At 42.2% G+C, this 64284-nt stretch overlaps 5 protein-coding genes, 1 long non-coding RNA gene and 1 other non-coding gene across 11 annotated transcripts; 4 read left to right on the top strand and 3 right to left on the bottom strand.

The window, feature by feature from the left end:
- Nucleotides 1–462: 462 nt before the first annotated feature.
- Nucleotides 463–5883, top strand: LOC113021262 (mitochondrial glycine transporter A-like). Of its 2 annotated transcripts, none has more exons than XM_026165823.1 (8): nucleotides 463–742; nucleotides 2137–2245; nucleotides 2717–2841; nucleotides 3040–3124; nucleotides 3236–3415; nucleotides 4235–4403; nucleotides 4515–4675; nucleotides 4794–5883. In XM_026165823.1, the coding sequence occupies exons 2-8, from the start codon at nucleotides 2231–2233 to the stop codon at nucleotides 4914–4916; spliced, it is 858 nt and encodes a 285-aa protein (XP_026021608.1). In that variant the 5' UTR covers nucleotides 463–742; nucleotides 2137–2230; the 3' UTR covers nucleotides 4917–5883. The 2 variants fall into 2 exon arrangements, with proteins under 2 accessions (XP_026021608.1, XP_026021609.1); XM_026165824.1 differs by having other exon boundaries at nucleotides 2051–2245.
- A 2682-nt stretch (nucleotides 5884–8565) lies between these two features.
- Nucleotides 8566–11347, top strand: rpsa (ribosomal protein SA). Its single transcript, XM_026165814.1, has 8 exons — nucleotides 8566–8646; nucleotides 9412–9582; nucleotides 9693–9811; nucleotides 10055–10300; nucleotides 10567–10695; nucleotides 10805–10967; nucleotides 11073–11108; nucleotides 11201–11347. The coding sequence occupies exons 2-8, from the start codon at nucleotides 9450–9452 to the stop codon at nucleotides 11296–11298; spliced, it is 924 nt and encodes a 307-aa protein (XP_026021599.1). The 5' UTR covers nucleotides 8566–8646; nucleotides 9412–9449; the 3' UTR covers nucleotides 11299–11347.
- On the top strand, nucleotides 9846–9984 carry LOC113021594 (small nucleolar RNA SNORA62/SNORA6 family). The gene has a single exon (XR_003272325.1). It is a non-coding gene; the product is annotated as a small nucleolar RNA SNORA62/SNORA6 family (small nucleolar RNA).
- A 2112-nt stretch (nucleotides 11348–13459) lies between the features above and the next one.
- LOC113021273 (uncharacterized) lies at nucleotides 13460–16153 on the bottom strand. Its single transcript, XR_003272273.1, has 3 exons — nucleotides 16091–16153; nucleotides 14951–14995; nucleotides 13460–14454 (listed from the first exon to the last, which is right to left on the bottom strand). It is a non-coding gene; the product is annotated as an uncharacterized LOC113021273 (long non-coding RNA).
- A 53-nt stretch (nucleotides 16154–16206) lies between these two features.
- On the top strand, nucleotides 16207–29729 carry ubn2b (ubinuclein 2b). Of its 3 annotated transcripts, none has more exons than XM_026165774.1 (17): nucleotides 16207–16863; nucleotides 17413–17541; nucleotides 19441–19542; nucleotides 19997–20128; nucleotides 20249–20352; nucleotides 20861–21350; nucleotides 21481–21551; nucleotides 21642–21771; nucleotides 22772–22878; nucleotides 22960–23070; nucleotides 23791–23934; nucleotides 24101–24151; nucleotides 24233–24275; nucleotides 25248–26531; nucleotides 27830–28037; nucleotides 28536–28604; nucleotides 28859–29729. In XM_026165774.1, exons 1-17 carry the CDS (start codon nucleotides 16552–16554, stop codon nucleotides 28903–28905), a joined length of 3534 nt encoding a protein of 1177 aa, XP_026021559.1. In that variant the 5' UTR covers nucleotides 16207–16551; the 3' UTR covers nucleotides 28906–29729. The 3 variants fall into 3 exon arrangements, with proteins under 3 accessions (XP_026021559.1, XP_026021557.1, XP_026021560.1); XM_026165772.1 differs by having other exon boundaries at nucleotides 20246–20352; XM_026165775.1 differs by lacking the exon at nucleotides 28536–28604 and having other exon boundaries at nucleotides 20246–20352.
- Nucleotides 29730–29821: 92 nt separating this feature from the next.
- trir (telomerase RNA component interacting RNase) lies at nucleotides 29822–32576 on the bottom strand. Its single transcript, XM_026165839.1, has 3 exons — nucleotides 31615–32576; nucleotides 31174–31245; nucleotides 29822–31099 (listed from the first exon to the last, which is right to left on the bottom strand). The coding sequence occupies exons 1-3, from the start codon at nucleotides 31912–31914 to the stop codon at nucleotides 30992–30994; spliced, it is 480 nt and encodes a 159-aa protein (XP_026021624.1). The 5' UTR covers nucleotides 31915–32576; the 3' UTR covers nucleotides 29822–30991.
- Nucleotides 32577–34684: 2108 nt separating this feature from the next.
- Nucleotides 34685–50974, bottom strand: hook2 (hook microtubule-tethering protein 2). Of its 2 annotated transcripts, XM_026165793.1 has the most exons (23): nucleotides 50714–50974; nucleotides 48581–48663; nucleotides 48019–48091; nucleotides 47833–47883; nucleotides 47614–47746; nucleotides 45132–45199; nucleotides 44745–44810; nucleotides 44533–44613; nucleotides 41898–42064; nucleotides 41512–41652; nucleotides 40423–40624; nucleotides 40143–40253; nucleotides 39587–39674; nucleotides 38251–38317; nucleotides 37769–37906; nucleotides 36880–36967; nucleotides 36439–36444; nucleotides 36232–36266; nucleotides 36051–36133; nucleotides 35866–35969; nucleotides 35644–35745; nucleotides 35483–35554; nucleotides 34685–35375 (listed from the first exon to the last, which is right to left on the bottom strand). In XM_026165793.1, exons 1-23 carry the CDS (start codon nucleotides 50756–50758, stop codon nucleotides 35247–35249), a joined length of 2133 nt encoding a protein of 710 aa, XP_026021578.1. In that variant the 5' UTR covers nucleotides 50759–50974; the 3' UTR covers nucleotides 34685–35246. The 2 variants fall into 2 exon arrangements, with proteins under 2 accessions (XP_026021578.1, XP_026021579.1); XM_026165794.1 differs by lacking the exon at nucleotides 36439–36444.
- Between the last annotated feature and the right edge of the window lie 13310 nt (nucleotides 50975–64284).

Raw genomic sequence — 64284 nt, 5'->3', positions numbered from 1 at the left:
GTAAACGTGGATGAAAGATATTTTATTTCTAGTTTAGACACTAATAGACGGTAACTTAAAAGGAGAGAAAGGTTATGTGTAAATTAGAGTCCTAAACAGTTGACTGTGAAAATGCTACAAGTACTGCTGTTGGCTAAATGACTGCTAGTTGTACTTTTGTGTATTTCAGTTTTTTATTATACTATCTATCCTACAATTGACTTGGTTCTAATTTAGGGGGGAAATTACCTCACTCATTTTTGTTTTAAATTTATTTGGTATAGTTTCATTTCAATAAAAACTCAAAACATGTTTCGTTCCGTTCAAATAAATACATTGTAATTTTTTTAAGTTAATTAGTAATTTAATTTAAATTACTAATTAACTTAAAAAATAGTCTTTTTTTCTTTTTACTCACCCTGGCTTCCCGGAGAGGCGCCCTTATCTTGCGCACGTCACAGCCAGAAACTGTTTAACCAATCAGAAGGCTGTATCGCAGATGGGCGGTGCTTCCGCGTAGTTTCGACACGCTGCGTCTGAGAACAGGAACCGGCCGGTTTGGGCTTATCGCAGAGAGATAGAGAGGCGGCTGTCAGGTTTGGTGGTACATTGCAGCTCTTTAGTGGGGAGTGGTGGTGAGGTTTGTCTTCGCCCTGCTTAGAGTAGTCAATTAGAAGAATTTGCGCTCAAGCGTAACTTCGTTGATGTTATTTATTTGGACTTCGGCGGGGAGAGAAAAACAATTGGTGGACTATAGTTAAAGGTGCGTTAGAGGGAGAGCTCAGCAGAGCCTCAATACACAACATTACACACACGATTTTCATCAACGCGCTCTTTTAAAAAAAAATGTTTTTGAAAACGTGTTGTCAGCTAATCTGTCAGAAGTCCTGCGGAAAGTCGAAGGAGACACCTGAAGTAGGCCCCCTTTTCAATATAAACGCCATAGTGGGAAGACGAAATGTATTTTAAACACAAAAATCAGCACATCTGGTCTTTGGCACGATTATAAAAACTGTTGGTGTAATTAGATTGTTGGGTTACAGTATCTTGTTTTTGGCGTTTTTATTATGCATAAAATCCACAACTTTGCATGATTTGCATGACTTAAGTGATTCAAGTAAAATCAGTAAATTCGACTGGAAAGGATGTGTGCTAGCTCCATGTAGATGAAATTACATTATTATCTTCAGACCTTAGATTTTAGTCTGAAAGCCCAGTAGTACAGATGTTCCACAAGGATCCCTCCTCGGTCTTCTTTACTTCTTTTATTTTTTATTTTTAATGTTATTTAGCATATCAAACAGTGTTATATCTCTGTCTTTATAACTTGTTTTATATGTCTCTGGCTCTTGACTTAATTTGGACATTGCACATTTGGAGCCTGCTTTCGATGTATTTTAATTTTCTTTCATCTTAAATAAGTGCTTATTATTTTCTGCTCATCAAAGCAGCCTGCTTGGAAGCCCTGGATAGACAGTAAATGAATCTTAACACACATGTGGAACACATAGAAATTGGAGATTTAAAGTAATTGTGTGTGCTGAAATATTCCTGAGAATGAGATCACCGCACAGTCTACAGTTGTTTGTTTCCTATTAATTTTATGCATGCTTCTCCCTCCTACCTGATGGTGCTTCATTCTCTTTATCACCCTGTGCTGTATTTCATCATCTCAACATCTTATGTTGAAAAAAATGCAAACAGTGATGTAAGGGTTTTATTTCTAAGGACAGCCAGTGTTTTCTTTGCTTACACTTAAGTGCAGAATGCCAGCTCACAGGGCTTTCCAGCGCTAGCTGTGTCTCTTATGTACACTGTGGAACTGTTTTTGGACACTGTGCTCAAAACAAGTGCGAACAGTCTTTACTTTTGACGTACTCGCTCACGCTCTTCACAGTCTCGTGAAGGACACGCAGCAGTGTCTCATGCACCGGGTCTATCCTAATTTGTAGCATGCTGATCTTTGGTCAGTTAATGAGTGGCCTTGTGTATCGGGTGGGGGCAAATAGGACACACGGTGTTGGTCAGGCAAGCTTTATCTATTCTGTGTGCGCACTGTCCCCTCATTCAGACAGCAGAGCTGCGCTCCCTCACCATCTCTCCATCCCTGCTCCTGGAAGGCCAGTGTGAGTAACTCCTCTTTCTCCCTCTAATCAGAGGGAGACATTTCAGTGGACGGCAACGAGGGGAGGAAGCCAGAAGGTTTAGTGTATTGCAAAAACGTCTTGAGAAGTGACCCTCGAGAAGAAACATGGAACTTTTAGTGGTGAGTATTAGATCTCCGTTTTGTTACATCAGAAGCTCCATCCTTATCAGTGCGTACATCCTTATTAGGTAACTTGAGATCAGGGCGTCCTGTCTGACTGATAACTTTTGGAAATACTGATTAACTAATCCACGGTCTAAGAGTCTGACGGCGGTTAAGGTGAAGAAGAGCTGCTGAGTCATTAAGCTGAGGGAGCAAACTCTGTTGTTACATCACATGTGAATGGTACTGTGAGGCTGGGCGTTATAGGGGAAAAGACGGTTGGAATATTGAAGTGGTATTAAATTATTTATTTACAAAATATAAACATGGTTTAATAGAGTCACTGTCAGTGGCGATTACATCTAAGTAGTTTGTTGTTGTAAGTGTGCATTAAAGAGACAGAAATATGCTCTGTAGGCATAGTCATGACAGTCAGGATTTTAACTAGAAATGCAAATGAAATTTGCCCCCCTCCCCCACAACCCTCAGGTGCACCCGGCCATCAAAGCCTTCATGTGTGGCTCCCTCAGTGGAACCTGCTCCACGCTGCTGTTCCAGCCTCTCGACCTGGTCAAGACCCGTCTGCAGACTCTGCAGACCGGCGTGCAGCCTGGGTGAGTGTGCATGCACAGTTGTCAGTGTCGCATGCTTTCCTGTCTCATAAGATCCAAAAGCTGATTTTATTTATTTATTGACTGGGTGAACTCAAAAAGCATGACATTGATTGACCTTTATAGGCCGCACACATAGCAGCAGCGTTGACTGTTTTTGGCTTTCGGTCATCTTATCTGATGCCTGTATTGTTTCTTCAGTTCGGGCAGAGTGGGGATGGTGTCGGTGCTCCTCAGTGTGGTGCGGACAGAGAGGCTGCTGGGACTCTGGAAAGGAGTTTCACCGGTTAGAGCTTCTGTATACTCGAGTCTACCTCGTGTACAGATTTAGTCACAAATTCCTGCTGTGTGAGCCACCATGCATCTGACAGTCTCTCTCCTCCGTCTGCTCCTTTAGTCCTTCGTCCGGACCATCCCAGGAGTTGGGATCTACTTCAGCACCTACTACTCTCTGAAGCAGCACTTCTTACAGGACAGATGCCCAGGGGCCGCGGAGGCTGTGCTGCTGGGGGGCGGAGCCCGGACGGTGGCGGGGGTAGTGATGCTGCCGGTTACTGTCGTCAAGACACGTTTTGAAGTAAGCAGTGTCCAGAGAGGGGTGTACTACGAAGCGAGGTTAATTGGTTAGTGAGGTATGTCGAACTTCAAGTCGGAGATTTCAATGTCACCTGGTGGCTCTCTAGGTTGCCATGGAAACCTGGTGCTGAACACATAATCTGTCTGGAGCAGGTTATATTCAGTTTAGGTTTAAAATTGTCTCGTGGCTCTGTGTATTCGCTGATTAGTGCTGATAAGTGATTTATGGATTTCCTGCTGAGTCAGCGCGTACTAACTATAGATACAGCAGTGTAGATTTTCTGCTGCATATTTCTCAGTTGCTTTATTCATAGCACCAGTGTTGCCTTTTTGGTGTATGTGTTTTATAGCCTGTTCTTTATAGACCTCAGTCACGTGTAACTCTGATAATGACTCTGACTGAAGTAGGCGGTGCTCAGTCGTTTCATTGTATGTGGAAGAAGGGTGAAAAAGGTGTGTCAGATACCCTCTCTTCACATGAGCTAAACCCCAGAGCTTCTGCGTGTACTTACATGAAGTAATTCATGAATATAAGATTTTTTGAAAAGCCTAAAATAAATAGAATATGTTTCTATAATACTGTGTTAAAAAAATAGATAGAATTTGGTATAATTTCAATTGATTATTCTTCTGAAGTGAAAGAAATTCTTTAAAACAAAAATGCATCTGTGCAGCTTGTATGTGAAGAAAACATATATGTAGACAAATGTTTACTTCATTGATATTATTGTTTGACCTGTGCAGCGTGCTTTCACTTTAGCGTTGCGTTCATATTGTGCTGTTTTATGCATGAACTGAACCAGACGTCTTTGTGTTTCAGTGTGGCAGGTACAGTTACGGGAGTGTGATAGGGGCTCTGCGCAGCGTGTGCCAAACTGAAGGTCCCGCGGCTCTGTTCTCCGGCCTCATGGCCACTCTCCTCAGAGACGTTCCTTTCTCCGGCATCTACGTCATGTTCTACAGCCAGACCAAAGCCTCACTCCCCAAAGGTAAGTATGGACTCAGAGAGACATTTAGTAGCTTAAGAACGAGAAATATTCGCATTTGGAGTTCTTCTTGGTATTCATTTAAATACACATGCTGGCCTATCTTCCTTTTAGAGATCAGCACGTCTCCTGCGGCTCCTGTGGCTAACTTCAGCTGCGGGGTTCTGGCTGGCGTGTTGGCCTCCCTCATCACTCAGCCTGCTGATGTGGTCAAAACACATGTCCAAGTGAATCCGCAACTCAAGACAGCAGAGGCCATCAGATACATCTATATGGTAGCTGTCTCAATCTTCCTTCTTGCTCTGCTGTGGTTTTAAAATTGCGTTCCATGTATCGTGTTGAATAAGCTGGTTTTAATCAGCTGCATGCCTCACTTTGCTCTCACTCTCTAAGGAATATGGACTCCAGGGCTTCTTCAGAGGGGCCGTTCCTCGGTCTCTGAGGAGGACCATGATGGCGGCCATGGCGTGGACCATTTATGAACAAATGATGGCGCACATTGGGCTGAAGTCCTGAAAGTGATCAATGTTGAAAATGTTGTAAAAGGAAGAAGAGATATAGATGGAGTTGCAGTGAATGAGCGCACAGGAAGGAACTGGAACTACTGCAGTGCTCGTTAGCGTGTCAGAAGCTTTCAGTGACCGATTTCACTCAGAGTCTAAGAGACATGTGGGAGGTCTCCTGTACATTTAGTGTCTTACTGGGTGTGTCTGAAGGTCAGAATGTGCAATATAACTTTAAAAAGACTTTCAAGATGATACAAAAATGCTCTGATATTTTTCTACTGCACTACTAATTACACAAACTTTGGTGATTTTGCTCCAACTATTTGGACCATGTTTGAGAAATCCCTTCAGAGTTTTGCGTGTGCTCCTGGGGGGCTTTTTGTGACAAATGGTTTCTTCCTTCTTGTTGTAAATTCACTTCCACATATTTAGGAGTCTTCGCAATCTGCAGGTTAAACTTGGCAGATCAAATGCTTTTGAGTGCAGATTAACTGGGAAATGTTCACTACACACTAGCCTGGCTGTTGTAGGGCTACAAATAAGATTTGGACTGTATGCAGAAACAATGTCTGTGTCTCTCCACAGTGTTCTAAAACTCTTTGAATGGCAGGGAAACCCTGGTCTGAGTGGGATTTCCAAAGCCTCAGATGTTTGCATGCTGTGTGCAATGACTCAGCCCATGACTACTACAGGCAGTGAGCCAGATTAAGCCCAGACTTATGCACTTTAACCTCAGCATATGTTCAAAATCTAGAGAGCTTCTTAAAGACAAGATTGTGAGTCTCTATGTGTAACAGTGTTATTTATATTCTGATACTTTATTTAAGTGTGTGCTCACTTGACACGTGCATTTGCCAAAAATTCATCTGCCTTAAAATGTCTTTGGAGTCTTTTGATATTTGTTAAAAGTGGTTTTTCATGCAGACGTTTTCACTTTTTAAACATGTCAAACAAAATAAAGTTATTGGAAAATTTCATCTCTGTGTTAATTTTATTAGGAGAAAATGACCAAAAGTCATTTTGGTCATTTTCAGGGGCGATCGTGGCTCAAGAGTTAGGAGTTCGCCTTGTAATCGGAAGGTTGCCGGTTCGAGCCCCGGCTTGGATAGTCTCGGTCATTGTGTCCTTGGGCAAGACACTTCACCCGTTGCCTACTGGTGGTGGTCAGAGGGCCCGGTGGCGCCAGTGTCCGGCAGCCTCGCCTCTGTCAGTGCGCCCCAGGGTGGCTGTGGCTACAATGTAGCTTGCCATCACCAGTGTGTGAATGTGTGTGTGAATGGGTGAAGGGGTGGCACGGTGGTTAGCACTGTTGCCGCACCGCAAGAAGGTCCTGAGTTCAATTCCACCATCAGGCCGGGGTCTTTCTGTGTGGAGTTTGCATGTTCTCCCCGTGTTTGCGTGGGTTCTCTCTGGGTACTCCGGCTTCCTCCCACCGTCCAAAGACATGCAGCTTGTGGGGATAGGTTAATTGGATAATCCAAATTGTCACTAGGTGTGAATGTGCGAGTGAATGTGAGTGTGAATGGTTGTCTGTCCCTATGTGTTAGCCCTGCGACAGACTGGCGACCTGTCCAGGGTGTACCCTGCCTCTCGCCCAATGACAGCTGGGATAGGCTCCAGCGCCCCCCGCGACCCTGAAAAGGACAAGCGGAAGCGAATGGATGGATGGACCAAAAGTCATGCCTGAATTTTAAGCTCGAGTTCAGTACTGATTACTCTGTTATGTGCACCTAAGCTAGTACCAGGCTGGACCCTTTTGCCTTCATAACGGCATTAATTCTGCAACAGGTTGCAGAAAACCTCCCTCAGAGATGTTGCTCCATAATGAGGTGACTGGAAGCCATTTGAGTGCAGTGAACTTGCTGTCATGTTCATGAAAAGTTGAAATGTGTGGCATGGTGTGTGTTATCCCTTTGGGAAGCAGCTATCAGAAGACTGGTACACTGTGGTTATAAAGGGATAGACATGGTTAGTAACAACAGGCTGTGGCATTAAAATCATGCACAGTTGGTACTAAGGGGCCATGAAAATAGCCTTCATATCACAAGACAGAATGGATCCATGCTTTCATGCTTTTCATACCAAATTCTGACCCTACCATCAGACTGCGCAGAAGAAACAGACAAATCAGACTCTTCTATTGTTCATTTTGGTGAGCCCAGACAAATTGTACCCTGTTGCTGCCATTTGATTGGCTGATTAGATATTTTTGTGTTAACAAGCAGTGTCTGATAAAAGGACTGGTGAGTGTACATATTTTTCTTAATTTAGTGCTCAGATCAGCTTGACAAAAATAAGAGTACTATTAACACAAGAACACGCCCCTGACATGCATGACTGTGTACTCTTTCCTTTCATTAACTGAGGTGTATAAAAGAATAATCAGCTGTGAGAGTTCAGGTGTAAAACTATAAAAAAAAAATAGGAGTGTTTTTAAATGATTACAAAGCTGTTGCTCAGAATATTGTCACGCACTGCAAGAACATGAGGGCTGTTAGAGATAAGCGCTGTACCAGTGCACAGGGAGGGGTGGCACGACATGAAATAGGACGGTACAAAGAGTGTAGCACTGTCAGTCTAAAGTAAGAAGGCTATTTAGGCTGAAATAAACAACTGAATTAATGAATTTAGAAAACTGTTGGCTTTGTAGATCAGCATCTATAAATGATATACAGAACACACTTAACAGACCTGATTTATGACTTTTCCACTCATATTTAGGGGTGATCGATCATGTTTGAAATACTTCATCATATTAAAAATCATTTTAACAAGTTGCATACTTCAGTCATGTACAAGCTGAGAGTCAGCGACTTATAGTGTTTGACTTTATGTCAGAATTATGTCCAATTATGCTGTTTGTTAAAGTTATGTATTATTTGGTGCTCTCAAGTTACACGGCACTGTTTTCAGAGTCTGTTTTTGTTTTGTGCCTTTTTTCTACAGCCATGAGAATTGGCTTTTGTTTTGGTAGGGGGTTGTGAAAATATTTTATTGCATGTGTGTTGGACTGCTTTGGTTATGAAGTTATTTAAAAAAGGAAATCCAATGATTGTGAGGGGTGTTGACATCCCACCTTTTTTACCCAGTCATTTAGGTCACATTCCCAGAAAACAGCTCCAAAACATCTCAGGCATCTGGCCCATGTCCATCACCTCTAATGCCCTTGAAATGTACCCAAACCCCATTTTTCGGTGAGCCCATTAGTCCCACAGAAAACTAATCAGCTGTCTGTTCTGTCTGTGTATTGCCTCGGTAATCTATTGTAATTTAATTTCAAATATAGGACCATTTCAAAGAGGGAACAACAGCAGAGCTCTCTACACACAAGATACGTTTCACTAAAACAATTTCACAATCGTGTACATATTATGATCCCTTTGCCTGGAACACTTTATCTCTGGCAAATATGTTAGGAACACAGGTCAGTCTTTCACCGAGAAGTCAGCGTCTCAGCATTGTCTTAATATGGTCTTTCCATCTCCATTGTCTTAATATGGGATACCCATCCGACCCGTGAGCCCACCTCTGGTTACCTCTGCTCCTACCATTGAAGCACGTGGAATTAAAACTCCACCTAGTGGCGAAAATGCGGATGTTTCTCATTTTTTACCTCCTCCCCGCCTTCGGTTTAACCAGCCAATCACACGCTTGGAAATTTGGTATAAAAATAACGTCATTTCCTTCAAGCGCCCTCTTTTTCACCGTGTGGTCAGATTTCCATACGGCGTTGTTTCGTGGTGAGTTTAAACCGGCCTATTTAGTCATTTTAAATCGAAAGAAATAGTCAAAATTCGTAAAGTTATGACCGAGGACAAAGAACATATACCGTGGGTAGACAGGCGCAGACTACCGTGCCCTAATTTTCTTAATTTTCAACGCATTCATGATGCTAACATTTGTAGCTAACATGCTAGCTGCTGACACGCGCTCTTCCTCGGTTTCTCGTGCGCCTCGCCTCCATCCAATGAACAGCGGCAGTGACGAGATTTCATATGATTGTAATTGATATCTGAAGACGATGGCAACCATACACATGAGTTATCATGACTTTTTACGCTCCAAGTGGCCTTTCGCATCCAAGATACCTCAACTTAATCCCCGCGTTGCTGCTTAGCTTCCTTTAAGTAAGATACGAGCTTCTGCGCCTTCACCCCTCGTAGTTATGTTTTTCCCGACCTTCCTAACGAGATCTGCATATCGTTTGCGCTCCCTAAATGGCTGATGATTTAATCCGGAGGCTAAATTGACTTGACACATGCGCGTTTGTGGGGTGAACATGTCTCCGTTGTGGCCTGCTGCAAGAGCACACACTAAGGGAGCATCTTCACTTTGCTAAGAGCTACTGTTCTTGTGCTCAGCAATGGGTTTTTGCTGTTTTGTGTCTGATTAGAAATGCACTGATGTAAATCTAATTTTTTGGATGCTTCTTGTCTGGTCGTGGGTGTACTATTTTGTCTCTTTTGCAGCTTGTAGTTTTTCTAAGTCTACTTTTTTCCCCACAGCTCTCCCACTAACTCGTAACGCAGGGAAAGCGGTCACGATGTCCGGAGGTCTGGATGTCCTTCAAATGAAGGAGGAGGATGTGCTGAAGTTCCTAGCAGCGGGAACCCATCTGGGAGGTACCAACTTGGACTTCCAGATGGAGCAGTACGTTTACAAGAGAAAAAGCGACGGTGAGTGGTGTAGCAGTCATCTGTGCTATGACGATGGAGCTTTTTGATTACTTTGTCCCTGCTGCGGCTTTACATGCAAATGACAAAACTTGTCGTGTTTTGCTCACTAGGTGTGTACATCATTAACCTGAAGAAGACCTGGGAGAAGCTGCTGCTGGCAGCCAGGGCCATTGTTGCCATTGAGAACCCAGCTGATGTGTGTGTCATCTCTTCCAGAAACACTGGCCAGGTAAAGTTCTGGTAAAACTGACTCATTGTTGTTATGTGCACACTGTTAAAACCTGGCACTTGCGTTGGTGTTCAGGTGTCGGAAGTGTGCAAGAGTAATCAGGCCGGGATTCGCTAACACCATAAGGACAACTGTCCCATGAATGGGGTTTGATAGTAACCTGAGCCACAGTTCTTTTTAAAAAAAAATCTAAGTTATTATTTCTGTTGCGATCTCAAGTAAAACCTGTACTGTCTGTTTCAGAGAGCAGTGCTGAAGTTCGCCTCTGCCACTGGTGCCACTACCTTCCATGGTCGTTTCACCCCTGGTACATTCACCAATCAGATCCAGGCTGCTTTCAGGGAGCCCCGCCTCCTGATTGTGACAGATCCTCGTGCTGACCATCAGCCACTGACTGAGGCTTCATACGTAAACATCCCCACCATTGCCCTGTGCAACACTGACTCCCCGCTGAGATATGTGGACATTGCCATCCCCTGTAACAACAAGGTAAAATTCAGTTAGTTTAAAACAATGACGAATGAGTCTTTGCACACACAGCTAGAGCCCTGCTGTTTTGTCTGTGCAGTGTGTGGTGTAGAATGTGTGCTAAATAAAAGTGCCTGATCGCCAACTTCTTTTCTCTGAACCACACCAGGGAATTGGAGTTGAGGTCTTGCCACAAACTCTTTTCTACAGCTTTATGCCTTTTTGAATGTAATGAATCGCAGTGCAGCCCCGACAGGTTTGGATTTGACCCTATTTGTCTGTTTCAGGGTCACCACTCTGTGGGTCTGATGTGGTGGATGTTGGCCCGGGAGGTCCTCAGGATGAGGGGAACCATCTCCAGGGAGCACCCATGGGAGGTCATGCCAGATTTGTACTTCTACAGGGACCCTGAAGAGGTATGACTGGCACACTCAACTTATCTAAAAGTACTGAAGTGGCTAGAACCAAGTGCATGAGGCATACATCCTGCTGATACACTCACTAATGCTTATTATGTGCTTGTAGATTGAGAAGGAGGAGCAGGCTGCTGCTGAGAAGGCTGGTGTTGGAAAGGAGGAGTTCCAGGGCGAATGGACCACCCCTGCACCTGAGTTTGCCCAGCCTGAGGTGGCTGACTGGTCTGAGGGCGTTGCAGTGCCATCTGTGCCCATTCAGCAGTTCCCTGCAGGTAAGATGATTTGCTGCTTTGTGTTTAACTTGTAAATGCAGTGTAAGATTTTTCATTCACTTTTTCACACTTAATGGTTTAAACTTGATTGGGATTTTATTACAGCACCTGCCCCTGTCAAGCCTGGTGAGGTCTATACTGGTGAGTTTTTATATGGATCTTCATTACCTTTGTGTATCATGTGTGCTGTTATAGTCTCTGAACTTAACACCTTTTTTCCTGTTCCATTCTAGGTGAAGACTGGAGTACTCAGCCTGCCACAGAGGATTGGTCCACAGCACCCACTGCTCAGGCTTCTGACTGGGGTGGCGCTGCTTCTGACTGGTCTTAAAATTGATGCTCATGTCAACAATAAAGTGTTTTTTACACTTTGACTTTGATTTGCTGTTTCATCTGATATTTACAATTAAAAGTAACGAAAAATGCACTAAATAACCAATTAAGAAGACTCTAATGTCAGTGTTTTGATGGGTTTTCCACAAAATGAATACAGCTGTGGGAAATAAGACTTCATTGAATCATAACATCGCAATACAGGTAGACTGGAAATTATTTGGCTTCTTTGTCTAACTGCACCTCACTGCTTTTTATATTGGCTGTGATTTAAAGATCCAGTGGACTAGGCTTAATTAAAAAAATGGCTAATCAGATTATGCATTGGCATTAATCATACCAAATCTATTGCATGTTAAAAACTTAGTGGTTTGCAAATGTGGAATGGGTTGTACCAATTGTAGCACCTTCATGTGTGAAGTAAACATTTCCTGTTTGAGACTACACCCCGGTTTTCTGCAGCTCCACCTGCAGTGGGTCATATTCCTTCACTAGCCAGTTGGAACCTAACCTTAAGTAAAAGGGCCCCTGCAGTTATTTTTCCCTGACTAGGTTGGAGTAGGATGAAATGCATTGGATTTTATACCCAGAAAAATAATAAGGGGAATCTGTGGCATCATTAAAAGTTGCACCACTTATTTCTTTATATTTGGCTGGGGAAATGGGAACGGCAGTTTGCTGACGTGTCCAACCATACATGGAAATGTTAGTTTTCCCAAAGATGCTTTCAGTTATTATCACACTGATTTGTGTTTAAGGGGTCTACTTTCTCATAAGTTTAATTTTGATTAAAAAGAACTTGATACTGTTCAGTGGGTATTATGTTACGTGTTCTATAGTTCAGGCCAGTGGCGGGGGGGTGGCGGCTTACTGGGCTTAAGCCCAGGTTGTTTTTTCAGAACCCTAGGGTCTTTTGGAGTGTAATTTTTTCATAGTTAGATGCCTGGCTGACAACTGTATAAAACAAAAACTACACACAATATTCGAATCACACGAGGGGGCGGGGGGAGCTGCTGCCTGCGAGTGCGCTGCTAGAGAAACGCAGCCAGGCAGACGGAGAACTGAAGTTCGACCAGGTACCAAAGCAAATCATTCGTATTGTACAAATAATGTAAATATGATGGTGTATCGCGAAAGATTGATATCAAACTGATCACTTGACTCATATTACCTTACTTGTTCTTCAAGTAAATCAACAAATGGTGAAATGAAAAGCCGAATGCTGTTTCTTTAGAGAGTCTTAGCTTACATGTGTTTATTTCATATTTTCAGTTGTTACCCTCCACGGCTAAATAAATCAGTTTCAGTAATGCACTGATATACAAGAATGGACATAAGGAGCTTCTTTCAAAGAAAAAACTCTGTTAGATGTTATTTTATATATTATGCTTTGTATGTTGTTCAGTATATTTCTATGCAAAACAAGATGAACTTCAATACACAGCAGGATATTCACAGTTGAAACCAGATATTTACAGACACTTTATGGAAAACACAAGAACATTTTTTACTGTACAACATCAATTTAGAGTAAACTTGTTTTGTTTTGGATAAATAAATATTGAAATATCTTTTGAATTAGTTAAATGTCAGAATAAAGAGAGAGAGATCTGTCTATTTTTATCACTTTCATCAAAATTAGGAGTACATGTACACTAAGTTGTTAATTAATAAGAAAACTCCAGATGATTCCATTCTGAGCTGAAGAAGCTTCTGATAGGTTAGTAGAGTCCATGTGAGTAAATTTGTGGCACACCTGCAGATGCATATAAGGCAAAACACAGAGCCTGTTTCTTTGAAATGGGAAAATCAAGAGATGTCAACCAAAACACCAGAAAAAGAATTGTGGAGCTCCATAAGTGTGGCTTAATTTTGAATACAATTTGGTGCCATTTACAATTAAGAAATACAGATAGTTTCTCTCTTTACTCTTTATATTTATCAACCTAAAAAAATAAACATTTAGTCTGATTTGATGTTACAATTAAAAAGTATCTGTTTTTATCTGGAGAGTATGTAAATATCTGGTTTCAACTGTATATTTGATGATGTTGGTGTTTGGCTTGATTGTCAGCACAAAGAGGGAGAGAGAGGAACAGAGAGGGAGAGAGAGGAACAGAGAGAGAGAGAGGGGAACAGAGAGGGGGAGAGAGGAACAGAGAGGGAGATGGAGAATGAGGACAGAACAGAGATGGAACAAGAGCAGATTTCTGACTTTTCTGTGTAAATTTAAGCATGTAACACATTTTTGATTATCCACTGCTAAAAAAAACAGAAAACTGGAAAACTTAAAGACACAATGTAACTCCAAGTCAATCACACTTCTGTGAAATCAAGCTACAGGAGGCCATAGGAGAGCAACAACCCAGCAGCAGGACTGATACCTCCTGCTGCAAGGAAGAACAGGAGGAGCACTGCCAGAGCTCTGCAAAATGACCTCCAGCCAGCCACAAATGTGCATGTGTCTGCTCAAACGGTCAGAAACAGACTCCATGAGGGTGGGATGAAGGCCTGATGTCCACAGGTGGGGATTGTACTTACAGCCCAACACCGTGCAGGACGTTTGACATTTGCCAGAGAACACCAAGATTGGGAACTTTGCCACTGGTGCCCTGTGCTCTTCACAGATGAATGCAGGTTCACATTGAGCACATTATGACAGACGTGACAGAGTCTGGAGACATGATGGAGAACATTCTGCTGCCTGCAACATCCTCCAGCATGACCGATTTGGCAGTGGGTCAGTAACGGTTTGGGGTGGCATTTCTTTGTGGGGCTGAACAGCCCTCCATGTGCTCGCCAGAGGTAGCCTGACTGCCATTAGGTACCGAGATGAGATCCTCAGACCCCTTGTGAGTCCATATGCTGGTGTTGTTGGGCCTGGGTTCCTCCTAATGCAAGACAATGCTAGACTTCATGTGGCTGGAGTGTGTCAGCAGTTCCTGCAAGACAAAGGCATTAATGCTATGGACTGGCCTACCCGTTCCCCAGACCTATATCCAGTCGAGCACATCTGGGACATCACGTCTCGCTCTATCCACCAAAGCCACGGTGCACCACATACTGTCCAGGAGCTGGCGGATGCTTTAGTCCATGTCTGGGAAGAGATCCCTCAGGACACCATCCGCCACCTCATCAGGAGCATGCCCAGGCACTGCAGGGAGATCATAGAGCCACACACACTACTGAGCTTTATTTGACTTTAAAAAAAAAAAGACATTACATGAAAGTTGGATCAGCCTGTAATGTGTTTTTCCACTTTAATTTTGAGTGGGGCTCCAAATCCATGGGTTGTTAAATTTGATTTCCATTGATGATTTTGATGTGATTTTGTTGTCAGCACATTCAACTATGCAAAGAACAAAGTATTTAATAAGAATATTTCATTCATTCAGATCTGGGATGTCTTATTTTTGTATTCCCTTTATTTTTTTGAGCAGTGTATTTCTGATAAACGAAGAGTGTGAAACTGAAGTTGGATCCACCTTATTATATAGTTATTGGGCTATATGGTTATTTGTTACATAGACTATGGTGCACATACAATCAAAATGCCCATTCTTTTCTTTACTAACTAAAATGTTTAATTACTTGGGCTAATGCCAATAATAAAGTTACAGACTATGATTATATGAAATGTGTATACTTACTGAAATTGCAGTATTTTAATGATGTACAGTCCATATTAGAGAATCCTGCAAAAGTGTAAAGAAATGGCATAATTAATCCTAGCGTGTTGACACAGTCCTCTGTACATCTTACTTGATTTGAGATAAATATTATAAAGCATTAATATATGTTGTCCAGTGCTGAGGCAGAACCACTCAGTGAAAAATAAATTTTCCTGTACTCTTAAATCTGAATACAGATTATTTAATATTGGAGTAAATCAGTAGTAACTCCAGATTTACTTGTGAAAAAGTACACAAATTAAAGTACCATCAGTGAAAACTGCCACAGTTTTACTGAGAAAGATAACGACAAACAATCAAAAGGATAAAATAAAAAAATAAAAAAGGCACAATTGCATCTAAAACACAACACGGCCTCAAAACAACTAGAACATGATGTCTTTTAGTCAAACACATGCATGCTCTGTGCTCATCACACTGTGACATTCCATTCTATAAAGTGACACCGCAGATAATATGTGAAGCACAATATTAGTAAATTAATACTTGAAAATTCATACAAACGACATGCATCAATTAAAAAATGTCTCATATCATTAAACCTGATTTCTTGCAACTCCAAAATGAGCCTGAAAAAACGAAAGAAAAATTAAAGGCGTCTCACGGATGAAGTTAAACGGCTTAAAACTAAGATTTTAACCCTGGTGGAGAAATCGTTGAAAAAAAGAGCAGGATGAGGCTGCCAAGTTTAAAAATGAAAGAGATCCAACAGTCAAAAGCGGAAAAACTACAAATTCTTTTCCTCCGGAAATCGGAGAAGACGTTTGAGACCAACAAATATGAGGAAATAAATCTGTCCATGGAGAAGAAATGCAAAGATTTTGAAGATAAATGCGATTGAGAGAAAAACACGAGAGCAGAGAGATAAACACGTAGTTTTGAAAGGGACTTGGATAATAAAGCGTTATGGAAAGATTAAGATTAAAAACCCTGGACACATAAAGTCGGACAAAGGAAGAAGCTGTCTAGTGTGCAGCACCTAGAAAGAGTCATTAAGATGAAAAACAACAAAGTGCCTAAAGATATAACTTAAATGTATTATTATATTTTCTCTTTGTAGTAAACAGCTGAGATATCCTGGCTGTTCAGAACAATCACCTCCTCCACGTTCGCGCTAGTCTGTCAGGTGGGCGTGTTTCTGCGCTGCCATTGGACAAACGCGGTTCCCCTTCCTCTCTGCCTTCCGCTTTCTTTTCATATGCACGCCCAGCCTCTGAATAATGATAATAATGATCAAGATGGCTACTTCAGAATCCTCCTTGCGGTAGCTAACCACCAATTTCATGGAAGCTGTCAAAACTGCGATTTCCTGCAGTTTAAGTCACTCGTAGGCGACGGGGGCTGTTCCAGGGATAATACTGTATGGATTAAAACGGGCCGAGGAGCGATAAAAGTCATTGTGTTGCCCGCAGCACTCATTCCGAGGAAGCTAACTAGCTGAGCAACTAGCTAGCTCTTACTTGTCGACCATCTCCAGTTTAGCTCCCCTGCCACTGGCGGCTGAGAGGAGCGTGGCGCTCCAGGTTTTGTGTGCCCGGACGTCGGAAGGAGAGCGTCAAATGGCAGAGCCGAGGAAAGTGCCGTTCGTCACCATTTCCACCCTCAACACCACCCCGCCGCCGACCCCGGAGACCAGCAAGAAACGCCGCCGCGAAGATGAGGCCGTCGACATCACTTTTGGGAAAGATGGAGGTGGGAGTGCGGTCGGGTCAGGGGGTGGCGGAGGTCTGTTCGGCAACGAGAAAGGTAGCGACGCGCAGAGGGAGGAGAAGAAGCCCACCGTCCGCCTCAGCCTCACGCTGAGCGAGCCGAATGAGCGAGGGTCCTCCGAGTTCAACTACGGCGAGCTGGTCCACTCATCTCTTTCTCAGGTTAGGAGAGCAGAGGCAGACACGGTGGTGTTAGCGGGGGGGGCTAACCGGGCACAACTCCGGTGGTGGTGAACCCGCGTGCATGTTGCACTTGTTGTTTTGTTGTTGTTGTGGCTGCTGAACTTTTGTCTGACAGGATTTGCAAATAAAGTAGATCACACTGAGCCCATAAATACGTGATGTTCATGCTCCTTATGTATTTATTTATTATGACCTTTAGATAGATTTTGGAGAGTTTGAAGCAGTGCAGTTTAAAAACGCAGTCTGAATGCAGGCTGAAGTATTTTAAGTGTCAGGGACACTGGACCCTCTTATTATTACCATCCTATCTTGTTACTCCTATGTCTACATCTTATGTTATGACCGATATAGAGGTGTCCTACTTAATCCACACAAGACAAAGAGTTGCTGTAGTGAGAACCTCCCTACTTTTTCATTTATTTTTATTTTTTATGCAGGTTGCATGTATTGCCAGGTGCGATTATGACGTTGATGTTGTTGTCAGCCTTACGTATTTACGATTCAAGTTGCTATCCTGGTGTTCCTCAGGTAAAGCCCGTGGGTTCTGCTGTACCCAAAGGACTCACTCCTCCGCTGGACCCCAGTGACCCTTTTGCAGATGATGAGAAGGAGAGGCGGGAGGTAGAAGAGCTTGCCAGAAAATTTGAAAGCAAATATGTAAGTAGCAAAGTAAACTCGGGCCTGTTTGCATAACACCAGTTGAGGACAACAGTCGTCCAAAGTCGCTTTATGTTGTAAGGTAAAGACCCTAGAGTAAAACGTGAAGAATGTTAGCGTTTCCTGCCTGACTGCTAGTCAGGCGTTTGAGGAATTATTCAACCCTTCATGGTTTAAAAATCTAATTTTTGGAAGCTTCAAAAATGTAGGCTTAGTTCCAGGGTTGAGAAACAGTGTTAAAGCTATGTTATCACTTGATAACAAGTCTTTTCTAATATTGGCTTTTACAAGCACGGGAATGAAGCAGGCTCCATAACAACATGCAAATTAGTGGCGATTCTGAATATTTCACAACAGCCAGAAACGAGACTAATGTCAGAGTCATGTTAGGGAAATTCTAGCTATTTGAATGCTAGGTTTCAAGTTGAAGTTGTTGAATGGTAGCAAAATGTTTGTCCTGGATTTCCCTTCCTTCTGTTTGGCTGCCTGCTATCTAATAACCGCAGGGGTCAGTGGAGTTGAATGATAATGTGACTGAGAGACCTTCTCTGGAGTTTGAGTTATCATAATTTAGCATTTCTGAATTGGTTCTAAGAGAGAGAGAATTTGCTTGTTTACTTTTAGTTTTTATTGTTTGAAAAGTTTACTTTCAGTTTTAGTTTTTATTTGCATGAGAGATGTTTTTTTTTTTTTTTTCTCCTTCACATCATTATTTAATAGAGGGCACAGTGAGACTGCTTTATGTCAGCGGTTGATTTACTGTCATAGAAATCCTAAGTTTCAATAAATAATCAGACTGAACTTTCTAAACGTAGAAACGATTTCAATTGCACAATATTGTTTTTGATTAGTCTAATTTTTGTTTTTATTTTAGTAATCTATTATTATCATCATTATTGTTGTTATTATTATTTTACCATACCTAGTTTTAGATCAGTTTTAGTTAGTTACAGTGGCGCCGTTTTTCTTCCACTGACTGACCGGCCAATCAAAAGGTGACTAAAACTCACACAGGTCGATGGTTCAGTGGCAGTTCTACAAAATGGTAACAATGTAGAATAGAAACATTCTGATGTCTTGTTGTTGAAGAGTCACTGATATGTGTGCTGTTGTGTTTGATTGTATCTTTTCTGTTAAATTAATTTAAAAATAATTTCTAAATTTTGTGACTGGTAGGATTTTGTTCTGTATACAGTTTTCTTTTAAAACTAACAGACAATTTAGAAATCTAATAAATAATCTTGAGTTAAAAAAAACATTATTAATTTAATTTCTTGCTCCAGGTGACTTCTGCAGTTAAGACGAGGTTAAACAGGCTTTTACTTACACACACGTGTTGGTTTTTGTGTTTGAGCATGCATATCATTTTTAAATTAAGTAAATATTTTTTTCCCAGTTAATGTATTCCTAGTTTTGCTTGTCATGACAACTCTTTTAGCTTACATGATTCGAACTGGTTAAGAGCTGCAAACCTTTTCTTTCAACCTCTAAAAGTTGATTCTGTTCGTCTGGACGCAGCGTTTTCAGTGGGAGAAACGTTTCGTCACTCATCCAAGTGACTTCTTCAGTCTGAGACAGAATCAACTTTTGGAGATTTACTTACCTGGATGATTGAGCATGACTTTTCTTTCAGCCATAAAGGCCCCCACAGGGTCCTCTGGATGATGAAGTGTCCTTTTCAAAAGTAAAAGTCTCATGTTTATTGTGATCCATGTTTGGTGCTTCCTGTACCCCCAGTACCACAGCGGGACAAGCAGCGCCCCTGCCTCCCTGTACTGAAGCGCTGGTTCTGCTGTCCATATTGTGGTTACAGCTGAATCTGTGTGGGTGATTATTGTTGCGTGTTTCTGTTGTATTTTTAAATATTTTGTGATCTTTGTGTTTACTGTCCATTTGCAGGGCGGCAGCTCGAAGAAGAAGAAAAAGGACAGAATGCAGGATCTCATTGACATCGGCTACGGCTACGATGAAACCGATCCCTTCATTGACAATTCAGAAGCTGTGAGTTTATTCTTTTAAAAAAATTAATCTTCTTTATTGGCGTTCATCAGAATAGGTTACGTTTCAGGTCTCTTTGCCAAAGATTAAAATAAGTAACGACCTTATTTGTAATGAAAGTAAAAAATAAGTGTAGTAAAAAGATGATAAACATTCATGTTGTATTAAAATAATAATGAGAAATTACAGTAACTTTAATATAAAGTCATGGTTCTTTGCTTTGCTTCATTTCCTTTTGTCAGTGGATGCTTTTGATCTGCAGTAGAAACAGAAGAATAAAAGAAACTGGATAGGAGGGAAAACATTAAACAAATAAATATATAAGCTTTAATACTGAGAATAATATTAGTAAAGTTTAGTATTATTATGTGTAGTCGTTTGGAAGACTGACCGTGGGAAGAAGACTGTTGCATCATAAGAAAACAAGCAGTTAATTGTAATTCTACCCCGTCCTCAGTATGATGAGCTGGTACCGGCCTCTCTCACCACTAAACATGGAGGCTTTTACATCAACACGGGCACTCTGCAGTTCAGAGCTGCGTCTGACTCTGAGGGAGAAAACGCGGCTGGAAACGATAATCATTTCAAGGTAGGTGCTTGGTTCTCTGTGCACTCTGTATATGAACAAATAGTTAAAAAGAAAAGCTGTTGCTTTGCTCCTTGTATTATTCTGTGCCTTTTTTCACCTTTTGTGTCTTATCTGCAGAAGATGAAAGACGGTGAAGAGCGAGTGATTAAAAAGCGACGGAAAAAGCAAGATGGTGGAATTTTGGAGGAAAAGAAACCCCGAAAAAACAAAGTACCAAAGTCTGGGTGAGGTTTTGACCTGTAATCCTGTATTATAGTTATTTCAGTAAGTAGCTAATTCGTTCCTTAGATAAATTAACATGAGGTGTTCGTTTAAGAATAAGCATTGCTCCTCGTTGTGCCCGTCCCATCAGACAAATAAAGGAATATCTACATTATTCATTTATTTAAAAATAGTTCAACACTACTTTTTGGCTTTTACATGGGACTTGAACTTTAATTTCTGAGGTGAAAGTCCTCTATATAATTTATTTTACCACTAGTTTTTCCCCAGAAGGCATAAGCAGTACTTGGCCTAAACTTCTTTGTAGTACTTGTGTGTTCTGGTCTGTTATTGGCTGAAAGGAGGGTAGGAGGCTAGTTCCGTTTTATGCCACTTTAATTACAATATACTAAACGGTTAGTAAGAATTTGTTGTCCAGTGATGTCAGTGAAACACTGCTGTAACCACAGACCTTATCCCAACGCTGTGCCTTAAACGTCTTTATTCTCTGTGCTTCTTTGGTCTCGGCAGCGTTTTAGCTTTAAACCGGCCAGAAAAGAAGAAGAGGAAGAAGCTGATGAAGGATTCCCTGCACCTGGCCAACATGCTGCGACGCTTCACCAGGGAAAAGGAGGAGATGCGCAAGAAGAACATGGCCGCCGCCGGTCTGCCGCGACCTAGCCCCAAAGTGCCCAACACCAACAGTGCGCTCCTGAACACCCATCCCAAGGCCGCTGGCAGCAACGAGTGCAACATGGCCGACCTTTCCGCAGACCCTGCTGTGATGTCGCTGCTCGGCTCGGCCAACAACGACTTACTGCAGGACATGATGGGTGACCTGGACTTTGGGATGCTGGACTCGCCTCAGCCTTCCAGCCCGGCTCAGGGGGAGAACGGCTCCTTTGGGATGGGACACAAAATGGGAGGTAGCCGGGCGGTGCAGAGCAGTGTGATTACCCCTCCTCCTCTGCCCTGCGGACTTCCAGACCCACTCGCGAAACGCATTGAAGACCTGAGGGCGGTATGAGCCTTCTACCAGCTCATATTTATTTTTTTTATTAAATAATTGTTAGTAAGAGTGTAAATTAAATGTGAAGTAGACTGCCTACATAACCAGTCCTATTCACTGCTGCGATGTCTGTTTGTCACAGGCGTCCCGTCTGTTTGATGAAGAGGGCAGAAAGAAATTCTTCACACTGGACATGAATAACATCCTACTGGAGTGAGTACATTCCTTCATTTTGAATTAGTGCGGATTAATTTGTATAAAATCAATTAAATGTAAATTTGTGTTTGTTTCTGTGTGTGTCAGCATCGAGCTGCAGGTTCAGGAGCAGCCCACAGAGGTGCGTTCAGCTGTCTACTCTCACCTGGAGGCCTTTGTGCCCTGCAATAAAGATGCTCTGCTCAAACGACTGAAGAAGCTCAGCCTCAACATACAGGTGTGTGGCAGCAAGTGTTCTTACTGTTAGAATGAGTTTTGGTAAAACGGGATCCCAAGAGGTCTACGATTTGCATTTGACATCACTTAAAGGTCCCATGTCCTTCCACTTAGTGAAGATGCTATGAGCACCATTTCTACCAGTCTCAGTGTCTGTGGCTTTAAGTCAGACTGGAACAGCTGCTGCACGTTCTTCTTTCAGGAAAACACTTCTATGAGTGACTGGTTCTGCCTAAGGTGTCTTCCTGTTAAAAGGGAGTTTTTCCTCCCCAGTGTTGACAACTGCTTAATCATTCATTCACAAAGACAGATTTAGTGTGAATTTGGCTGTATCAAAATGCAACAGGAGCAAATGGAGCAAAAAGCTAAGTGAGTTTAACTCTACTGAAGCCCAAACGCAGAGTAACACACCCAGTACTACTCATTTTGTTCTAAATCAGCTCTTAGGTTTTCCTCAGTTCATGGATGTCCCTCAGAATAACATTCTGCCCAGAGCTCTGACCTGTGTGCATGCGATTAAAGCATTACATTACCTTACCTTACGTTAGTGACATTAACCCTGCTAGATGCTAACACGGTGGTCCCATCTAAAACTTTTTATAAGAGAGCCGCTTCAGTTCATTCACAAAGAGCAGACCGACAGCAGCTTAAGGCCCTGACTTGTTTTTTGTTGGCCAGAATATGTTTTGCTGTTGATCTCCACAGCAGTACATTTAGCATCTGTGTTGCTATGATGCTCTCCTCAGCACACTCAGCAAACATGCCCATATGCACCCACAATGGATAGCTGTGGGTGAACTGCGGGTCTGTGTAGGCAGTGCAAACCCACACTTATCCCCCGCTTGGGTGTTCACGCAGGACTGACAACAGTCGCAAAAAATGGGCTAAACCTGTTATGAGGCAACTGCTGCATTTGTGCAAAAGCTGTTGTTTTTGTGTCTGTGTGTCCATTATTCATTTCTGTATTGTCCTTATGAGTGTTGATTTCTCTCGTTGTCCAGGATGACCGACTACGAACGCCCCTGCTGAAGCTGAAGTTGGCGGTGTGCAGTGTGATGCCAGAGCAGATCGCTCGATACAACATGGACTGCATTGCCAAAGTTGCAAAGTAAGGACTCGCTCTGGGCTCTTACTCTGAGCTCACATATCTTTTTTCCTTAATCTAAAATGTTTGTTTCTTTGCTCGCAGGCAGCAGTCTGAGGAGGGAGAGAAAAATGGCTCGGAGGATGACGATGAGGAGAAGCCGGGGAAGAGGGTGATAGGGCCTCGGAAGAAGTTTGTGTGGGATGACAGACTCAGGTCAGTTTCCTCTCTGTGCTCACAGGATCCATCCTTTCCACTCTACTTGTTTTCTTTATTCAGCAGTTCAGTGCATTCTGGTAGCTCTGAGTGGCATAAAGCTGAGATCTAGGGCGCTTTATCCATATCGAGAGCATCTGCTGTGATCCCACGCCTCTGGAAACTCTAGGACACAAAAAACAGCCATCATTGATCATATATCAAGACACCTCTGGTAGTTGGATCTGCACAGTTTGCATATGAGAAGCCATGTTTGTCGATCATGCGAGGTGTTTGTTCAGCCAGGTCCAGCCCAGTGTTTCTGGAAGCTACTGGAGAGGGAAAGCTGCAGGCAGTCATCAAGTGTGACACTTTGTAGTGCTTCGAACATCACACACTCAGTGCTGGGTGTGTGAATACATTGCAGTACATGGAAAAAATCTTTTATTTAATTTTAACAAAAATTGCTGTAAAATGAACATGATGTGGCTTTTCATTTTAAAAGATCCTCCCCAGTTTTTACCCATCAGCCTTTTATGGTATATTGTAATGTCGTCACCTTGCCAGGTGGGTGGGTGATGTGGACTTCAAGGTTTGTGAATATGTTAACTTGAGAACTAAGCAACGTAGGAATTTCAAATTCATAGTATAGGTGTATTTACTAATAATCTCAGACGAGTTAGAATCTCAGCGACCTCAACCTCAAGATCAGAGGTCAACTTAATGCTGTTTGCCTTCCAGGTCACTGCTGTGTAACTTGGTGCGGGTGAAGCTAACCTGCTACGAGCGTGAAGGCAAGAACACGCTGTCTCTGGAAGACTACCTCAAAGCCTTCATGGAGACTGAAGTCAAACCCCTCTGGCCTAAGGGGTGGATGCAGGCCAGGTGTGTGACAGCAGCTAATGCGATTTCTGTGGTTGTCCAGTGATTATAATAGCGGCTATCTTTCTCGTATGTTTTCAATCATGGCTTAAATAGAATGGTAATGAAGAAGTAATTCCCTAATATTAGTGCTTGTTGTATTCATATTTCTGTATTTCCCCATCTGCAGGATGCTGTTCAAAGAAAGCATCATGGCTCACGGTCATCTCACTGGCTACACGTACGTTTTTCACCTTACTATTAACCTATTTTCTCATCACTGATTTGTTCTAATAACTCATTCAATTTTATTTTGTTCCAGAGCAAAGAAGAAGATGCTCCCTGTTCCCAAAGCCAAGCCAAAGGTTAGTTGAATTTTCAAGTTAATCTGCAATCCATCTGTCAGCAGAGTGACTTTGTAATGGAAGGGCTCTTGATATAGAAGGGATGACTGCTACACATTTTACACTTGCCCACTTTGATCTAAAGTGGGCTGGACCAGTGAAACACTCCTTTTTGTCAGTGTAAAGAACTTTAGTGACTAATATAACTCTCTGAGATAACTTAAAATGAGAAAAAGAAGCATAGTTTCAACCATACTTCTTAGTTTTTCTACATCATAAAGAAATGCAGCTATGGGAAACCAAAGAAATCTGTCGGCACGACTCTTTGGACCTAATTTGTATGAAATAAATGTAAAATTACAAAAAGGGTTCTGGTAGTGCACTACCCAGACTGTCCTGCTATTCCTAATTACTTTGGTGTAGCATGAATAGCCATGGGGGAGGTTTTTATCAACAGGAAAAACTGTAAAACTTATTCAAATATAGTTAAATGTCGGCATGCCCTGCTGTGTCAAGTGCACCAGATTTGAATCTTTGCTGGGTCAGCTCTGGCCATTATGTTTGACACCTCTTCTTCTTTTGTTTTTGTTTTTTAAAGGTTTAGATTCTAAATGTGTTCTCATTAGAAACTGTACAGCAGCTGGAAGTTGGAGCAGAAACTCTGGACAGTAAATTGTGAAAAACACAAGTTATGCAAATGATCTCTTCAAAGTGAAACTTTGTCAATAAGGTTAAAGTTCTCTCACGGTGCTCGGCTAACGTTATCTCATGATGCGTGAAATGAGCCCTCTTGTATTTTAATGTGTTTGATAAAATATCAATATTTGGGTTTGTGTATTGATACAGTATCGCCATGCAGAATATTGTGATACTGTTGTTGTGTTTCACCTGCTACTCCTAGTATATGAATGATGATTTCAGATTAACTTGAAGAAACATGGCGGTGCTCTTAAATGTCGCTAAAAGTATATTTGTGTCCTCTGTATTTTCCAGGAGGCTGTGTGGGTTCGTCACACCACACCCTCAGCAGGTGCCACTCCCTCCCCTGCTGCCCAGGTCGCCACGCGTCCGACTCAGTCACCGTCTGAGCCCATATGTCTCGATTCCCTCGATGAGGCTCCCTCTCTGGACTCCATCTCTCAGGCCTTGGCCATCCTTGGCAATGCAGCTAAGGGCCTGGCCCAGGGGGACAGCCCCCCGTCCCCAGATAAACCCAAGACTGTCACCACCCCCTCCGGCCTCCACACCTCACCGGTCATCCTGCAGCAGAAAAAGAACTCTGTCAGCACTCCCAATAGCTCCAAAGCACCTCACTACATCTCTACCTCTTCGTCATCCTCCACCTCTTTGTCTCGGTCTCCCTCCGTCACGTCCTCTCCTCTGCCCTTGGTCAGGGTGGATGGCATAGGGGTTGTTAAGGGCACTGCGCAGGCGCACAGACATTTACTTTTAAACACGCAGAGACCTTTGAGTGTGGGTGTGACTAAAGCCAACATGCCTGCCTCAGTGTCTCCACCTAAACCACGTCCACCGCCCACTGCGTCTCCACTAGTGGCACCAGGATCAAAGACCGGGGTCTCCACTGCCCCTTCTGGGCTCCTCAAAGGCAGCAATAATAACAAAGTCAACAGTGTTGACACTCTGATCATCACATCACCTCGGCTACACACCCTCTCATCGCCCTCAGTCACGGTCCAGAAAACATTTCAGACACCTCACCTGCCCCAGACTCCCCAGAGTAAATCCTCCTCCTCCCTCTCGCAAACACTCCCCAGCGTACAAGCACAGCCACAACCACAGTCTAACTTCATCACCCCTATGCACGCCACTCTCACCAAGTCCACCCACAGCAGCATCCCACCCATCGTCAAACTCACTCCCCGCACACCCAACCCCATCGTCACCGTTGCCACCTCATCCTCAGCTTCCATTTCTCAAAGTCCCAGGTCTCAGGCAACCCCGTCCCTACACCAGTACCCTAACAAAAGCCCAGCAGGTTTCCGCCCGCCGTTCTCAGGTGCCCAAGGAGGAGTGAACAAGCCGGGGCAAGGCAGTTACACTCCTCCAGGCAGCCAGAAGACCCCCAACAGCAACAGCAGCACCAACACCAGCCTTATTAACACCTCATCCATAAGCAAGCATTCAGGATCCAGTGCCTCCCCCACGACAGCCTCTGCCAATCAAGGTCAGCGCCAGAGGTCTGGGGGCGGGACACCTCAGGGCGCCAAGCCAGTCACATCTGTCCCAATGTCATCCGTCTCTTCTCAGCTGCCACAGGTTTGTAGTGCCAGTATGGCTAGATAAGGAAACATGTAGGATGTACATCTGGAAAGTGTTCACAGTGCTTCACATGCCTTATTCGAAAATGGATTAGTTTCATATTTTACCTCTGCATACAGTACAGCATAATGACAAGCAGCAATTATAGCCTCAAGTCTTTTTGAGAATGACGCTGCAAGCTTGGCACACCTATTGTGGGGCAGTTTCTTATTATCCTTCTTTGCAGAACCTCTCAAGTGTCTTCAGATTAAATAGCTGTGCAGCGACGCTCATCTTCAGATCCAGAGATGTTCAGTCATGTTCAAGTTTGGGCCACTCAAGAACACACAGAGTGATCTTGAAACCCCTCTTTGTTATTTTGGCTGAGTGCATGGTTTCCTCCAGACATGATGCTTCAGACCAAAGTGTTAAATCTTTGTTTCATGAGACCAGAGAATTTTGTTCCTCGTGGTCTGAGACTCTTTAACTGGCTTTTGGCAAACATCATGTGCCTTTAACTGATTCAGTTGATTGTTGTAATGATGCAGAAATGGTTGTCCTTCTGGAAGTTTCTTCTTCTGCCACAGAGCAATGCTAGAGCTCAGTCACCATTGGGTTCTTGGTCGCATTACTGACTAAGGTCCTTCTACCCCGATTCCTCAGATTCCATTTACAGATGATGTAGGCCACTGTGCTCATTGAGACCTTCAATGCTGTAGACATTTTATCTGTACCCTTCCCCAGATCTGTGCCTCGATGTAATCCTGTCTCAGAGGAATTCATGAGAACGAAGCGATGCAGGAATTTCAAATCGATACCATAGGTGTATCTGCTAAAAGAATCTTAAGTGGCTTCGACCTAAAGGTCAAGTTTTCTGAAAATCTTGTGAATGTCACTTAGGATTTTCAAATGGATACGACAGATGTTTCTACTAAAGTCTCAGTGACCTCGACCTAAAGGTCAGAGGTCAAGTTTTCCTGACAAGCTTGTGAACGCAATAACTTGAGAACAAGGCGAGGTAGGATTTTGAAATTGATACCATATGTATCTACCAGCAGGCTGAGGGGTACCACTGGCTACTACCAGCATTTTTTCACTTGTCATTATGTGAAGAATTTTAAGGTGAAAAAATGATTTAATCATTTTGGAATAAGGCTGTAACATGAGACAATGTGGACCAAGTGAAGCTCTGTGAATACTGTGCGGATACACTGTCTGCAGCACATGTACACAGGTGGATTTTTCAACCCTGAATCTGTTGAATGAAACCACTTTCTTCCTGTTGTTAAACACTCCTAACCTGTTTTTTTGCTCAGGTCTCCGCGGCAGGAAGCAGCAATCTGCTCAGCTCAGCCTCGTCTCTTCCGCTCGGTTTTGGGATGCTGGGGGGGCTGGTGCCTGTGTCCCTGCCCTTCCAGTTCCCTTCACTGTTAAACCTGCCTTCGCTGGGTGCAGCAGGCTCCAACACGGCACCCAGCAGCTCTGCAGCCAGTAGCAACCCACCGTTCTCCACCCTGACCCAGAGTGAGTGATGCACACAGGTCACAAGCGCTCATTGTACTGGGGGGGGGGGCTTAGATTATGCACCAGGTGCAACTCTGACATTGATGGCAGCTGCAGATTTAACTAAGAGCATTGCTTTCTTTACAATATGACATCATGAAAGCACTGTGTATGTGTGAGGCTGTTGGGGTGTGTGTCTGCTTTTGTGTGGGTGTTTCCTGTGTAGGGCTTTTTTTGTGTTGTAGTGCGTTCTCATTTATCACCATGTTTTGTGTCTAAATGTAAGCTTTGTAATTAATGTAAGACATTGCATTTTTGTTTGCTCCCCCATCAATTCTGTATTACATCATGCTTCCTCTCCTATCTCACATTTGGCCTCACACTTCTGCCTTTATCCCCTCCTTTCTCCTCCTGCTCCTTCCTCTCACACGTCTCTCCTCTGACCTCCCCGTTCCGTTGGTACTTGTTCCTCCCATCTTCTCCCTCTTTGTTTCTTGTCGCCCTGTCCTGTCTCCTCAGATCTGTATAAGAGCCTCCAGTCAGGGTCTCAGGTTGCTCTGCCTCCTCACTTGCAGCTCGCTTTCTCAGGTAAAATCTGACCCTCGCTCCCTCCACCTCAAAAGCCTGCTCCTTTGCTCTTCTGCTTTTCCTTTCAAGTGTCTGATGTTCTCTGTCTCAGGTTGTCCCCCCCTCCTCCTCTTTTTATTTATTTATTTTCTGTCCGGTCTTGTTCTCATCTGTTGGTGGCAGCATGCCTTACTTTAAAAAAAACAATTTTTTTCCCCCTTCCCTCTTTGTAATGTTTTTGTTGAGATTTCAAACACTGTGCTGTTCCCGTCTAGATGTCAGTCAAAGCCAGGGAGGTGATGCTAAGAGGAAGACTCTATGATCCAGCGGACCCAGCTGATGCAGTCCAATTAAACGAGGAAACGTTGGGACAGCCGGGACGCACAGACCGCACATAACAGGGGTCTGAATTACAGACTTTTGCTTTTAAGATCAGCTCAACTATCCACAACTACCAGTTAAAAATAACCTTTTTAAAACAATGACAACTTTTAAATCTTTGAGCTGTTAAATAAAATGGCAAATGCAGTTTGCCAATGTTTACACAATAGACCTATATCACTGTGGACAGGGAGGAATGAATGAATGGGATTTATAGTTGATTGAGGTGTGTGTGTGTGCTTGCTGGGACTGTGTGCCTTTTGTATGGCTCCCTTTCTGATGCATGGTCAGTGTGTCTACTTGGTGCTGTTTTTATCATAATGTAATTATCACTGATACCTGTAAGAAATGTAAACAAATTGTTGAATTTGAGCTTTTTTTTTTTTTTTTTTTAAGAGAGAGCTGTACATGTTTTAATTGTACTTGAATTCCTGGATAAATTTGTTCCTGTATAGAACTCAAACTGACTTTTAATTAAAATCTTTCTCTTCAAATGAATCATTCAAGCTGCATTATGAAAGTCAAATGAAGCTGAAGCTTCTATATCATGTTGACCCCTGGACCATAGACTGTATATAAAAGCTGGACATAAAACAGCATTTTTGGCCATTACTATCTTGGTGTTCAGCTGTGACAAATGAGAGGTGGATCTGACTGGAAGCTGAAGACAATGCAGACTTGTGCAGAGTCAGCGTACCTACTTTATCCACTGCTCTGGCTTTAATGGGGACCATCCTTTGTGAAATAAACATGTTTTATCCTGTATGACTGAAGTAGAGAGTGAGCCCATACACTATTCGAAGTGTTTGCAGACATCATTAGAATTGATTTCGTTTTCCCAGATCTAACTCTGTTAGCATCATTAGCTATTTTTATTGCCTCCAATAGAATGATTAATGTGGCGTCTCTCCCAGGTTTAATGTCCAGACATCCACAGATTAGGTTTGAATGTGAGATGGCTAGGAAACAAATTATATACTGTGCAGTGACTGGAGTTATCTTAAAAATAAAATACAACACATCTGTAATTTTGGGCATAAAGAAAAAAGTAAATAGTGATGTCTGGAAGGGTTAGGGAAATTGGTCCAATTGAGATACAATTAGTAGAGAGAACATGTTGGATGAAAGTACATATTGTGGCAAAGACAAAGGTCATTTAGCAAAAAGATGATACCAAAAACAAACTTCAGTCAAAACAATGCCTGAGATAACCCCACCCAATTGAAATTACAAGGCTAGCCATTCGTATATTGCTACACAATTTGGATTATCTAATAAAAGAATAGAATTTTTAAAAAAGGCCTGATCTTAAGCCTTGTGTTCTGCAGTCTTACTCAGCACAGGAGTGTCTGGAACACAGGACTTTTATCAAACTCTGTTTAAACACTTGCTACATGATTATGGCTAATAATATGGCAAAATACTACAACATGGTAAAAAGGCAAGAGCCCAGAAACTGTGTCCCTGGATCCTTAACAAGCAAATACAATCAGACCTGATTTTGTAAGCAGAGTCAAGAAAGAATGCAGGCTTAAAACATTTCAACATTGCCTTCTCTTTTCAGACCTGCAAACAACAGCCATCTTTTACATACAGTCTCTGCTCCTCAGATGCCTTTACAGTGGTATTTATGAGAATGTCGAAACACAACATGACACAATTATAGGCAGTGTAGATTTAATTGAACCCTTGATTTAGCTATTAAATCAACTTAGTCCTTAATGAAACCCCAAATAAACCAGACATGAAAAATGTAAAAGGTCCTCAATAATAAATGTTCAAGTGTCTGAAATATTTTTTGACATCAACTCAAATGAACAGAGTCCAACAAGTAACAAGCAAGACAAAAACAATTTAAAAAAAACAAAAAAAGGGGGTGGGTAAATCTAAGCAGTTTGTGAATGATGTAAAAATGAAGGGCAACTCGAACTGATAGTACAGGAGGCGAGGATTGGCAGGCCCTCGTTGAGGTTGTCCCAGGTAGTTGCCCCCCACCAGCAAAGCACTTCATTTCCACCTCCTGGAGCCTACTTGACCAGAGGCCTGGTTTTGTCGTCGTCACCACACTGGTGGGCTTTGTACTTTTTCACCTCAGCCATGTACTTAGACCAAGCATCGCTCTTGCCTGGCTCAGCCTGCAGGGGAGGAGGCAGAGGTTATCACCTGTGGGAACAACACAATCAATATTGCCACCTTCCATCCCACTTACTTCTGTGTCTTGTTTCTGCTTCTTCGCAACAATGCCGGTCTTTAGGAACACACCGCCTCGGCGCTTCCCCACCTGGGTTAGGGGATAGAAGACTGAAACCGTTATACGAGCTCTTGCACGTGGACTGCCAATGAAGGAGACTACACCAGAGCAGAAGGTCTACACTTGTCTCGCGCCACCAGCGAAACCATCAGTGAGGATCATCCCTACACTTTACTAAGCTATTGTTTGTTTTACACCATCACTGTGGGTGATTTTACTGAAACATCTCAGGGATAATACAATCACCGGCATATGTATGAAACACTCATAAAAATGACATGTCAGCCATCAGAGTACTAACTATGGTGCCAGTAAGCCTGCTGTATCAGTGCATAGTGCTTCACTTTGGCTGTGAGTGGAACTACTGCTCTCTCATCTTACAACTGCTAAACCCCTTACAAAGCTCGTCACGGGTGGGGCCTTCTTTTCCACTGGTGTCTGTCCTTGCTCGGTGGCTCTGGCATCTCCACCTGTTTGCTGCATCTCCTTTTTCCTCCTCTCATCTTCCATCTTCTTCTTGAACAGCTCCATGAAGCTGCCGTCGTTAGCGAACACGTTGCCCCCAGGCATCAGGGGTTTGCTCGATGGCTGTGCGGGGCTGCTCGAGGGGGACGCGGGGCTCCCGCAGCTGGAGTCCTCGCTGCTGCCGCCACCGCCGCCGCTCGTTTGAGGTTTGTCGTGTGCGCGTTTTGGATCCATAGTTCCTGGGCAAGCAGACACAGTCTGTTGTGTGTTAGCTGTGTAACACGTATGGCTTTGTTGTGTGGTTGGCCTTAGCGGAGAGCACTGCCAGCACGCCTCAACCGCAGTGCAATACGAAAACCTAAAGTCTATTTAAAAATAGATCAGCTGCACAGTCCAGTGCGGGGATATGGTCTTTGAAAAATAAGGCGAAGTGTAAAAAAAAAAAGCCAAAAGGCTTTAAAAATGTCAGCCCTCCCTCTAGCACACAATCCCCGGGCCCCGACAAAAACAAAAGCAGGCGCTGGTTTAGCTGCTAACGCGGCTAACAGCTAATGCCCGGTTCGGTAAGACCACTGCAGACGAACAAACTCAACTACAGCCTCCCAGTTCATGTGCGGAACCTATTAAGGTATAAGCATACCGCTGCGGCTCACCTAAAGGTTCAAACACCTGCGACAAAGACAAGAAGGGTCAAAATTTGTTCTCGCAGTTATCGCCAACTTTCACAAACCGTCACCTTTGCTCCGCCATGTTTCATTTTCTCTGGTGACATCACGTGGCAGCTGTGTAGCGCCTCCTGCTGTGCCGGAAGTGAAATTGATACTAAAAATTACATAACAGACGGTTGTTGGCTGGAAACTGCTGGCTCTCAGGTCTGCTTCTGTTGACACGGTACAATTTAATACACCCAGTTTACACAGCCGAACATGAACTCTGTCCTTCACTCTGACAGTGACGTAAACTATACTCTGTGCTATATCGCTTAAAATAAAACCTCACTGTATTCATTGTTTTTAGATATTGATTAGGATTGTCAGGAGCACTGTCATTAATCCATTCAATTTACACTTGTATTAAAAGGTCAAGCTGATCAGTTCACATTATGCAAGCTTATTTCATACTTCAGTCCTGTGCAAAAGTCTTGAGCCACACCTTATTTGTTTTTGTGTTGATTCCAAGAAGGAAACGGGGGCCTGCGCAGGGTGAACTCTTCCTATGGTAGCTGGGATAGGCTCCAGCACTCCCCTGCCGCAACCCTGATAAGGATAAGTGGAAGAAAATGGATGGAGGGTGGAAGCTGGACATGTGGTGGACAAAAGACAACGTGGCAGGCTTTAACCAATAAATAAATAGTGGAAACCCAACACAGGATCTGAGTTCACTGAAGCCTCATGAAAAATGGGTCTCAGTGGGTGGCCATCTTACCTTAGAGTTGAGGGTGTGTTAAAGAATAAAGGTGGTCATACAAACTGACTTAAAGTTTGTTTGAATTGTAGAAACTGTTTTTAATCCTTAATGTTTAATCTGCTGCATCTCCCATTTACCCAGAAAAATATAAAGAAATCAGGAGTGGTTCATGGTTGTTACATAGTACAGACTTAACAAATCTTAGGTGAATCTTACAGCCCCCCCCCAAACATGCCATTCTATTACATTGTGCTGTTGTTCATCATGTTTGAATGTGCCACCTCTCTTTAATCCGTTGAGATGTGCTTGTGGAAAAGTGGTGCGACGGATAAACAATGCCTTCACCGTTTTGACAGTTGCACAAAGGATGTGAGAAGTTTGACTAATCGGTTTGGCCTTTAGGACTGTGACGGAATGAAAGTCTACCCACAACAAGGGCCCACTTTGATAAAACCTGGGTTGGCGTGCTTTCTCAGACCTCTCTGGGTGAGTCTAAATCGGAAGGGACTGAAAGTGAGTCTTTGAATGCACTGAAAAGAAGAACACAAAATGCCATCTTTAACTTAAGATCCCATTTATTTGTAGTGCAAAAAGTAGAACAGAGAGGACTACAAATAATTTAACCCTGTGCCAAGTACATTATGCTATAATCTAGTAGACCATTTCATGATGCAACCTTTCACACCATGCATATGTGGACCAATAATTTTACGCCATAAAAACCAACTTAAAAAAAAAAAAAAATCAGTAGAACAAAAAAGTAAAAAGTGTTTACACAACAGCAGGACTCTGGTCTTTGTAGATCATAGCACAAACTGTTAGAGGCAAGTACAAGTCACAGGACAGCAGCTCTGACATGGGACGCACAAAAACAACTTGATCAACGGTTGTAAAGAAAGGCAGACGTAGAGTCTGATAAATGTGCCTCAGGCTTTTTAATCTGCTGTCGATTTCCTGTCACAGGAAAAATTCCAGCGCATTGAAGAACACGTTTCCTTCCAGCTCAGCTCAGCCGTGAACAACACCTAGCAGCGGCAAACAGCACATCAGCTGACTCAGTTTTATATATTTTTTAGTGTTTTTATGATTAGAGACTCTCGCATAGTGTTATCCAGTTTTTGTGTTTAAAGTGGAGAGTGCAGTTGGGTCCGACCCACAATCAGACCCCCTGATGGGGGAGGTCTTATGGATAGGAATAAAAAAAAAATAAAAAAATAATATTTAGAGGCAACAGCGAAAAGAAAAATACACAAAAGTCATATCACCAGACTTGAGCACGTACCTGCAGTGTGACAGAAACAGTGTTGGCGCTGCAAACATGTCAGTGTTCAGTCTCATCTATAAAGGGCTAGCATGGGAGACTTTTGCGAGGCACTGAACAAACCCACCCTTCTAGAGAGAAAGTGCTTTGGTGTACACTGTGAAAATATTTACAAAAGACATGTTTCAGATTTAAGGCTGAGAAGGGGAAAAAAAAAAAAAAAAAAAAAAAAAAAAGCATTTAAAGAGAATACAGAAGAAATCAAGACTAAAGCTGTTACACACCCGCTTGATTTTTACATTTTTTCCCAAAGGTACTTCAAACTTAGACTAAAAATAAAAACGCTACAAGAAAAAAAAAAAAAAAACCTCAGCAAACACATAAAACCCAAAATGTAGTGAACGTGACGATCTGCTGTAGTGGAGGTATGAGGACAGCTTGTGCAGCTTTTGTTCTGTAGCACTTGGAGTAGTCAAACTTCTCTGTCATCTATCACATTTAAACTGGCACCTGACAAAACTTGTTCCAGTTCTGTTTCACTGTTTAACATAAAAAAATAAATAAAAAAGGATTTTAAATAGATGTTCAAGGAAAAAAAAAAAGTCCAAGAAGCTACAGGGGAAATAAAAGTCACCTTAAAAGGTGAGGTCGCCTCTTCTTAAGGCCTATAACTCCTACTTTTTAATCAGAGCAGAGAGCTTCTGCTCTGGAGCCCAACGGAGAAAAGAAATCTTCTCATATCAGTAAGAGCCAGCAGGGGGCAGCAGCAGCGTGACAAAACTGAGGCACAGTGATCCCAGTGAAGGCATAAAAAAGGCAAAAGACACTCAGAGATCACATGGATCACCTTGTGTGCACTTTGCTTTTCATTTGAGGGTAACTGTCACGCCTCCGTGTCTCATCTCGGGTGGTGTCGTGTCAGGCCTCTCCTTGCGTTGGTGAGTTGTCTCTGCTGGGCGAGGAAGGACATGGCCTGGTTGGAGGAGCCCAGCCGCTCACCAGACACTTTCTGATGCAGCCCCATTCCCTGACAGGTAAAGAGGGCGGAGGAAAGAGAAAGATGAAGGAGTGAGGGATTGGGTGGTGTGGATGTAGTTCCTGTTTGAGCTTTTGTGTATTTACACGCTCGCTCACCATGTTGTACCAGGCACTGATGATGAGTTTCACCTCCTGGTCATGCCTGGCCCTGCTCTTCTCATAATCATGCTGTATAAAAGGAACACCATCATCATGCATTAGTGGGATTTACAGTGCTGATGGAAGCACACTTGTCTCTCAGAGTCAGAGGTTCATACCTCCAGATGCTGGATTCTTCTCTCCTTCTCCATCAGCTGGTTTTTCATGACCTGACTATCAGGAGCCACTGGCTGCTGCTTAGGATCCAGGGTTTTGATCACCTGCACACAAAAGGATATTAATTTAAAGAGCTTAGAACATCATTTTTTCTGATATTTAAAAAGGTCGAAGTCTTTAAAAAAGTGTGAAATAAAAAGTGCAGTACTCCTATAACCACTGACCGTTCTCGCCTTCTCCACGTAGCGTTTGTATCGCTGCTCCATCTGCTTCATGTCCTCGTCCTTCTTCCGCAGGATCTCCTGGAGTTCATCAATCTTCTTAGCCACTAGAAGGAAAAACAAATTTGTGTTTAGGAAAGGAACAAAGCTGAACTTCTTCTGAATACCATCTACATGACATTCCTTACTGTTGCTGTCTACTTTGGGCTCCAGGTCATCAATGACCTCTTTTTTCTTTTGCAGGTCTGACTGGGCCTCCTGGAGCTTCTCCCTGGAACAGTACACACATCGACACTTGTGTGAGTTCACTTTTGTTTGCAGCACAGAAGGCAGACAGGCATCAGTAAGCAGCAGAAAAATAATACTCACAGGTGCTCCTCAAGCTTTTTCTTCAATAAGGACGACTTCAAAGAAGAAGAAAAGAAAGAAAGAAACTTAAAATCCATTGTACTTAAAACGGCACATTTAAAAACAAACACACACACACACACACACACACACACACACTAAACTGTGAAAGTCAAGGTGTCAAAGTCAAATCATAGGCCAGTTGGAGAGAGGGCGGGCCGTACTTACGATGGCCTGATTTTGGCAGAGTTGATCGGTGGGGGCAGGCGGAGAGAGACAGACACAGAGGGGCAGGCGTTACCGGTGAATCACCACAGCAAACACGGGTTAAATTCCCACACAACATGTATCAAAGTAGGAGAACAAACAATGCGGTCCTCAAAGGCAGAGTGATTTCAGAACTAATCGTTTCAATATACTCAGTGTGCCATATAAATACCATGCCAGCTAAAACCCTTCAATGACTTGAGCATATACATAATAAATGACTTTGTTGGTTAGAATTTAATCTCGCATCTTATATTTCACTTCTTCAAGGTAAAACTGATGAGAAAAAAAAAGTCAGTTGCACACTGTGTATATGCTGCCAATATTCTGTCAGCTTGATTGTGTTGAGTTATGTAATAGCAGAAGTGGGCAGATGAGAAGCAAACCGGTCTTTCTACTCACGTCCTCGTTCTTGCTGTCCTGCTCCTGGAGTGCTTTCTGGAGCTCCTCGACCTGAGAACGCAGCTCTGAGATCTGCTGCTGGTTCAGCCTTGGAAAGAGGAAAATAAAGGAAACATGGGGTAAGAATGAGAGGAAAGGTTGGGAAGAGAAGGAGGAAAAAAACAAAAAACAAAAGGAGGGAGGTGTGTGGGGGAGGGGGCATGACTAGAGAAGGAAAAGGGTTTATAGAGAGGCAGATGGTAAAAGACGTGAAAGATGCAACACAAACTTATTAAGCTGCTGCTACTGTGGGTGGAAGATGTTTGCAAAGTATCAAGTGGGTCCTTGTACATCTGCTGCAGGCACCGACTGTGCCGCCTGGCCATTCACTGCTCTGCTCTACTGAGCATGCTCACTCCACTCCTCTCCTCCTGGTACTGTTGCTGAGGATGCTTCCCACACCCTGGGCCTGGTGTTGCAATGGACACACACACACACACACACACACACACACACACACACACACACACACACACACACACACACACACACACACACACACACACACACACACACACACACACACACACAAACGTACACACACACAGTCCACCCACATGTCCACATGCCCACAGGCATGTAAACACAAACACACACACACACACACACACACACACACTGAGTCGAGGGACAATCTGGCTTTTTGCTTGTCTGTCCTCCAGTCCAGCCCACACAGTTCAGTTGAACACACAGTCCAGAGGGTGAGTTGACATTTAGGCAGATATCACTCCTCCTATCAGCCAAACAACCAGCTTAATGTCCAGGAACGCACAGTATGGTGGCCTAGAAGCAGACTGGTTATTTAACACTGCTGAAAGAAGAGTGTGCGGACACACACACACACCCCTACCTGTTCTGAGTTTCTAGCCCATTCTTGCTGCGTTGAGCCTCCTCCAGCTCAGCCTGAACTTCCACAAGTTTCTGTCGGTAGGTCTCCTCTTGGACGCACAGCATCTTGTTTTCACTTTGGAGACGAACAACTGTCTCCCTGTCAAAGCAGCAATGATAAGAGCGGGGCGACAGGAGGTGAAGGGAAAAAGAGGGGCGGGGATAAAATAAACGGGTTAGAGAATGGCGGCTGCAAATGGAAGCATGAACGAAACTTCTATCCACCAACGCCCAGGCCAAACGCGCCATGTGGCACGCAACGTCCACTTTCTAAAAATAAACTTTTGTGGTTGTGTTAGCAAGAATGTACACATGGCACGAGTGAGTGCGTGAGTGAAAGTTACACCGAGGCATGTTTGTGTAGACTTAAAATAAAACGGCCTTCTTATTATGGTTAAAAAACACCAAACAAAAGAAAACATTGAAATGTGCAAACAGACATACTTGATCTCAGTTGGCATGATCTCTGCAGCCAGGTTTTCAACCGTGTCACCGCTGTCACACAAGCCTCCTGCAGAGAGAAAGACAGTCAGACAAACAAATCATCGCAAAAGTCGAGTAATTCCTGTGTCTCCCCCCCCAAAAACAACAACAACAACAAACAACCAAACAAAATACCCCAACCCCAAATCAGTTTGATAAAGTGAAACAGCACAAACAAACCCCCCCCTTAAAACAAAATAGTTGCACAGAAATCACACTGAAGATCCCAAATTCAATAGAACTGAACTACATTTAAAACGATTAACAGAATAAAATAAGGAGCTCAATAATGAAAAATATGATACGAGGCACTTTGAGGCGACTGTTGTGATAGAGAAATTAAACTGAATTATGGCTGTGGAGCTGAATCAGTCTTTAGAAGGTTCTTTGCTTCCTTTCTAGTAAGCGGTGCAGAGGATGACGACCTCTGAACCAGAACCACTGTTATCTGACTGCATTTGGATGGAGGACTCGCACACACTGTCAGTTGGACACTTGACCACGTTTACTAAAAAGGCCAATTTCAGCCTGAGAAATTTTTTCACTGTAAATGTTTACAATCCCCCCCCCAAAAAAGTTACACTCTTTAGTATTACCATTACACTCACTGGCCACTTTATTAGGTACACCAGTTTAATTGCTCAGTTACAAAAATATCTAATCAGCCAATCACATGACAGCAACAAAAAGCATCTATGTATGTAGATGTGGACTGAACATCTGAATGGGAAAGAAAAGTGATTTTAGTTTAATTAGGAGTGATCTGTGTAGTCTCTTCATGTGTCTCACTGACCATGTCCACCCCTTTATGACCACAGTGTGACCATCTTCTGATGGTTGCTTACAGCAGGATGACACACCATTCTTAACTCATTCACTGCCATTGACGTCTATAGCCGTCAATGGCAGTGAATGAGTCAATGGGTTTAACTCATTCACTGCCAATGGCTGGCAGTGAATGAGTTAAACACAGAGTTTACTGTACTCAAGTAGTGTCCAGTCACCAGATCTAGAGCACCTTTAGGATTTGGTGGAACGGGAGATTATCATGGATGTGCAGCTGACAAATCTGCAGTAGCTGTGTGATGCTATCATGTCAAATCTCTGAGAAATGTTTCCAACACTTTCCTGAATCTGTGCCACAGAGATTTAAGGCTGTTCTAAAGGAAGAAGAGGGTCCAACTTCCAAGTTTCCTTATGTTTTATTTATTTTTTTCCTCCAACAGTGCGTGACATATTTCTCAGTAAAGCCCATTGTTTTAGGTGTTTTCTAGCCATACCTATGCTTTCAACTCACCTGCTCCACTGAGATACCTCTGCTGGACTTGTGCACACCTGAGCTCATCGTTTGTCTCCCGCAGTGTGTCTCTTTCTGCGATCAGACGCTGGAAAACAAAGGACACCAAAACACCTTAAGTGGCCTTAAGATCCATGTAGCGTCAGGTTTTCTATATCTGGACTTGGATGCGATGCAGTCCAGACAGAGACAGAGCAAATACAAGTATCCACGTCATATTAGCACATTTCCTAATTACACCCACAAGTAAGCGAGAAAATTAATCACTCCTTGACTGCAGAAGCTACTAGAATTGACACAGGATGTGGGAGTCCGCTGAAGAATAGTACAGTATCTACCAGGACACAATTCTCCATGTAGGGAAGTGCTTTCTGTAATGATCACAACAAACGCCAATCTAAACATCATTTGTCATCACTGAAATCAAAACTATTACTAGACCGAGAGGGAAATGAGAGGGCCTCAGTGTACAAAAACACTCTGTAGACCATGTGCACATTTCCCCCCATATAAAAACTGTTTATTTTTAATTTCTCAAAAATACTCTCCGACTCACTTCCTTCTCCTTCAGCAGTGCGTCGTACTTGTCGTGAAGGTTCTTGTACTCAAACTGCCACTTCTCAGCTTTCATGGCCTCTGCTGAGTGCTTGGTGTGAAGCTCATGAGCCTACAAGTCAGAGAGCATACAGTCAGCCAGAGTGCTCTATTTTAAATAAATAAATAAATAAATAAATAAATAAATAAATGAAAAGGGTTTCCAAACACGTGTACGAGCCAGAATGTGTTTCGCATCTCTTGGATGTCCCAGCACAGGAACAGGCAAAAGCACAGCTTGCCTGTCTCTTGTAGGTGTCCAGCTGACTGCGGACAGCGTTGGCCCTGCGAAGCTCCTCCTCCAGCTCGCACGTGCGCTGCATGTACACAGTGTTGTGCTCTTCCAGGAGGCGCACTTGTCTGCGCAGGTCTCCCAGGTCCTCCAGCTTCCTCTTGTACGTCTCCACCATCGCCTCGAGCTGGTTCACCCGGTCAGACGAGTGCCTGAGGGGGAAGGAAAGCATAGCGTGGGAGGCATCGAGCAACAGCAGAGGAATATGAGTTATACTTAACACAATGCGTCCATGTAGATGTGTACTCTGACGCAAGCCGGTGTCAATGCATGAAAATTTGTATTATCAACACAGATGTCAGAGAGAGCAGAATGGACATCTGTGTGTGGGCAGCATGGGGGTTGCTTCTGTGAGTTCATCTATTATCAGTTTGAACTACTACTTAAAGGAAAAGGCTCGTCATTATCAACATTCTTGATATTAAGAATTTACCAACACTGTATTAGTATGTGTATTGATACTTTTGGACTCAGGATCAAAACTGTTTAAAGTTTTTGCCTCTTCTACAGAGATCAATCTTCAAATATGCCAAGAAACTTCAACTCATCCACTGTTTTTTGCAACTACTACTCAAACAGAAGGAAACACTGAATTTGTTGGACAGAAGCAAATATATTTAAAACAATCTTTGTATAATAAAAGAAGCATTGCACCCTGTAATTCACATACAATATTTACTAGCAGGACCTTCTGATTGTTGGCAGTTGTTTTATTCACAGTTCCTGAAGTAGTAGCTCAGCAGAAGTTGTTAGCAAATGTTTACAATTACCCGTTTTGACACAAGGAAAACCTTTATATGTAAAACACTTGTAAACTGTGAATGTAATGCATTCAAAAAAGCCTGCAAAGCATGAACACAAACACTTAGTGTCCATGTGACCAAACGCCCACAAAGCGCAACTTTCTGCAGTTTCTTTCACTACAAACTTGTGAGCTTGCAAAAAGGCCTACACCACTCCTTACATAATAACCACTGTTTAACTGGCTTGTTTACATTTTCATGATCAACTGAACTCGATCTGTTCGAGCTGCTCTCACCTGAGGATGTCCATCTCGTCTTTGAGGGCCTGGGCCTCCTGCGCCAGGCTGGTCAGGTCTTCGTTCCGTAGCTGCAGCTCAGCCACCTCGCGCTCCAGTATCTCTGCCTGCACACGCATGTCGTCTCTGCCGTTCTCCAGTCTGAGATATACAGTGGTTAATATGACTGGATATGCACTTTGAAAGACACTCAAAGGAACAGCTGACTCAACGGCATCTGATTTGCATGTCTTTATAAAGTTGACTCATATGTTATGAACGAGGGCTGAAATTTTATACTACCACTACTACTACTACTACTACTACATCTTTTTAAAGAGTTAATGACTGAGACACTCATTATAAACCCCGGGTTGTTTTCCTAAGTACTTAAGTACCACTTGTACCTGTAGTTTTCCTCCTGAAGCTGCTCCATCTGACTCTGCAGCAGCAGCAGCTTCTTGCCAGTGATGGCAGTGGTGGAGGCGTCCAGAGATTCGCATAGGCTGAGCTTCTCTTTCAGGGAGCGCGTCTCTGCCTGCAGGGACATCTTCTCCTCCAGAGCCACTGACAGCTGTCGGAGGGGGGTGGGAGAGAGAAACGGAGCACAAACATTGCAAAAAGAGGTGTAAAGATTGAGTATGCAGTGGACTGCTGAGAGAGAAGAGACGGAAGGTGAGCTACAGCTTTAAAAAGGGGTGAAAAACAGGACAAGGAGACACAATAGAGGAAAGGTCGAGATTGAAGCATAACAAAAAGCAGCAAAAAAAACCAGCCTATATACAAAAAAGCCACAGTGCAAGGACACAACAGATTCATGAAGGAAAACAAGATAAACAGCGATAACTCACCACTTTCAGTGCAAAGAGGACCTTAAACACATGCTTTGCTGTAATATCACAAGCTCTTTTGTAAAATGTGTGTTAGTCAGCTGGTGTGCAATGATCTCAAGCAGATGGAACATTCTCAGTAGTGCAGTTGTTAGCTTTACCCCCAGGGTTCAAAGCAGATCCTCATGATATGAGCAGACGAGTATGCAGAGCTCATTGAGGACCGTAAGTAATACATGTGTAACATTAATAGTCGGCAGGAGAACAGATCTACATCGATGACGGTGGTTGGTTTGAGGAAAGGGCCGGCTGTGGTTTAGAGCTGCATTACTTTTAAATGTTTGTGTCAGACTGAACGGCGCTCATAGTTAAACAAGCTTGCATTCCAATATTAAGAGAGGGGAGCGCATACTTACCTGCAGGATATCTTTCCAGTCTGAATACAGCAAAACCCTACACTGAACTTTAAGGACAGATTGCATGCTTTAGCACCAAACCAGTAACAGTAAATAGCTTTCAAAACAACACAAATGACTAATCCCTAATGCGTGGGCCGAGTAAGTAAACAAACAGGTGGGCTGGGAGCAGTACAAATTATAGTTGGCTACTGCTCCATCCCAAGGCAACGTGTCAGTTTTATCTTGATGTTATGCAACTATCGACTGGGATCCTCTTTTTCAAAAAAAAGAAAAAAGTCTGAATTAGTCCGCTCACATTCAGTGGTGCAAAAACAAGTCAAGGGAACACAAACAAAGCCTTTGGCTGGCTAATCAATAAAAGGCCAGAGCACAAATAAATTGCAGGCACAGACACACGCAACATGCTTCTCTAAAAAAATAAAAAATAAAAAAATACAGCAAAACTAAACCTCTGAGAGTCTGTAAATCTGGTAGGCAGAGATGAAATGGCATTATTTTTTCAAATTTCAAGTCAACAGCTCAAAGATTGATAAAACAAACCCGAGACTCATCTTAAAGTTATAATCCTCAAGATTTCCATGCAATCAAACCATTTCTCCCCAGCAACAGCTATTCTGCTATCCACTCTTTATATTCTTACACACTGAGCTCAAAATCTTCTTTACAAGTGAGAACTGAGGGGTGTCCTATGAGGCAAGTCAAAAAAGCCCGGCTTTCTGTTAAAGCCTAAACCTAAAACCCCAGAAAGCAACGATCAACTTTCTTTGTTAAGTCAGACTTTCTCTTGTCTGACATGGAATGTTATACTACTTCTACTACTACAATTAAACACATTAATGTTAATATTACAAACTCGATATCATCACAAGCATGCAACGTAGTAAATATATCATCTTGAAGTAAATTCATATTTACTGAATTCATTCTATAGCTGCGTTCCGCTGTTTATTTCTAACGTGAGAGCTGCACACAACTCTGAAACTGTAAACCTTATACATTTAAACAGTAAAGGTTTGGACACCACTGTGTTAGGGTTTATAGATGCAATTTGTCAACCTGTAACATACCATTTTCTATCCCACTTAAAGCATGCTGGAATAAGTAAAAATGTGGCGCTTTCAACTAGGAATATAATGTGCTCTGGACCAGGTTGTATGTTTAACATAAGTTACCAGAGTATTGTAGCCAGGGAAAAGGGAGCCACTTTCCAGACATTGAAAACGCTGATTTTAACCTGAATAATCCAATAATCTTGCTTTATAGTACACCCCTCCGGCCAAGGTGGGAACCATCCAAACTTGGTACACCCATCAAATTTAACCAATAAATGTAGGCCATGTATAGGTGGACTGCAACATTAGTGTTGTATGGTTTTTGTCTCAGTGTTTTTATAGCGTACTTCTGTACTCAATCATGCTTATTGCTCCATCTCCTGTTAAACGAGTTCAAACTAAACAAAAGTGGAATTTATACTCAAGTACTCACAGGAAAAAGACGTGAAGGACCAAAATGATAGATTTAAAGCACTTTTAGCAGGGTTGCACAGAAACTTGCCAGCACTGCTGACATACTGCTGTAACTCTACTGTGTCTTGTGTGAAAAGCACTGGCCTTAATCAGATGATGCTTGTGCAACAAAACCATTTGTTGAACCAATGTGTGCTCAAAGAGTGTCTCTTCAGTTTCCACCGACTTGATTGCCAAATTGACCTGAAGTGAAATCTTAGGATTATATCTTTAAAGTCTCAGCAAATGTTTGCCAAGTATGATCAAAACCGTGTTTAGTAAACCAACCTGATGTTCAAGGTGTCGACAGCGCTGGCTCAGGTCCTCCTTCTCGTCTGCCTCCTCACTCAGAAAATAATACTTTCTGGACTGCGAATAAAAGACGTGCAGACAGAGGATATTTGACACTGATCAAAGCAGTGGGGAGTAAACACAAACACAGGATGTAGCAAATCTAAGTAAAAAACAAGTAGGGGAATGAATATGTTGTGGGTTTTTACCTGATAGTCAAAATCCCCGTAGGTCTCTGGGCTTCCCGGTTCAGATGACGGCTCCTTCGATAAGAGCTAAAACAAAACAGGAAAGTGAGTCAATGAATGCAACCACAGGGAAAATAAAATAACAGTCTTTTGCCAAAGGCAGATTTATCTGGTTCTCTGAATAACCTTGTTTGGTAAAAACCTTGGAAGATGATCCAGGTTTTTACAGTCCCTTTGGTGGTGATAACAGTAAACGCATCTTTGTAAATAGCATAGAGTAGGGGTCTGTGGGATGCTCTTTAGTCTTATGTTTATCCAGACTTCTTTGATTTTGAATTAACCGTGACTAAGAATTGGATTAATGCAAATCAGGGTAAACCAAGAGGAAAGAAAAAGAGGCTCACTCACTTCCTGAATGGCAGTCATCACAACATGCTGGACAGATTCCTCGAGTGTCATTATCTGCTGGATTTGCTCTGCGTTTAGAAGACAACAAAGGCCAGTGAAGTCTCAGCCAAATACAGATTAACACACACACACACACACACACACACACACACACACACACACACACACACACACGCTCCCATGAAAGTCAAACCACTGCTGTAAAAATCGACTCAGCTTTACAGTCAATTTTCTGTGAAACTGACCTGACCATTTTTTGTCTCATGAGCTGTTATCAGTAACGGGAAAACAGCTTGTCAACAAATTGATCAGACCATAACTGAGAGAAAAACAACTGTTCCAACTTTTTCTGTTTCAAGCCACCAACATTTACCTCTCCAAAGAAGAAAGAGCACCGCATACACATTTTTTTTTGAGAATGCCAACATGTCTCCATCATTATCACCAATTTAATAAATGTGTATTTCTGTATGCAAGATGCAAAATGTCCAACACTGCTTATTTCACAGGAAGGAAGTAAAAAGAGTGCACATCTGGATGGGTCGATCTTTCTGCCATTTGTGAAATGAGGAACAAAAAAATATTCATTTTCAAAGGAAAGCTTTATAACTAATGAACCACCTTAAGCCAACAATCTAGTATACCAGGGGTTGGGAACTCCAGGCCTCGAGGGTCTAGCAGGTTTTAGATCTCACCCTGAGTCAAATGAGTAGTTCATTACCAGGCCTCTGGAGAACTTTAAGACACGATGAGGAGGTTATTTAGCCATTTAAACAAGCTGTTTTGGATCAAGGACAGATCTAGAATTTGCCCTTGAGGCCTGGAGTTCCCCCACCCCTGCAGTATATGCATGTATGATTAAATGAGTCTTCTTATGTTAGTACTCTATGCAGCAGTCTATGCCAAACACTTAATACACTCCATCCTGCAGTAGCTTGAATAGCCTTTAACATCAATAATTTGAAGCAATCAGTTCTGGTATGACTTTATCACTCTCTCATCACTGTGGATGAATTTTGTCCTACTCTTCTTTACAGTGTTGCTTCATTTCATTTCATTGAGCATTTCATTTATGCACAGCTCTTAAGGTCCTGCCACAGAATTTCAATCAGGTTGAACTCTGGACTTTGGATCATTGCAGCACCTTGATTTTTTTTGTTGTTGTTGCCTTTTCAGTCATTCTGTTGTAGATTGTCTGGGACCAGAGTCCTGTTGCATGACCTAATTTCAGCTAAGCTTTAGCTGTCAAAAGCTTCACATTTGACTCTAGAATATTTTGGTATACAGAGGAGTTCATGGTCAGCTCAATGACTGAGTTAACCACGTCTTGTGGCTGTAAAACACGTCCAAACATTTACCCCTCCACCACCGTGCTATCAGCTGGTGTGAGGCGGTTGTTGCTATTCGCCACATGTGGTGTTGTGCATTATAGCCAAACATTTTCACTTTGGTCTCATCTGTCCAAAGGACATCGTTAAGGCTTTTTCAGATGCAGCTTTGGAAACCTGAGCTGTGTTGCCATGTTCCTTTTAGATGAAGGAGGCTCTCTGCTGCAACCCTTGCAAACAAGCCATACTCCTTTAGTCTTTTTCTAATTGCGCTGTCTTGAACATCAACATTTAACATGTTGACTGAGTTCTGTAGTGTCTGAGATGTAGATCTTCGGTTATTTGCCGTTTCTCTGAGTGCTGAACGGTCTGTCCTTGGGGTGAATTTGATAGGATGTTCACACTGGAAAGACTGTGGTATTGTGTTAACACACATCCAAATGCTGCAGACCAGAAAACTTTCAGGAGGTGCTCACACTTGCACACTCTGTGCCAATTACTGGCATAGTTGTGCAGCAATTAATTTCCACATTTGAAAAATTTGTTTCCCCCTCCCTTCTTCTAGATCTCATAGCAGTTTAGTCACTGCCTTTCCCAGCTATTGAAAAGCAAACCCACAAGTGTGAGACATCTTCTTTACTTCTACAACTCAGCAGAATAAAATGTATTTACTATAATAACAAGAATGCTGATTCTAGCACCTTTTAATCTTGTGCTTCAACACAGTTGCCATATATAGCAGTTAACCAGCAGCCACGTCTCCTAATGTTGCTCCTAATCCCCTAATGAATGTTTATGTTGGCAAGAGGTCAGTCCATTTTTTTTTTTTTTAAACATTTGCAAAAATTTATGAAAAAAAAATCCAGAAAGTGTCTATTCAAGGATGGAGGAGGAAAACAAGGCCATCTGGCCACCATGATAGTATGTCATGTCATATTATGCTTTGCAAGCAGTTGGGTATAAAGTGAGTGGCCAGCTGCTAAATACAGCTGTTGTCTAAATAAAGTTGCCGTCCGTGTGAGCATTTCTAAATGACTTGAGATCACTGAATTGCGTTTTTGTGTTTTCATGCTGACAAATATCTTCTCAGCAGTGATTATGAGGCATTTATTCCTAAATGAAAGCAGAAGAAATGTACTTGTGTACAGGCCTACCTTGTTTCTTCTCGCAGCTGACTGCACAACCCAACACGAGCTGTACCAGCTTTCCCAGTTCTGTGACATCTCCCATCTCTCCTATCAGGTTCACGTCTGGCATATGCTCATCAGACACCTGGTGACCGAGCACCTGTTCACGAAACAGAAAAGTGAGCTGGTAGGCTCGAGTCAAGCAGCACATGAAAAATGAAGGCCAAATCAGCAAAAGTTTCTTACATCGTGATAATATTCCATCATGCTTTTCAGAATCTTTTTCAAATTGCTGACCTGAAAGAATGAAACGGGGTTACAATCGTAACACTTTCATTAATCAAGCAGAAGAATTTAAAAAAAGATCTTTGATTTTAGTCATTCTAGATAACTACAGGGTGTTCTGTCATATCATGCTGTTTCACAAATTACCTTGAGGCGCCAGTTGGCCCCGCTCTCCTCCTTGATCCTGCCTAGCCATGTCTCATTAAACCAAGAAGGGTCTCTGTTAATGAGAGCACAAGAGAATTGTAACGACGACATCTCTGGATACTGAGATTGATAACAAGACCACAGGGCAGTGAGACCCTGTGTTTCTGTCCCTTCAGGCACAATGACAGAGTAAAACTATTCATTAAAAGCTACACAGCATGGGAATAATGATAAAGAAGCAGCTACAGCTAAAATAGGTTGATTAAAAATCTGTTTTCCAAATGTGTATTTTCCAATAATTGGTTGATGTGATTAAGCCTGCACACATCACTTTATTTATTTAAAAAACAAAACAAAATCACACCGATGCCTGAGGTATTCAGAGCCATGTCTGGGTAACATTTACTGTTTAACTGGCTACATTTTGCATAGATAATGGACTTAATGGCAATCCAAAATTATACAGATAAGCAAATTTCAGTGAGTAAGTTCTGAATGAATCTCCAGAAGACAATCGTGCAGTTAGTGGAAACAACACTGGTGACATACTGCTTGTGCTTACATTCTGTGCAGTACATGTGCAATGGCCACTCCGCTTGTCAGGTCGTGCTTGCTGTTGCACGATGGCACCTGAAATGTCTGTAACTGAGAGTGAAGACATTAAAGAGCTGGTCATTAAAGAAAGAAACCTTTCAATGTTTTGACATTTAATGTACAGCAACATTACATTAAACTAAACCAGGGTGAAAACATTACTATATTAAATAAATGAATCTAATATCCCCATTCTAAACAGCACTGTGCAAAAATCTTGAATCATTAGGAAAATGGGTGCAGTGATTTATTGAAACGTCGACAAACATAAATGTAAATTGGGGAAAACGTGATTTATACAATTCTAACAAACTTGAAAATACATATTTGGTATTTGCCATTTGTGGAATCATCTTGAACAGAACAATGCTTTAATGTTTGGTGACTGGACTCTAGGGAAGCCAATCCATGACTGATGGTGTTGTCTTGTGTGTTTTTCTATTTGGGTATGCTTTCATTGCATTGCCAGGGTGTTTGAGATCACTGTCATACTGATAAATAGAATGATTACCAATTAGATGGTTCCCAGATGGTATTACACTTTTCTGCATTCATAGTTCCATCAATTTTGAAAAGATCCCAAAAATATTGACTGAAAGCCAACACCATACCATACAGAGCCTTCCTTGTGTTTTACAGATGGCTGTAGAGTCTCACTGTTGTACTCTCTCCTGATCTCCTCTGTAGAGCAGCCTAAATCTGAACAAAATTTTGTTCAGATTTAGGCTGAATTTTTACAGTATTTAAAAAAAAAAAAAAAGCAGTAAAAAGAATGAATTTTTACTGCTTTCTAACTCACTCCACCAGATCTGTTACCACCCATTTTAAATTCAGTTCCACTTTGGCATAGCTCAGCCTTCTGTCCTTGCCTTCTTCCCTTAAGAATGGCTTCTTGACCTCCACATTTCCACTGAGACTATTTCTGATCAGTAATCAGTAGATGGGTCAACTTGATGCATCTAATTTTTTCTATTGTTTAAGGCCACGATTTTATATTCTGCTCCTCTGCTGTATATAGTCTTCTTTGATCCTTGATACATCTTTTGTCCGCGACCTGTTCAGTTTCCTTACATTTTTAAGGACACACTGCACACCATGCTGAGATGTGAAGTTTTCAGCCAACAGCTCTTAGTGAATCACCTTCTTTATATAAATACCATTTTATGCCTGTCAACCTGTGTTATCACTGGGAATAGGAACAAGTTATATTGCTGCTAGTAAAGCCTAAAGATACAATTTAAAACTGGTTCTCTATTTTGTCTGTGTAGACAACACTAGCTCATCCGTTGAGTTGGGTGTCTTTTTATGCTTGAATAATTCATAGGTCAGTGTTGAGTGGCTTAAAAACACAAAAACATTTCTTTGAGAATGGTCAGATACGAGGACTGGACTGGACAATGAGTAAAAAAGTAGCCGATGTTAAAAGAAACTTTGAAAGACCTTCAGAAAGTCTAAAGAACAATTGCTCAAGATCATTTTTAAAAACTTTCCAATTTAAAGAAAGAAGGGGGATTTATGTATTTGGGGATTTTGTGTAAAGCTGCTCAAGCTTTCTAAACATAACTTAAATTAAAAAAAAAAAAAAAAATACTAAGCAGCAATGGGGGATTACAGCCCTGCTTAGTATGCTATTATTAGTTGGTGTCTTAGTTCAGTCCAAGTCTTCACACCTCTTTGTAGAAAGGAGCCAAACAGGTGGATTTGCTCTGAGCTTTGAAAATAACGTGGCTGTGTTGGATAGCCTAACATTACTCCTTAGGCCTCTCAGCTTACACTAAGCTATTTGGGTTTGTTTTTCTGGCAGTTAATTTGCTGACAATGCAGTCAGTTTGCTAACATAGATAAGAGATAAAGCAGACCACCAGGAGCAAACCTCCAATGTGTTCACAAAGCCAATTAGCTCGGCTGGCTAGTGACAGTTAGCTTACAACTTAAAACACCAAGCGTTTAATTGACCAAGTCAGTAAAGATGCCCCTTATCGATTACGTGAGCCCACAACTTCCAAAAGTAAAGCCGTAATTCTCCACATTTGCTAACACCTGCTGACACCTCTTAGCCGGCGGTTAGCCTTGCTCGAAATGTTGCTACTGTCAAACTTACCCAGGTTAACAGTGAATCACACAGCTTCGCCTTATCCAGACTCATTGTGCTGTCCTCTGTGAAACCCGCAGGAGCTTACAGAGAACTGGGGGGATTTTGTTCTCGAGGCTTGTTTTGGCCCGAAGTTTCTTACTCAGTGCTGACACTTTCCACGTCAGACACTGTCCAGCCGTGGCCTCCTCCTGCTGCTCCTGACAACCTTCGCGTTTCGGCTCCTGTGGGCCTCGCGAGCTTCCGTATTAGAGCGTTTCCAAGACGATGGATTATATTTTGGGTCAGCTTGTCTAGTCGCAGTCAAAAATAGTAATTATCGCGATAATACGCTGTTTTTCTTTTAATCTGCTATAATGATGTTGCTTAAATGCTGACCATCTCCGAGTGTAATTTATTTACCCTTTATTCAGCCGGGGGATGCTAGTGAGCTGACGAATTAGCTTTTAAAGTAGGGTTCAGGTCAAGGTAGCTAGATAGACATGATACAGAAAATATATTAGAATTTTTTTTAAGTAACTAGTGTACTAGTGATGTTAAGACTCATAATTTCCAACTGTGTCAAAAAATATTTCAGTACCCTCAAACTTACTTAATTTGCAAGAATATACTTATTATGCTCTCCATTTAAATTTTACTTCATTGATTTTTTACACTGTTTTCTGTTTTCTATATAACCACACTCCTATTTTTCTAAATGAGCGCTTTCCCCCTTCTTTCTGATATTAGTGTGTATCTTAACATTTTAAAAATAGAAAGAGATCACCCCTTTACTACTTGGACTGAGATTCACAAGCATTTAAAGGCAAGAATGCATTTTGCATTTTGAGATTTATGCATATTATTTGTATTATTTCATTTACAAGCACCAAAATGTGTTTGTCCTTCTGGAGCTTTTAATTTAAGAAATTCCATCAACCAATTGTTTTCAATTGCTTGCACATGGAAAACTGTGTTGGATCCTATCAAACTGCTATAGAAGGGATCTCAAATTTGCAAATTTAGGGCCATAGATGGCCACAATGTCTTCAGAGCCTTTCCATGACGGCTCTTTATCCTTTGCTTGGCACTCACATGCTAGCACGACTGTAATTTCAGGCACCACTATTTAACTATATAAATAAATTAGTTGTCCCATATAATCAACATAACCATGTTCTTTTGTCTAATACATAAACCCCAGAGTCTCAGTGCTTTACTCTCAACTAGTTTAACTTGTGATCCAACCAGTGCATCCCAGTTATGGCTACTGCTGTTGGCAAGGAGCTTCTAAAAGCCAAGGCAAAGAGTTTGTTGAGAAGTGAGGATGGGTGGCAGGACTCCATCCAAGGACTGAGACTGATGCAAAAGCATTACATCTCCTACTACTTCTATTGTTGTTAACACATTGGTCTTACATATGAAAGATCCCAATTCAAGAAAAGCTAATATACTCCTAGTGCTGGGCCTGAGCCCAGATAAACGGGAGGGGGAGGGGGCATCCTATGTGCCAAATCAAACATGTGGGTCCATCCATATTGGCAACCACATAAATGTACTACTATTATTATTGTACAAAGAAGCTCCTGGTTAATTTCAGATGTCTAAAGTCAACTTTTACAGGGTCAGACAAGGCCAAGTGTTGTTGACTTTGTCTTAGGATGTAATGCTGAAACTGTAGTACTTGTATCCACTTGTAAACAAGTTTACCTGTAATGGGAAGTTATCTGGTGCACTAATTAGCAATATGTTGGCATATTTTACTAGCAACAGCTTATTTATTCATTGTTAGCTGCTGCATTTCATTAAAAAAATTCCAGCAGTGGCTGTCCAGCGTCTCTGCTGAAAGCCCCGCTGATTTTTTTTTTTTGTACTATTCAGATTACCTCAAAGCACCACTGGATGGCTCTAGTTGACAAATAGCCATAGAGAACAGCTTGTTGCCCAACTGGCAATGCCACAGCCTACAATCCACGCTGCATGACTGCTCTAATACAAAATGTATCCAATAAGACATGCTTTCTAAGTAATGAACACACATATTTTAAAATAGCAGGATAATGGTAGCTCAATTCTTTATATATAGCCTGTTGACTTTTGATCCAGCCTTTGGGAGCGTGTACAGGTATTCCTCTGTTTTTGTTTTGCTAAAGAGTGGGAATGTCATGGTTGTTTCTAGTCGTTCATAAGCAGGTGAAGTCTCCTTCTGGTATCATTACCATGCTGTCACTCACGTACACCCTCTCCTTGGTACTCTGAAATTCACCCAGTCCCTTTCCGTCTCCTTCCTGCATTCTTAGTCATCGTCACAAATCAAACTTAAGTGACCAATCACAGTGAAACTCTGCCACTGCTTCCTGTTTGCTTTGGCAAACCTAGTGAGTTACTGTGTAATAAGTCCACCGTGCTACTTGAACACCTGCGACGAGATGAAATGTCTGTCAAACATCCGGTCCTTCCCATCCAAAACCAGTCTGGTCACAACACCGCCTTACATCTGGCTTTACCATATTTGCTTGACCAGAGTTCCTGTTTTTAAAGATGGGTTTCTGCCCATAGGAATGCACATGTTTACTCATTCCCTTCCCCTGGCTTCTCTTAAAATAACTTAAATCTCAATCATATTAACTCCTGTTATCTCAGTTTTTCATGGTTTTGTTTTGTTTATGTATTTTGTAAAGCATCATGTCACTGGTTTACATCACTGTTTACCTTATTCCCCGGCCGCCCACAGTGATCTGTATCTCCAGTCCCACACACCCTTCAGTTGAGTCCTATAAGAGCACTTGTGTTTTTACTTCAAAGGAAGATGAAGATAGGACAAAAAAGACAGGACCGGGGGTCTCAAGTTGAGCAACCCTGGGCTGGATTAAGACACCTGGGAGGAAGTGCAGTCCATGACTTGAGGGGGGTTCAGTGGAGAAGTTAGTCACCCACCGAAGGCTCGTTCAGGGCTGACTAATGCTTAAGTGGCAGGAGGTGTGGTAGGGGCTCTGGCAAAGCAAGGCTCAAACAGAGGCTGACTATTTTTGGCCAGCTGCTCTTCCTCCATGCTAATTCCTCTTTTCACCCGTTCTCTCTTTCCTTATTCCCCAGATGTGTTTCCTTCCTGAAAGTCAAAAGGCTTTACTTCTCTTCTTTTCCAACCCTCCATTGACGCACTTGCTTCCCTCTGGGGGGAACTGGGAGGGTGGAGGTGGGAGGACCAGCAGCTAAGATTGAGTAATTATTTCTTTTTTTGAAGTTTGTGGTTTTGTTGTTTGGAAAAAAAAATGAGGATAGTTCCTCTTTTAAAAAAAAGAAAAAGAAAAAAAGTCTTAAAGTGCAATGATTAAACAATTTACGACGTTGCTAAGACAGTTATCTCAATTTCTTATGAATTGCAGATCGAAACAACAGTTGTTTCATATTTCCGCTGTCAGTTATTGCTTATTGTTTGATGGTTTGATCTTTTGCCTGTTTCGTTCAGAATGATGTATACGTGTGTGTGTGTGTGTGTGTGTGTGTGTGGGGGGGGAGAGTTTGCACGAGAAGGTTATTTTCCAAATTCAACTGACAACATGTCCAACTTAATTTAGCACTGCAAATCAAGCGCCAGTGCTCAAAACACAGAGTGGACAATGTGTGTGGAAAAGTTTATCTTGATATTAAATCGTTAAAATGCAAATGTGAGAAAAAAATATATTAATATTCAGGTTAACAAAATACGCATTTCTAGAGCCCCTAAACCTACTCTGTACAGCAGTTCTTTACAATAGCACATTTATCACCAAATCAGCAGCAGAACATAATTACATTGTGTATAGGAAATTTATTGTTGCATAGCAGCAGAAACAGATGCATGTCTGAGACATTTGTGGGTGTGACCCCCAACAAATCAACACCAGGACCCTGCTAGTAGTAAACAACCCGCTGAGGAGTCTAATCAGCCAATCGACAATCAACAATTAAAAAAACAGGAACAAAAATATACATCATAATGAAATATATGGCACATCTCTGTCATAACAAAAAATATGGTCAAATAGTTTATCACCTGCAAATAATAAGTTGTTACAGTTAAGTCTTAGAACAGAAATCGCTATAGTAGTAAAAATATATTTTTGTCATGTGAAGAAATACTGTTTTGTCTCATAATACAACTATTCCTCAGAGATTTTGGTCCATATTAACACGTGGCATAACATAGCCGGTGCTGAGTTTTGGCTGCATATCCATGATGTGAATCTCCTGTTTCATCAAATCTCAAAGTCGCTCTACTGGATCGAGTTTAATTATCAATTATCTCAAACCAGTTTGAGATAATTGAGATTCATCAGACCAGACAACATTTTTGCAACCTTCCATTGTTCAATTTTACTGCAACTGTGCAAATCATAGTCTCAGTTTCCTTTTTCTTAGCTGACAAGAGTGGCATCAGATGTGGTCTTCTGCTGCTGTAGCCCATGTGTTTCAAGGCTTGATGTATTGTGGTTTTAGAGATGCTTCTGCATGGACTGGTTTTAATGAGGGTTGTTTAAGTTACTGTTGCCTTCCTATCTGGCCACTCTCCTCTGATCTCTGGCACCAATAACGCATTTTCACCCAGAGACCAGTTGCTCAGAGGATATTTTCTCTTTTTCAGACCATTCTCTATAAACCCTGGAGATGATTGTGTGGGAAAATCCCAGCAGATCAGCAGTTATTTTGAAATACTCAGATCAAACCACCTAGAGAACAACAGCCGCGCCATATTCAAAGTCACTTAAATGACATTTCTTTCCCATTCAGATGCTCACTTTGAACTTCAGCAGATTGTTTAGAGGATGCCACGTTGCGTTGCTGGAAAGTGATTGGATGATTACACATTTATGCTAATGAATAGTTGAACAAAGTGGCCCCTCAGCGTATATGCACATCCATAAGGAGTACAAATACCTTTCTATCAACCTTCTGTACCCCCCCCCCCCAAACCCCCCCCCCCCCAAAAAACAACAACAACAACAACAACCCCAGCAACAGCTCTTTAATTAATCCCCCAGAGTAGTCCTTACAGGCTTAGTGCCGATGACTCATTGACGGTAAACCCCATGTCCAGCTGAAATAATGGACATCTTTCTGATGGTTTTGTTATGTTCAGAAATGCTAAGGAATATCCAAGCCAAAACAATTTTTGACAGTTTTTTGACAGCTGAGATTGAAAAACTCATCATGTAAAATAAACAAAAGGGTGTACTATACTGAGATTGTAATTCAAATATTTGTGGAAAAGCTGCATTTCATTTAATTCACTTACATTCAATTTTACTTGTGTCAAGGTGCTTAAAATGTAAGGAGAAATCCTTATATATTAGGAGAAAACATTAGGGAGAAAACCCCCAAAATCAGATGAATAAGCGCTTGGCAACAATGGGAAGGAAAAACTCCCTTTTAACAGGAAGAAACCTCCGACAGAACCAGGCTCAGGAAGGGGTCAGCCATCTGCTGTGACTAGTCTGGGGTAACTGAAGTGAGGCAGGACAAAAGACACACTGTTGAAGAAAGCCAGAGAGTATTGATAACTAATGATTAATTGCAGAGTGGTGTATAAACACAGAGAGTGAAAAAGGTGAGTGAAGAAGAAAAACTCTGTGCAACATGGGAAACCCCCCAGCAGCCTCGGTCTATTGCATTGCAACCAAGTGAGGGTTCATGGTCACGCCCCAACTACAAGCTTTATCCAAAAGATAAGTTTTAAGCCTAAACTTAAAAGCAGAGAGGATGTCTGTCTCCCAAATTCAAACTGGAAGCTGGTTGTACAGAATTGTGGCCTGAAAGCAGAAGGCTTTATCTCCCATTCTAGTTTTCCTCTTTATTGATGTGATATGCCGCATCTAAGATAATATAGGGTCTGATTATTCAAGACCTTGTACATAAGGAAAAAAATGTAAAATTACAACTGGAAGTGTCACGTGTGTTGTAAATCATAAAGTGAAGGCGATTATAAGGGCCTAACATTTGGGATACACTTCCATGTCATACATTAGCCATTAAGTTACTGATAAATTGTGAACACCCATGCCTACATGAGAACACGTTGTATGTTGTGTGGCGAGACAAAGAAAACTGCTGCACCTTTAAATCGGAGAATGCCAGCAATTTGCGGCTGTGCCCAGGCATTTAGAGCAGGAATGTGTTGGAATGTGTTGGCAGCACTTGATTTCCCCTGCAGCTTTTCCAGGTGCTACATGGAGAGGAAAACAACAAAACCGCGGAACACAGATGGACAGGCCTCGGATATAACAGAGGGTGTGCAGAGTTTGATTAGAAAAGCCCCTCTCTAGACATGAGGTCACCCATATAGGTACGTGCTGCCAGGACATGTAAAACTGGAGGAGAGAGAGAGAGAAGGAAAAAATAGAGATTTATATCCCTCCCTGCTTTATCAGCTGTCTCCTCCCTCGGTCTTTAACCACAGATTTATGTCTTTGGTAAAGGCAGCCACTCAATAATAGACTCGCCTCAGGAGCACGGTAGGGAGTGTAAATTTCAAAACACTTGCATGGGAATAAACTCTGGCTGTTGAACCATTAAAACGTGTCTGCTTTGATAAGCCACTCTTGAAATAACACATTTCTCCAAAATACACAGCTTGTCAGCTCAGCTCTCAGGTGATTGAGTGATTGTTATGCTGGTGCCGCTTAAAAGCAGCTAATTTTCACTCATGTTATGCAACAGCCTCTAAAATGACCTCCACACTTGAATGTTAACGTGACTCATTACAACTGCAGGGACTGCAACCCCACTCTGTTCTTTTCAAGTTTGCCCCACTGTAAATGTCAAGCTCCGAGGAGGAGGCATCAGCCGTGGTGTGGTAGCAGAGACCCTTCACAGTCCTGCACTGTATCTGTAAAACAGGTGTGCTCTGCTTGCTTTTGCTCTGCCTGTGCTATTAATTTTTGATTTGCTCCCTTCTTGTGTTTCTAAAAAGTCCCTCTCTCAGTCTCGCTTTCTGTTTCCAAGCCTCACCCTCTCCCTCACACACACATACACACGCACACACGAACAGGCAGCACATGGCCAGCGTGAGTGAGTCATAGTGGACTGGCAACAAGTGCCTCCTCACAGGGAGAGTCCCTCCATGTGTCCCTGTGATTAGGGCCAATCCCCTGGAGGGGATCAGGTGCGCAGCTCCTCCTGGGCAACGTGAGACCTGGTTCCATTGTTTGCAAGTTCACAATGCACTTGAAGGATGAGACAGCAACTTGCACTCCATTGAAACCAGCAGAAACGGATAGTGGGTTAGTGGGTTCTTAAAATCTGTGTCTAGCACTAGTATTAGCACACACTAAAACATACTGGGTGCAGTTGTGGACCTCCAGCTCTGTGAGCTCGCAGACATAGACAGATGTTGATATTCTCACTATTACGATGAAAATGTTCTGTGGCTTTAGCAGGTGTGATCTTTACCCTAGTGGCAACCTGAAAAATGAAGCCATTGCAAAGGTGCCAAATATCCTTCCCTCCTCTTCCTCCTTCTCCTTTAAAGTCCCCATAAACCACCACATTAAAATACCCAACTTCAACTTTGTAACTTGTATGTTTTAAAAACCAAAAGTTGATTTAGCCTCTGTAGATAATTTCCCCTACAATAAAAATATAAGGGGATTTTTTAAGCACTTGTTTGGTTTTTACTAAAGGATGACAGCCTGAGTGATAAACACCAGCAGCTGTAGCTAGCTGCTGTCTATTAAGCCTTACCTTGCTACATTATTTGTATCACACTATTTGTTGCATTTTGTGTTTTTTAATGAAATGATTTAATAAATAATAGATAATATGGGCTGGTGTATAGTAAATAAGATGTGGTTGTCTAGATTTGGTTTGAAAATGTAGTTTTTGCTTACATAGCACTAATTTGCAGTCGTCTGAGTCTCTGAAGACACATAAATATATTTATGAATACAGCTCGCTAACCAAGGCTTCAGCTCTTCTGCATATGATCTGTTCTTGCACCAGAAAACCAACATTGCATTGGCCAAAATGCTAACACTGTTGTGAATCAACATGCAGTGGGTTTGCTATCTATAAATTGTAGCATTAGCATGCTAATATTTGCTAGTTAGAACCAGAGGCGGAGCCAGACATTTGAAACACCCGGGGCTTAGCCCTAACAACAAAGAAACAGCATTGTTGTTGTTCGGCTTTTCATTTCACCATTTGTTGATTCACTGGAAGAGCAAGTAAGGTAATATGGGTCAAGTGATCAGTTTGATATCAATCTTTCGCGATGCATCATCATATTTACATTATTTGTACAGTACGAATGATTTGCTTTGGTACCTGGTCGAACTTCCGTTCTCCTCTGTCTGCCTGGCTGCGCACTCGCAGGCAGCAGCTGCCCCGCCCCGCTTAGTGCCTGAGCTCGGATCATACCAATATAAGGGGGGATTTACGCACAGTGGTAAATTCCCACAGTGTGCACTATGTGCTTCGAATATTGTGTGTAGTTTTTGTTTTATACAGTTGTCAGCCAGGCGTCTAACTATGAAAAAATTACACTCCAAAAGACCCTGGGCTTCTGAAAAACAACCCGGGCTTAAGCCCAGTAAGCCCCCCCCCCCCCCCGCTCCGCCACTGGTTAGAACCTTAGGCTACGTTCACACTGCAGGCAAAAGCGCATCAAATCCGATTTTTTTGACCCTATGCGACCCATATCCGATCATGGTATGACAGTGTGAACGGCACAAATCCGATATTTTCAAATCCGATCTGGGTCACTTTCGTATGTGGTCCTGAATCCGATACATATCCGATGTTTCAGAAAGCGACTGCTGTGTGAACGGTCAAGTCGCATTAAATCCGTCTTTTACGTCACTGACACAAGACAGACGCCAATTATCAGCACCGGAGAAGCGCCCGATAAGACATCGCGAACGCTTCCTGGCCACCCGGTCAAACTGCTGGGAAGACAACGTTGGAGAAACGTGAACATTTTATTTGTACTGCATAATCTGCAGATTCTGACAGAAATCTGCAACTATCCTTTGAAGCACCGCTCCTCTCTAAAACAGCAATAAGGATAATTATTAGGTTATCTACATTATTATGTAAATAACAAAATAACTTAAAGCAAAAATTGGGAAACGTGAAGTCCGAAGTCTTTATATTAAGGGCCATCAGTCAAACAATATTGTTTGCTCTGTGTCTAAACAGAGCGCGTTGTGTGACATCTTCTTTTGCACATGCGGGCCGCTTTGAGCGTTCACACTAGAGCTCGTTTGCTGTCGCATTTTATTTGTAGTGTGAACGAGCAGACAAAAAATTCGGATTTGATCAAAAAATCGGAATTGAGCATTAAGACCTGCAGTGTGAACGTAGCCTAAGACAGTATAAAAGCGGGATCTGACTGTAAAACTTATGACTTGTCAGTCAGAAGTCCTGCAAGTGTTTTGATACTTTAGAATAGCCAAAATGTATAAAATGGAAGGTTAGAAAGGCAATAAAAAAAAAAAAATAAATAAATCTATCTGTCTAGGCAGAAGTGTTAAAGCTAGGATGGTGCCAAAGTCATTAGGGTTCATCCTCTGGGGAACACAAATGGCAATACACCATTTCCTGGGAATTTCATTCATTCATAGTACTAGCATGAATAAAAATAAATGACTGTATAGTCTGAGTTTGGTTTTGAGCTGTGTTGGAAATATACACTTGTAGCTGTGATGAGTCCCTGTTGTTGTATTTGTCAAAGTCCGTGTTGCGTTACTGTTTCAATTACAGACGACAGCTGCTTTGCTCACTTTTAAACATCAGCTGTTCTTATACACAAATTTTTAGGCCAGCAAATTTGCACGTCTATTTCACTGCTTACAAGGACCAACATCACATTGCTGTCATCAGATGTGTTCTATATAAAAACAGCTATTATTCCATCTTGGAGTGTGGCTAAAAGGAGTTTGAATACGGTGTTATTTTGCGGTCGTAAGTGCAATAATAACCGTCCTGGACTAATAACAGGTTAGAGGAACACTTCTTAAGCCTGCTCCTCCCATCACATGATCACAAACCTGCCAACACACCTCGTGTACCCACGATGAACTGTAACAATAGCAGAACGTGCAGTACTCTTCACCTCTTTGACACCAGCCAAGCCTTTCCTACACCCTGTTTGCTTTTTACAAACACCCTTTTCACACACCCTTTAGCAAAATAGTGTGTCCTACAGGGATGCTGCGTGTGGACTCGGTGGAGCGGTCATGCAGGTGGAGGCTGTCTGGACTGACATTGGAAGGGTGTGTGGTTAACAAGACTGCGCCTGCTGCAAGTCCTGTTATGCCAGTAAAGCTGACAATCAGTGTCAATAATCCAGAGAATTAGAGAAGTTATTACCAAGGTTTATTTGTGTTTGGATCGAGTGCTTTGCAAAATCAGGATTTAAGGTCTGGCTTACATTTTTAAATTTCCTTAAATAAAATGAAAACAGAAAAACGCTCACACACCCTCACACGCACCAAAAGTTGTTTCTCCTCTCCATCATTTCCTGAAAAAAATAAAACAGAATGAATGCAATTTTAGTGACAGCACAATTGACTGAATTTAATGCTCAAATCAAGTGGTGATCCTTCAATTTGCAGACTGCTTAGTTGCAGATCAAGTTGTGCACTCCACTTGCAGTACAGACAGCAGGAACAACAAATGTTTTAAATTGCATGTTAGCACCGTTTTAGTATTGACCACAATAAATAAGAACCTATCAACTTTATTAGCACTGATCTCAAAAACCACGATTCTTGACCGTTTGCTGGGTGTGAGACCAGATCCTAATGGGTTGTGAATGCACGCCAAAAATGTCAACCACACCTTCGACCTTGCACAACTTCCCTATTCTTCTGCTGCACACACTCCCAGCAAACACGCCCAAACGATCCTCACCCTTCTGTCCCTCACTCTGTGTTCTGCAGCCAGCCTAACTTAATTGATGCCCTGCCAGCCTAAATTACACAGCCGGCCTTCGAGGGCAAAGAGATAGAGGTTGTCAACAAGTGCGGCTTGAGTGAAGCCCTGGCTCCTCACCCACAGTGACAATTTACTTGACTCAGCATCACGCAGGCAATGTTTACTGGACCTGTCCACCACAATCAACACTGCTGCGTACGGGCTGACTGTAACTCCACTGTAAACCTCATCACTGCTGAGAGAAACGGAGAACTGGGGGAGGGGGGAGCAGAGAAGAAGGGAAGCTTATCCCCCAAGCTTTGTCCTTCCTCCTCCACATCAGAGCGGATTCAGTCATACAAGCAAGGCAACAAATTAGGCTGCACACATGCACAGACATGCACGCCACAAGCATCCACATAAATTACCCAGATGAAAATGTTAAATTGAAAACAGCGTAATTTTCAGCACTTGGTGCCGGCACCTGATGTACAGCAAATCAAATTAAAATTCAATATTCGATTACAGACGAAGGAAAAAGTGCTTTCTTGGTAACACTGTCATGTACTACCTGTTTGTTTAGTACTGAAGTCTCAGTGGTTGGTCATAAAATCTGTCTTTGCAAAGATTTAAGTGCAAAGGTGTAAGAGGTGTTAAAGAGGTGAAAATTCAGCTGGATCTTCGCCCATATGTTTGGAAACATATGGGCAAGATATTAGAAGTTACAGCATTACAGCTGAGTTACAAACACAATTAAAGCTGCAAGCAGCGTTGAGAGGGCCCTCGCACCCTGGCGTGTCGAGCCACGCCCAACACCTACACCCAGCAAATCTGATCTGATGTCACACTGATGCTTAAGCACATGTAGCTAACTGTGTCTTTCCTTTTACACGAATAGATTATCTTTGATTTCTCTGAAATCAAGTAACATTGGAGTGACTTTGACTCATATTTGGGTATAAAATGAGGGATATAATATTAAATAGAGAGATATGTAAGTGTCATTTTTATTGTAGTACTTTTACTGAGATATAATATCTGTATAAATATTTATATGTAATCCACATACCTTTGAGATGTGGTCTCCACTGAAGCCTCTTCTGAAGCTTGTCCTGAAACCTAAAAGTTATTTATTGTGTTAGATGTTTTTTTTTGTTTTTGTTTTTTTCCTAAGGAGTTTGCATTTTAATAACTCTAGTTGCAATTTAATGATGAGCCGATAAATATGATTTTGGATCTCTAATCAATCTGTAACTTTTATTAGGTGTTAGGATCTGTTGTGTGCTCAGTCAGTAGTACCCTTATCCTCTTTGCCGTATGAAAAACTGAGTTCCTCTAAACCAGCTATGGTAAGTTTATCCACATTGAGGGAAGTCCCCACCAAAGACTCCAAGGTCTTCCAATGTTTTGGTTTCAGACATGGGTAATGAAGATCAGCGATCACAGGCAGCTAAAGAAAGAACACATAAATAACACTTGAGCAGTCACAAAAATAATGAATTACTTTCAGCCCATATTGTAATATGGTATCATTTTAAAAAGAGACTGCTGACAACATTATCTACTGTATGCCACAAAAAATATCAGATATTTCATAACACTTTTTTCTACCCACTCTGTGCATCATCACGTTCACCTTGTTCTTCAGACAGGGAACTATATTGTTACGTGGCAGGCCCTTCTCAAGCTGGTTGAAATACTTGCTGCATTTGTTGACTTGTGCACTAAACTGCTCCATGTCCAGTTGTTGAAGTGTGCTCTAGCGATGGGTAAAATGAAAAGTACATTTTCATTTAGTTTATAGTATGGATATACTTGCTATACAGTGGAGGAAATAATAATTTAATTCCCTTTTGAATTTGTAAATTGGCTCACTTACAAAGAGATGAACAGTCTCTTGTTTTCATGGTAGTTTCATTTTAATGGAGAGAGACAGAATATCATCCAAATATCCATGAAATTTTTTTTCTTGTAATTGGTCAACAGGTTTGCACACAGGAGAGATTTTGGCTCACTTCTCCTTACAGAAACTCTCTAATCCTCTAGAGATTTAGAGGTTTCTTGACTGTTGTATGAGAACTAAAAGTTTCAGGTCCTTCCATAGAGTTTCTATTGGGATTAAGGTCTGGAGGCTGGATAGGCCACTCAGTAGCCTTAATGTGCTTCCTATTTAGCCACTCCATTGTTGCCTTGGCGGTATGTTTTGGGTCATTGTCATGGTGGATGATCCATCCACAGTGTTGTTCAGTGTTATGGCTGAGGGAAAGAGATTCCAGAGATTTTGTGTAAATGCCCCTGTCCTTGGCATCTCAATGCGGTGATGTCATCCTGTCTTTACAGAAAAACAGCCCAAAGCTTAATGTTTCTACCTGGGGTTGGTGTTCTTTGCGTCATACTCAGAATTTCACTTCCTCCAAACATGGCAGGTTGAGTTAATGCCCGTGCTTGATGTTGCTTTTATCTGACCACAACAATTTCTTCCAGGTCTTATCTGAATTATTTAGATGTTCAGAGACATGCTTAAGACCTTCTTGATCAGGGGGACGTGCAAGATTTCAATATGTTATGGTGTAGTGTGTTACCAGAGCTGTTCTTGGTGACAGTAGTCCCATCTGCCTTCAGATCATTAGTAAACTCCTCCCATGTAGTTTTGGGATAATAGCTTTCTCATGATTATCATCACTCCAAGAGCTCTCATGGAGCTCCAC

Source organism: Astatotilapia calliptera, chromosome 4, assembly GCF_900246225.1.
Source record: "Astatotilapia calliptera chromosome 4, fAstCal1.2, whole genome shotgun sequence".
In the NCBI taxonomy this organism is placed as follows: domain Eukaryota; kingdom Metazoa; phylum Chordata; class Actinopteri; order Cichliformes; family Cichlidae; genus Astatotilapia; species Astatotilapia calliptera.
The sequence above is the reverse complement of the archived record's forward strand: the minus strand, read 5'-3'. Positions and strand labels throughout refer to the sequence as shown.

What these genes read in the sequence shown, in the direction of transcription:
- LOC113021262 (XM_026165823.1), top strand. An exon ending in TCTGGAAAGGAGTTTCACCG is followed by an intron (nt 3,125 to 3,235) that starts GTTAGAGCTTCT and finishes CTGCTCCTTTAG; the next exon opens with TCCTTCGTCCGGACCATCCC. An exon ending in TCGTCAAGACACGTTTTGAA is followed by an intron (nt 3,416 to 4,234) that starts GTAAGCAGTGTC and finishes TTTGTGTTTCAG; the next exon opens with TGTGGCAGGTACAGTTACGG.
- rpsa (XM_026165814.1), top strand. Translation starts at nt 9,450, where the DNA reads ATGTCCGGAGGTCTGGATGTCCTTCAAATGAAGGAGGAGGATGTGCTG. An exon ending in CCATCCCCTGTAACAACAAG is followed by an intron (nt 10,301 to 10,566) that starts GTAAAATTCAGT and finishes TGTCTGTTTCAG; the next exon opens with GGTCACCACTCTGTGGGTCT. An exon ending in CATTCAGCAGTTCCCTGCAG is followed by an intron (nt 10,968 to 11,072) that starts GTAAGATGATTT and finishes ATTTTATTACAG; the next exon opens with CACCTGCCCCTGTCAAGCCT.
- ubn2b (XM_026165772.1), top strand. Translation starts at nt 16,552, where the DNA reads ATGGCAGAGCCGAGGAAAGTGCCGTTCGTCACCATTTCCACCCTCAAC. An exon ending in AACAAAGTACCAAAGTCTGG is followed by an intron (nt 20,353 to 20,860) that starts GTGAGGTTTTGA and finishes TGGTCTCGGCAG; the next exon opens with CGTTTTAGCTTTAAACCGGC. An exon ending in CTTGCAGCTCGCTTTCTCAG is followed by an intron (nt 28,605 to 28,858) that starts GTAAAATCTGAC and finishes GTTCCCGTCTAG; the next exon opens with ATGTCAGTCAAAGCCAGGGA.
- trir (XM_026165839.1), bottom strand. Translation starts at nt 31,914, where the DNA reads ATGGATCCAAAACGCGCACACGACAAACCTCAAACGAGCGGCGGCGGT. An exon ending in CCCCACCCGTGACGAGCTTT is followed by an intron (nt 31,246 to 31,614) that starts GTAAGGGGTTTA and finishes CCCCTAACCCAG; the next exon opens with GTGGGGAAGCGCCGAGGCGG. An exon ending in AGCAGAAACAAGACACAGAA is followed by an intron (nt 31,100 to 31,173) that starts GTAAGTGGGATG and finishes CCTCCCCTGCAG; the next exon opens with GCTGAGCCAGGCAAGAGCGA.
- hook2 (XM_026165793.1), bottom strand. Translation starts at nt 50,758, where the DNA reads ATGAGTCTGGATAAGGCGAAGCTGTGTGATTCACTGTTAACCTGG. An exon ending in ATCATGCCAACTGAGATCAA is followed by an intron (nt 37,907 to 38,250) that starts GTATGTCTGTTT and finishes CTGCTTTGACAG; the next exon opens with GGAGACAGTTGTTCGTCTCC. An exon ending in GGGCTAGAAACTCAGAACAG is followed by an intron (nt 36,968 to 37,768) that starts GTAGGGGTGTGT and finishes CCTCTTTCCAAG; the next exon opens with GCTGAACCAGCAGCAGATCT.